Source organism: Podarcis bocagei (genome assembly GCF_964188305.1).
Source record: "Podarcis bocagei genome assembly, chromosome: 5".
Taxonomy (NCBI): domain Eukaryota; kingdom Metazoa; phylum Chordata; class Lepidosauria; order Squamata; family Lacertidae; genus Podarcis; species Podarcis bocagei.
This window is the reverse complement of record NC_138129.1, coordinates 5,294,418-5,365,431: the sequence shown is the minus strand read 5'-3', so window position 1 is coordinate 5,365,431 and position 71,014 is coordinate 5,294,418. Positions and strand designations below refer to the sequence as shown.

Sequence of the window (71,014 nt, the reverse complement as noted above, 5' to 3'; positions counted from 1 at the left end):
AGGACAATGCCCCCCCCCCCGCACACTTCGCACCCCCCACACGGGGACCTTTTATCCAGGAGGTGATCCTTAAGTGTAAGTAAATAAACAGGGAGCAGATGGGAGGGATGTGCTGAGAAGCTTTCCCCATCTCCCTGGGGTACCATTACCTCTCCCGGCAGCCGAGGCAAATGGATTCCAGACCTGGGCCGTGTTAAACGTCGGACACATGTGGCCACCAGGATGCTGCCAGCCTGACCTCCTCGAACCTTTGTTAAAGGGCCCTCTCCCTGCCCGGGAGCAAGCTCCCCTAGCACGGTGGCCTCCTTTACAAGGCTCCCTGTGCCCTTTGGGGTCTCCCTCCGCAAAGCCTTTGATGGCCGGTGTCAGATATTAACACCGCAGTGGGGGCAAGACCTCTTCCAGCAGGGCCCTACAACTCTTCATGCCGCGTTATGCTGGAGAGGGTTAGAGAGGGGCAGGTCATTTTCCAGGGTGTTGTTTGCAAAAGAAGGGAGCCTTCCCCGTCCCAGCTTAGGAAACACTTATCACCAGGTCTGCGTGTGTTCTGCACACACACGCACAATCCAACCGCTGTGCAATTTCAGCTTTTGTTTAGAAATATTATTCAAAGGAGGGACGCAGGTGGCGCTGTGGGTTAAACCACAGAGCCTAGGACTTGCCGATCAGAAGGTCGGTGGTTCGAATCCCCGCAACGGGTCCCCGCTCCTGCCAACCTAGCAGTTCGAAAGCACGTCAAAGTGCAAGTAGATAAATAGGTACCGCTCCGGCGGGAAGGTAAACGGCGTTTCCGTGCGCTGCTCTGGTTCGCCAGAAGCGGCTTAGTCCTGCTGGCCACAAGACCCGGAAGCTGTACGCCGGCTCCCTCGGCCAATAAAGCGAGATGAGCACCGCAACCCCAGAGTCGTCCGCGACTGGACCTAATGGTACCTTTATTATTCAAAGGAAATCAAGTTTCTAGTCCCTAGGAATGTGAAGACCCTCAAAGCAAAACTTCTGGCTGGAATTGTGCGTGGTCAACGAAAGAGGGGGACAAAACCATCTCCTTTATCTAGTAGCATCTATCATTGTTGGGAAAAGCAGCATAAATTACGTTGTTTGCGGTAAACGATGTTGGTTTATCTTAACATATAAAAGATCATGGAAGCCAGAATGCCACGATTCTTTTCAAGCATTTTTTATTTATTTTTACTTAGTTGTTATTGTACTTCACCGGATCTTAATCTGTTACAGTATTTGTAAAAATGGAGTCCAAATATCATTGAATTTTGGGGAAGTCCAGTTGACTACGAAAATAGATCTGGAAAAATGAATTTTCTTTTATAATTTCTTCTTTTTTCTGTAAAATCGCTTTTGTTATGTTGTTGACGATGCTCTTTGACCTTGGAAAAAAAGCAATAAAAAATTTATTAAAAAAACAAAAACAAATATCATTGAATTTGTCTGTGCCAAGCCTGCGTTTATATGCAGGTTGTTGATATGTTGCGGGTTTATATGAGTCTTCAATCCAATCATAGAAGGGAGCCACATTTTTATTTTTCTATTACATCAGAGTATCAGTCTTTTTGCTGTGATAAGGGCACAGATAGTCCACTCGTATTGTCCTTTTGTAAGGTTCCATGTGCTGGATATATAATTCAAGAGCGATATTTTGCTCTGTACATGTAAGGTTATTCCATGCAGTTCTGTTGACGGCTTCTGCCAAAAACTGTTCAACAGTTAGATATGATTCTTTTCAAGCCTATAGATAAGTCAGTCCAACTTATCTGTGGGACAATGATTTAGAAAAACAAGCTGGGATTCCTAACTGTTTAGCATCATTCCCCATACGTGAGAGAAATTCTGAATCCCAGGTGCCGGGAGAGAGTTATTGCACCCAGGTCCTGTATCACCACCATCATCAAACCTTTATTGGCACCACAAAGAAACATTCAGAATAAATAGGTCAGTGCGATCTCGTTGCCATTTCAACAGTACAGTCATTTGCCAAAGGGAAGAAGAGGCGAGCAATCTGTTTCATCTCTCTGGGTCTCCAGCAAGGGCAGGATCCTGTAGCGTACTTTGGCGACAAAAAATCAAATAGAGGAACTTAGCTACTGTCTTGGTGAGCCTCCTGGTCTCTCCCCTGTAATAAGAAGCGTATAACCTCCGTCTCTGGTTTCCATGTTGGAATACATCGATGGTCTAGAAATTGTTGGTGGAGATCATACATTTTACATTTAAGGGCCACGCGAGCTAGAGTTTCCACCAGGTGGGCATCGCATGGGCAGATCCTATCTCCTTCTGCCATATCTGCAAACCTACCGCAAAGGAGGCTAGAAGGATCAGAACTGAACCTAGCCAGCGAGAAAGCCCTTCTTTCTTGTGGGTTAAACAAAAAGGCTCCTGCAGCCATGCCCTTCATTTCCTCTTATGGAGAAGAGGATGGTGGCGGCAGAGGAGGTTTTCTAAGGTGTGATGGTTTAGGAAAGTGTCAGAAGTTATGCTCAGAAGTGGGAGGAAAGTTTAGTTCCAACAAAGGAGGAGCGGTAGACGAAACTGATGGACTGTGCTGAAATGGCTGAATTCACAAGCAGAATTCGAGACCAGGAGAAGGAAGTTTTTTTAAGAAAGAATGGGAGAAATTGGTGGAATATATGAAAAATCATTGTAAACGTTAGCAGGATTAATTGTAGCCGGCGGGGGGGGGGGAGGAATAAATAAAATATGAAAGCTAAAGAATGGAAAAGGAGAACTTGGAATATGCAGTAGAAAAGGGGAAATTATAACGGACCACGGAAGGAGGGAAAGTCAATATCGCTGGTGTGAATTAAATAACGTAATTTGTTTCATTGTTGTAAAATTGAAAACGATAAATATAATGTTTGTTTTTTAAAGGAAAGGGTTGGAACTTCAGATAATGTTTTGTTGTATTTTTAATATTTTGTTGGAAGCCGCCCAGAGTGGCCAGGGAAACCCAGAGTGGCGGGGTATAAATAATAAATTTATTATTATTATTATTAGACGAGCCACGCTGGGTAGATGGAACAATGGTGGCTCCTCTCTGTTCTCCTAGCAGTGAAAGGAAACCTGCTAGGGGAAACCTGCCTTAAGCCAAGCTGGTCGACCTGGCACAGCAATGAGCATAATAAGATCCTCCTTGATCAGGCCAATGACCCATCAAGGCCTGTATCCTGTTCTCACAGTGGCCCACCAGATGCCCCAATTGGAAACCAACAATCAGGACTTGAACCCAAGACCCCTCTCCCCTCCTGCTGTGGTCAGGGCTGTCTTAAGCATATAATAATAATAATAATACAGTGGTGCCTCGCAAGACGAAAAGAATCCGTTCTGTGATTCTCTTCGTCTAGCGGTTTTTTCGCCTTGCGAAGCAAGCCCATTGACGGATTAGCGGATTAGCGCTATTAGCGGCTTTTAGCAGTTTAGCGGCTTATCTGTTGATCGGATCAGCTGATAAGCAGCTTAGCGGCTTAGAAAAAGGGGGGGGAGGGAAAAAAACCAGCAGGAACTCGCAAGACATTGTCGTCTTGCGAAGCAAGCCCATAGGAAATTCGTTTTGCGAAGCACCTCCAAAACGGAAAACTCTTTCGTCTAGCAAGTTTTCCGTCTTGCGAGGCATTCGTCTTGCGGGGAACCACTGTAAATTTTATTTATACCCCGCCCTCCCTGGCCAGAGCTGGGCTCAGGGCGGCTAACACCAATAAAATCACAGTAAAAACATAATGGGGGGGGGGAGGACCAATTTAAAATACAGGTTAAAATGCAATTTAAAATGCAGCCTTATTTTAAAAGTAGCCAATAGATCAAGACCATAAGGGGAGGGAAACATAAGGGTCAGACTGAGTCCAAACCAAAGGCCAGGCGGAACAGCTCTGTCTTGCAGGCCCTGCGGAAAGATGTCAAGTCCCGCAGGGCCCTAGTCTCTTGTGACAGAGCGTTTCACCAAGTCGGGGCCAGTACTGAAAAGGCCCTGATCCTAGTTGAAACCATTCTAACCTCCTTGAGGCTCGGGACCTCCAAAGTGTTGTTATTTGTGGACCTTAAGGTCCTCCGCGGGGCATACCAGGAGAGGCGGTCCCGTATGTGGTGCCAGGGTGCAAAGATCCGCCCGGCGCCCCCCCAGGTTGCCCAGTCCCAGGTGCGCAGGAGGGGGGAACCAGCCAACTGCCTCAGCGCCTCGCTGGCTCGGTCGCCCCCCAAACTCGCAGCGCAGAACCGTCCACAGCAGAAGAGCCCGCCGCAGCACTCTGACCGATGGGCGGGCTCTTCCCCGGACTCTAATTCTCGGGCCTGGCGCCCCTGAGAGCCCGGCACCCGGGTTCCCGGCACCCCTGGCACCTATGGGTAAGACGGCCTTGGCTGTGGTTTCCAGCAACTGAGATTCAGAAGCACTGCTGCCTCCAACTGAGGAGGAAGAGCTAGGAGCCCCCGATAGCCCTCTCTGCCATTAATTTGTCCAATCCTTCTTCTAAAGCCACCCAAAGAAGCTTCTCTTTTCACAAACTTTGGCCCACCAAGCATGAAGAGAATTAGGAACGCTGGAAGTTGGCTCATACCGAGTCCATCACTGGTCCATTGGACTCAGTACTGTCTACACTGGCTGACAGCAATGGCTTTCCAGGGTCTGAGACCACGACTCCTTCCCCGGGCCTTTTCGGAGGTGCCATGGACCATACCTGAGATATTCTGTGTGCTTCTTCAACCTCAACTTCGTTGGATGGGTCATGCTGTTCGGATGCCTGATTATCGCCTTCCAAAGCAACTACAGTCATACCTCATGTTACATTTGCTTCATGTTACGTTTTTTCAGGCTGCGTCCCGCAGCGACCCAGAAGTACCGGAAAGGGTTACTTCCAGGTTTCGCCACTCACACATGCGCAGAAATGCTAAATCGCGCTTCGCGCATGCGCACAAGCACCAAATCGCGCCTGCACAGATACGGCGCGTCAGGTTGTGGGCTTTTCATGTTGCGAATGGGCCTCCGGAACAGATCCCGTTCGCAACCGGAGGAACCATTGTACTCTATTCTGAACTTAAAAATGGAAAGCGTAATGCTGGTGGTCAACAAAAGAGGTTTAAAGACTCACTCAAGGCAAATCTTTAAAAATGCAGTATAAACACTGACAACTGGGAAACACTGGCCTGTGAGCGCTCCAGTTGGAGAACAGCCTTTACCAAAGGTGTCATGGGCTTTGAAGACACTCGAACTCAGGGCGCAAGAGAGAAACGTGCTAAGAGGAAGGCACGCTTGGCAAAACCTCACTGTGATCAACTCCCGCCCGGAAACCAATGTCCCCACTGTGGAAGGACGTGTGGGTCCAGAATTGGCCTCCACAGTCACTTACGGACTCAGTGTTAAAACCGTGTCTTTAGAAGACAATCTTACTCGGCCACGAGGGATCGCCAAAGAAGGAGGAAGACAATACTCCCCCCGATGTGCGAAATAACCCGAAATATTTGCTTGTTGAGAACGGGGATTGGGGAGATGAAACTGGAGAGTATGAGGCTTAACCCTTTGGTCTTGGTCTGTGGGGCCCCCAGGGGATGGCGGTGTCTGCGCACATGTTTGCGGTGATTAACATGTCTCATTCGCAGCCCACGCAGATGAGTTGCCGTCTTGGTGCAAGGGAAATACCGGGTGCCGGGGGGGGCTCTGCTGCCGCTCTTTTCCCCCTCCGGGAACGCCTGCGGTTCCTGGCCATTCTTACTCAGACTATTGATGTTGCTGCGAAACACACACCTGTGACATATAAAACGTAACCCAGCTCTGCGCCTGCTTTTTCACCATTTTCGTTCCTCAAGTGGAAACTGGATCTCAGCTGAGAAACTCTGAAAGGAGAATCAGATTCGCTCTCAAATTGGATTGCTCTGCGGGAGGGCAGAGACTTTCATCTCTGAACATCTCTTTGAACATCCGACATCTGCGGGCACCTGTTTGCAACAATATCCCCTTTTTATATCCGTATTAAAAGTTGCTGTTTGTTTGTCACTTAATTTCAGAGCCATTTGCAGCCAAATGAATATCGAAAGCCCGTAAGACAGCATCTGCTGGAACAGCCTCTCCCAGCCAAGCGTGGTCAGAGCATGTGATGACCTTTAAAGCCGTAAACGGCCTCAGCCCAGTATACCTGAAGGAGCGTCTCCAACCCCATCGTTCAGCCCCGGACACTGAGGTCCAGCTCCAAGGGCCTTCTGGCGGTTCCCTCATTGCAGGAAGCAAAGCTACAGGGAACCAGGCAGAGGGCCTTCTCGGTAGTGGCGCCCGCCCTGTGGAAGGCCCTCCCGCCAGATGTCAAAGAGATAAACAACTACTTGACATTTAGAAGACATCTGAAGGCAGCCCTGTTCAGACTCATGACATGCAAAGCGAGATATTTCAAGCCTTGATTTGTTATAATTGTGATGATCATGGCGTATAGCTGATGAAAACTCCAAATTAACAATCTCAGAAAATTAGAATATTAAATGAAATCAGCAAAACAAGGATTGCAAATAGAGCAATATTGGACCTCTGAGAAGTAGAAGCCTATCTCACTTTGCATGTTGTGAGTCTATCTTATATATTAGTTTCACCTTTTAAGTTGAATTACTATAATAAATAGAGCACAAAATATGGTCTGAAGCTCAACATCAAAAAAGCTAAGATCATGGCCACTGGTCCCATCACCTCCTGGCAAATAGAAGGGGAAGAAATGGAGGCAGTGAGAGATTTTACTTTCTTGGGCTCCATGATCACTGCAGATGGTGACAGCAGCCACAAAATTAAAAGACGCCTGCTTCTTGGGAGAAAAGCAAAGACAAACCTAGACAGCATCTTAAAAAGCAGAGACATCACCTTGCCGACAAAGGTCCATATAATAATAATAATAAATAATAATAATTTATCATTTATACCCCGCCCATCTGGCTGGGCTTCCCCAGCCACTCTGGGCGGCTTCCAAAAGAATATTAAAATACTGTGATACATCAAACATTAAATGCTTCCCTAAACAGGGCTGCCTTCAGATGTCTTCTAAAAGTCTGGTAGTTGTTGTTCTCTTTGACATCTGGTGGGAGGGCGTTCCACAGGACGGGTGCCACCACCGAGAAGGCCCTCTGCCTGGTTCCCAGTAGTGATGTATGGAAGTGAGAACTGGACCACAAAGAAGGCTGATGCTTTTGAATTATGGTGCTGGAGGAGACTCTTGAGAGTCCCATGGACTGCAAAAAGATCAAACCTCTCCATTCTGAAGGAAATCAGCCCTGAGTGCTCACTGCAAGGACAGATCCTGAAGCTGAGGCTCCAATACTTTGGCCACCTCATGAGAAGAGAAGACTCCCTGGAAAAGACCCTGATGTTGGGAAAGATGGAGGGCACAAGGAGAAGGGGACGACAGAGGACGAGATGGTTGGACAGTGTTGTCGAAGCTACCAGCATGAGTTTGACCAAACTGCGGGAGGCAGTGGAAGACAGGAGTCTCTGGTGTGCTCTGGTCCATGGGGTCACAAAGAGTTGGACATGACTAAACGACTAAACAACAACAACTGAAATAAATGGACTTTTTCATGATATTCTAATTTATCGAGTTTCACCTGTATATAATTTTGCAGACTTTGATCATGGTGCCTCTTACTCAGCTTTCTCTAAAATAAAAAACTCCCCAACATGGCAACCTTTCTTCAAAGGGAAATCAAAGCAAATTCTCAAGCTAGTGTGAATGCCAGGGTTGTGGAACATGCCCCTAGCCTCTGCTGCCTGGGCAAGGAAGGGGCGCGGAAAGGTTGTGTCTTCTGTACTCCTGACATTCCTGTTGGAGAGAGAGAGAGAGAGAGACCAGTTCACCTTCATTTTCCCACACCTGCCAGAGCTCTCCCCTCTGCTTGGCTAAGGGCTGAATCACAGATCGTTGGTCCAGCCCATCTGAGGACTCAGCGGAGGAAACCTGGGAGGCATTACACGGCTGTCTTTGGAGGAAGTCTCTCCGAGTTCCGGACCCAGGGATGCCGGTGAGCCACGCAAGATTAAGAAAAGAGAGCGGATCCCACAAAGCGCCTTTGTTCCTCTCCTGGAACAAATGGATTGGAGGCAGCTGAGGCCGTTTGTCAGCCTGGCTTGCGAGAGGAGTCCAGTTGCAGGTCAGGCAGGCAAGCGAGACAGGTGGGCAGAGGCAACATCAACAGAGCAAACAGAGATAAATAATGCCGTCCCTTCGCTCCCTGTGGACACCCAGAGCTGCTTGCCGGACTGCAATGCCATGCCATATGACTCAGGGAAAGAAAGGGCTCTGGGTACATTTCACACCATAGATTCAAAGCCCTATTACGGCCGCCTCTCCTGGTATGCCCCACGGAGGACCTTAAGGTCCACAAATGACAACATTCTGGAGGTCCCAGGTCGCAAGGTGGTTAGATTGGTCTCAACTAGGGCCAGGGCCTTTTCAGCACTGGTCCCGACTTGGCAGAACGCTCTGTCCAAAGAGACTAGGCCCCTGCGGGACTTGACATCTTTCCGCAGGGCCTGCAAGACAGAGCTGTTCCGCCTGGTCTTTGGTTCGGACTCTGTCTGACCCTTATGTCTTCCCGCCCCTTACGGTTTTTATCCATGGGCTACTTTTAAAATGAGGTTGCATTTTAAATTGCATTTTAAGCTGTATTTTAAATTGTTTCCCCCTATTATGTTTTTATTGTAATTTTACTGGTGTTAGCCACCCTGAGCCCAGCTCTGGCCGGGGAGAGTAGGGTATTATTATGATGATTATTATTATTAGTAGTAATAATACCAATTTGCAGAGTCGTGGCTTCCCCCAAAGGATTATGGGAGCTGTAGTTTGTTATGGGTGCTCAGAGCTCTTAGGGGACCCCCTTTCCCCCTCCCAGAGTTCCCTGGGAAGAGGGATTGAATGTTAAACCACTGTGAGGCTGAAGGTAAAGATAAAGGGACCCCTGACCGTTAGGTCCAGTCACGGACGACTCTGGGGTTGCGGCGCTTATCTTGCTTTATTGGCCGAGGGAGCCGGTGTTTGTCCGCAGACAGCTTCCAGGTCATGTGGCCAGGGGGACTAAGCTGCGTCTGGCGAACCAGAGCAGCACACGGAAACACCGTTTACCTTCCCGCCAGAGTGGTACCTATTTATCTACTTGCACTTTGACGTGCTTTCGAACTGCTAGGTTGGGAGGAGCAGGGGCTGAGCAACAGGAGCTCACCCTGTCACGGGGATTCGAACCGCCGACCTTCTGATCGGCAATCCCTAGGCTCTGTGGTTTAACCCACAGCGCCACCCGCGTCCCACTGTGAAGCTGAAGAGGCGCATAAATGCACTTTTTGACCTGGCACCAGCGCATGTCTGACCACAGGGAAACCTGTCTCCTCGTTGCCTTCCCCTGGGATTATTTCACTTACCAGATTGCGTTTGCTTTGCCCCTCTTCCTTCCCCAACCCTTTCCCCTTTCGTGTCGTAAAGCGTTGAGATTGCTTCATCAATGACACACTTTGGGAAGCTTTCCAGCCGAAGAGCGGAGGCAGAAACGCTCCGTCCGCACGCCCAAAAAGAATCCCCCAACATCCTCCTCCTATTTTGCTGGACAGATGCCCAAACCCCAGGCACTTCCAGATAATAAGAGCTCAAACGTTTGTCTCTAAGGCTCTGGAAGCTGCCGTTTCCCCCTTGCTGACGACAGTGTCCCCCTGTTTTCGCTGCAGGGGTGGGTGTGACCAGTAAGACAGCGACAGGGCTCTCTGTCGAGACAACTCCTTCACAAGTGGTTCCTTTCACAACCCCCCTTCCCCTCCGCACATCTTTGCAAGAGGAAACTTTTTGGCACGCCACAATTCTTCGGGCAAAATTTATAATCCTCCAGGGGAGCCGATGCCCAGGGTCTTTGCCTCCACGAGCCCTCGCAACGTTTCCTGCGGGCCGGAGGGATGCTTTGATGCTGCGCGGGGAAGCCAGCGGTCTCTCCTGCTCAAGGGAAGGAGTCATCTAGTCTCACCTCCTTCTCTTCCGCCCTGCAGTGACCTCCTGAGGAAATGGCTTTCTCTCCCGAAGCACGTGGCTCCTGCCTAGCAGGATCCTTCATCTCTTGCGTTGCATTCATTCATTGCAAAAGGATTCCTTCGCTTCCTCCAATGGTTCTATTTTGTATTTCATTCATTCATTCATTCATTCATTCATTCATTCATTCATAATAATGCAAGGAAAGGCCTGCTGCATCTAGGGCAGGGGTTGGCAAATAAGGGCCGCGGGCCAGATCAGGCCCAATTGCCTTCAGGATCCGGCCCGCGGACTGTCCATGGATCGGCGTGGGGATTCTGTTCGTTTGGGCTGTGCCATCCCCCCCAGTGCCATTCCATTCCCTCCCTCTCCCCCAAACACACCGCGGCGGCTCCTACTCCCTCCCCCTGGCTTCTCCCCGCCCTGCCTAGAGGAGGAAGGGGGCTGGGCTGAGCTGGCTGAGCACCATTGTACTATTCTATGATTGGGCTGGAAAAACAATCTCTCAGAGGTCCTGTTGATGGCATTTTACCACTGTACTGTGGAGAGTGTATTAACTTATGGTCTGAGTGTGTGGTTTGGGAGCTGCACGGTCAGGGGAAAACCAATGCTATCCAGGGTTGTAAAGACTGCGGAGAGAATAACTGGGTGCACTCGTCCTACCTTGGATCAAATCTACGCTTCCAGGTGCAGAGATAGTGCAGGATAGTGCGCACCCCGGAAATGATCTCTTTCAGCTTCTGCCTTCTGGAGGGAGGTACAGGGTTATAAAGACTAGGACCAGCCGCCTGAGAAACGCTTTCTATCCAAATGTGATTTTGGTTTCAAACGCAGTGTAAGGTAGTCTCTATGTGAGTGTATTGTATTCAATTATGGGGTATCAGAGTTTTTAGGGGCTAACCAGGCTGGGATAGTTGGGATAGCAGGCTTGTTGGTTTTTGAATGTCTAATGTAGATTTTTTTCAATTTCGTTGTTCTGTATGGGACAATGACAATAAATATTATCGTATCGTACCATTTGAAGCAGCCCCTCTCTGGAGCCAGCCCTTTCGCGTCGCTCATCTTCCCTCTGCCGCTGCTGCTCTGGTGCTCCTGCGGGCCAGAGAGCGGAGCAGACGACCTCACTCTGCGGCCCGCCACAAGGTCTGAGGGACAGTGGACTGTCCCGCGGCTAAATTTTTTTGCTGACCCCTGTTCTAGGGCTCTGGAAAGGCCTGTGTTTGGTTTCCTGCAATGGCAACCAGTGTTTCGGGCGAAAGCTCACTTCTTTCCAAGAGTTCTCCCCTGGCTCATAAAATATTGGTGCCTGCACACAGTGGCGTAGCGTGGGTTGCCAGCTCCTGGGGCTGCGTGGCAGGAGGGAAACAGATGACGTATGCATGAACATTCAACTGCCTAACAGTGCCCACATCACCCAGGAGATCGCAGCCAGAGGGATAAGGAAAAAAGAGTTGTTTTGTTGTCTGGGGAGGTCACTTCCTGGTTTCCATTAAGAAGCCGCTTTTAATGGAGCCCAGCGACGGAAGCAGCTGTATTGGGGCAGCACCAGGTGTTGAAATTTTAAGGTTCGAAACAAGGCAGTTTCGTACGGAGGACATTCCCTCCCTGGCTTCCTGTTGCATCAGAGCAGAGGCGATGATGTTTCCAATCTTAATGCCAGAGAGCAAGTTGATTTCCCCCTTTTCAATGCAAACTGTCCAAATGTGTTGCTGAGATCGAGAGCAATCCCATAATTTCAGGACAGTGGCGCCATCTGCTGGTGCTCTTGTTAAGGCAGGCACTTCTTCCACATCAAAGACTCTCATATACAGTGGTGCCCCGCAAGACGAAATTAATTCGTTCCGCAATTTTTGTCGTCTAGCGAATTTTTCGTCTTGCGAAGCACGAAATCCCATAGGAATGCATTGAAAATCAATTAATGCGTTCCTATGGTCAAAAAAAGTCGAAACAAAGCCAAATTTGGTACAACAACAGTTTATTAACTGCTCTTTAAAGTCACACATACTGTAAAGAGCAGTTCAAAAATTGAAGGGAAAATAAATTAACTTTATAAACAAAACATGTCTTTGTTTTTAGACAAAGGAAACAAAGCCGCGAGACGTTTTCGTCTTGCGAAGCAAGCCCATAGGGAAATTTCGTCTTGCGAGGCAAATCGAAAACGGAAAAACCTTTCGTCTAGCGAGTTTTTTGTCTTGCGAGGCATTCGTCTTGCGAGGTACCACTGTACAGCAAAGGCCATTCCATATGGACTGCTCATATTAATTCATACATTGATCAGGAAACAGGGAAACATTTTACCGCTGGAGATAAAAGCATGTACATAAACACCAAAAAGCAATGCAATTCCAAGAGTCAGGCTGTCCATGTGCATTTAAAGCACATTTCTCTCCCACCCAAAATAATGTGGGGAATTGTAGTTTAAGGGTGCTGGGCAGTGCAGGGTAAGCTACAATTCCCAGGATACTTTGGGGATGTGTACTTTAAATGTATTCTTTCAGAGAATTTATACACTGCTTGATTGTAAAAAAAAAGACCCTCAAAGAAGTTTGCAAAAAAGATGATAAAATTATCAATACCAAAAATTACGGTAGTAAGAATTTAAGGCTTTCAAATTGTTAAAATGAACAAAAGAGAGATGAAAACATACATCAGCTTTCTAAACATCTATGAGGCCTTGTCTAAAAAATCTTGTTTTTTGCAGGTGCCAAAAAGAGCACAGTGAAGGCAACTGCCTGATGTCAATAAACAGGGAGTTTCAAAGGATGGATGCTGCCACACGGTAATAATAATAATAATAATAATAATAATAATAATAATAATAATAATAATAATAATAATAATAATTTATTTAAACCCCGCCCATCTGGCTGGGTTTCCCCAGCTACTCTGGGCAGCTTCCAACGGAATATTACAATACAATAACCTATTAAACATTAAAAGCTTCCCTAAACAGGGCTGCCTTCAGATGTCTTCTAAAAGTCTGGTAGTTGTTGTTCTCTTTGACATCTGGTGGGAGGGTGTTCCACTGGGCGGGTGCCACCACCGAAAAGGCCCTCTACCTGGTTCCCTGTAACGTCACTTCTCGCAGCAAGGGAACTGCCAGAAGGCCCTCGGCGCTGGATCTCAGTGTCCGGGCAGAACAATGGGGATGGAGACGCTCCTTCAGGTATACTGGACTGAGGCCGTTTAGGGCTTTTAAGGTTAGCACCAACACTTTGAATTGTGCTCGGAAACGGTCGAATTCTCACAAATGCGGAACGCACAGCTTTGATTTGTGCAGGCATTATTTTGCTTCCTGCCATTTCTAAATCGGGGCTAGCAAGAGTGCAGAACAGGCCAATCCCGGGAGTAGGAATTGATTTAGGCAGTAAGCCAAGACAGGGCAGAGAAATGAAGCCAGCTGTGGAAGCAACACCTGGAAGTTGCCGGAAGTTGCCAGGGCCCAAACATTCTGGGAGGGTCCGCCGGTGCCTGAACTCTGCCCCTCTGCCTGCCTAGTCTGTGTGGTTTTCAGCAGGTTGCCAGCAGGTAAGCCTATAGCTAGGGAAGCAGTGTTGTGTAGTGGTTAGCGTGTCCTGGCAAACTAGGGTTCAAAGCTTGGGCCAGTCACTGCCTCTCAGCCTAACCTACCTCACAGGGTTGTTGTAAAGTAGGCACCCCCAAACTTGGCCCTCCAGATATTTTGGGACTACAACTCCCATCAACCCCAGCTAACAGGACCAGTAGTCAGGGATGATGGGAATTGTAGTCCCAAAACAGCTGGAGGGCCAAGACTGGGGATGCCTGTTGTAAAAGCACAAAATGGAGAGGGGTAGTGAAACCATGCGGGTAAGCTTTGGCTCCTCAGATGAAGGGTGAAATATAAATGTAATAAAAATAAATGATAAAAGCCTCCATGGTTATACCACCCCCTTCTTTCCCTGCTAAACTCCGAATGGGAGCAAAAGGCCTGACAGGATGGGCAAAATCTTTTCACATTAAATTACGCATCTCGATCCCATCTCTCAGTCAGGAGACCCTCAAGGCGGCAACTTTTTAAACAGAATTAAACAATTAAAAAAACCAACAACTTCTGATACATATTCCTTTATTCATTTATAGGCTTCTCTTCAATCTTTCCAAAGCCTATTGTGAAAAGTCCATAAAAAGTGTTTTACGATATAAAAAACGTTTTTTTAAAAAAATATATATACAAAAGCCAGATGACTAAAACCAGGAGGAGAAATTACCTGAGGTAAAAAACAGTCTCTGTTTCTGTTGCGATTCATCAGTCTCCTTATCGGAAGCCTGCCATCCTGAGAGCAAAGCTCATCTCCTTGAGGAACACAAGAAGAGAGTGGCAGGATGAGGCCAACGGCCCGTCTAGTCCAGCATCCTGTTCTCACAGGGGCCAACCCGAGGCCTGGGGGAAAGCCGCAAGCAGGATTTGAACAGAAGATCAACTCGCCCCTCCTGAGGACCTCTTGGTCCCCAGAGCATCCCTACCGCAAATCAGGCAGGGAAGAACCCAGGTAAGTGCGCAGGTCGCTGATGGTGGAGCGGATGATTTTAGCTGGGATGGTCTCTTTGCCCAGCCGCTTGTAGGCTGCGTAACGGTGGCACCCTCCAAAGGAGTAGAAGTAGTCGCCCCCTTCTCGGCCTTTGATCCAGAGGACATCTATCGGGGGCACGCGGTCAGCTTCTTCCTTGGAGGGTGAGAGATGGAGTAAAGGGTGATTCGTAAGGAAGGTAAATAATTTTAAAAAGGAAGCTGTCTTCAGGGGCGGAGCAAGGTGGGTGTTAACCTGAGGTATGATTTCTGGGTTAGCGGAGTCTGTCACCTGAAGCATCTGTAACCCGAGGTAAAAAGGTAAAGGGACCCCTGACCATGAGGTCCAGTCGTGGCCAACTCTGGGGTTGCGGCTCTCATATCGCTTTACTGGCCGAGGGAGCCGGCGTCCAGCTTCCGGGTCATGTGGCCAGCAGGACTAAGCCGCTTCTGGCGAACCAGAGCAGCGCACGGAAACGCCGTTTCCCTTCCTGCCGGAGCGGTACCTATTTATCCACTTGCACTTTGAGGTGCTTTCGAACTGCTAGGTTGGCAGGAGTAACCCGAGGTACCACTGTAGTAAATCAGGTTGACCCCTGAGTCTCTATAAAAAAAAAAATCCTTCCAGTAGCACCTTAAAGACCAACTAAGTTAGTTCTTGGTATGAGCTTTCGTGTGCATGCACACTTCTTCAGATACACTGAAACAGAAGTTGCCAGACCCTTCTATATAGTGAGAAGGTGGGGAGGGGTATTACTCAGAAGGGTGGTGGGAATGGGAGATTGGCAGATAGCTGAGATGAGCCTGTTGACGACTCTTAACGGCTGCAATAGGTCTTACAGGAAAAGGCAAGGGGTGAGAAGGTGAGAAATGGCTTAGTCATGTATAATGAGATAAGAATCCAATGTCTCTGTTCAGACCAGGTCTCTCCATTGTTTTAAGTTTGGTAATGAGTTGCAATTCAGCAGCTTCATTTTAGGTGCTACAGGAAGGATTTTTTTATTTTTATTTTTGACTATGGCAGACCAACACGGCTACCTATCTGTCCCTGAGTCTCTCTCTGTGTGCGTGCTTTTTGCCTGAAGCCATACCTGGATGGTCCTCATGAGGCTCTCCACCTTGCCTTCCTCCAAGACAGGAGGGATGGGTCTGATGATCACCTTCATGGGCACCTCGTGGACCGCGGCGATGTTGTCCGAATGGATGCTGCGCCCTGCGCCGCCTTCGCTTGCCATGTTGGCGACGTTTCCGGCCCCGATGCGCCTCCGCCTTCCCAGATCCAGCCCCAGCAGCTCCCTCCAAGCTCGCAATCTCACTCCCCACATCCTGGGGCTCATATAACGCCGTCCGGAGGGCTTGCACCGGATCGCACCACCGCTGGGCCGCGGGGGTGGACGAGAGAGAGAGGAAGGGAAAGAGGCAGGCGGAGGAGCCACAGACACCCCCACCCCCCACTTGCCTGGGCTGCGCGATGACTTGTGAACCCGATCCCCGATGCCGCGCTTGCAAGAGAGCAAGGGATCCCCGCAGGATCCCGACGCCCGTTCCCCCCTGCAGTCCCCAATGGAAGCGTCCCCTCCGAATGAATCACACGCGCACGTGGGCAAGCGCTATTCCTGGGCTGGGTCAGAAGTTTTTTGGCTGAGTCACGATGAGGCAGCAGAAAAGTCGACGGGGGAGGAAGCCGGGCGCTGCTGCAGCAGCCGCCGCTCGATCTGGACCGGGGATCAGACCCGGAACCGGTTTCCACTCGTCCTGAGGAACCTGGGGGGGAGGAAGGGCCGGGGGGAATTCCTTCGTATGGGGGGAAGCCCCAGCTTTCGGCTGCCGAAACTTTCAGCTGCTGATCTGTCGAGAACCTGCTCGTCATCAATAATCAGCCTCACGCCAAGTTGGATTCAAAAAGCCTAATAGCCAACATTTATTGTGCACAGCAAAAAATACATCCTCTCTGCCTCCAGCCCAACGTTTGTTCTGCCTCGTACCCAAAAGTAACAATCACAAGAATGTAACCTTGCCTCTGCCCGCAGACAAAGAAGTTGCTATATTTTGACATCAGGTCATCACACCAGACCCCGTTATGCTACGTGGGCCAATCATTAGTCTAACATGAGGTGTTCACGCGCTCATCATGCTCCAAGCAATGTCCTGTGCTACAAAATCACCCTGCAATAATAAAAGCTTTTGTTCATGCTTTTATGTACAAACAACCATTTTCCCACACTGATCCTTTTGGGAAGAAGGAGGAATTGTTAGAGACCAAGAAGAATCGTAGCTCCATGGCATCAGGGCTGGATTGCCCAATGGGCAGAGTAAACACGTAGTTAGTTTTCACAAAGCAGAGTCACCAAAAATAAATGCGGTAATCAGGGCCGGATTTAGACTGGATGAAGCCCTAAACCATGGGTAGGCAATAATAATAATAATAAAATAGTTTTATTTATATCCCGCCGTCCCCAGACAAAGCCGGGCTCAGAGCGGCTAACAACAGTAAAATGATACAACATTCTAAAATCATTTCATTATAAAATCAATTCAAATCAGATTAATGGCAACCATTGGGCTAGAGTTCTGAGGATTACCGAAGGAGGGGGTCAGGCTGTGCCTTGGCCAAAGGCCAGGAGGAACAGCTCTGTCTTGCAGGCCCTGCGGAAAGATGTCAAGTCCCGCAGGGCCCTGGTCTCTTGTGACAGAGCGTTCCACCAGGCCGGGGCCACAGCCCATGGATGGTCTGGGAATCAGCGTGTTTTTACATGAGTAGAATGTGTCCTTTTATTTAAAATGCATCTCTGGGTTATTTGTGGGGCATAGGAATTCATTCATCCCACCCCCCAAAATAATATAGTCCATCCCCCCACAAGGTCTGAGGGACAGTGGAGCGGCCCCCTGCTGAAAAAGTTTGCTGACCCCTGCCCTAAGCTACTGAAGGTAATGGGGCCCTTTATATATCCAGCTGTCCTTTGTCAACAACAAATTGTCACTGTTTTCTGTGTTGAATATATGCTGTATGGTAATTTATGGACCTAATGGGTATCTAAAGCCATTTGCACATAACAAATAGGAGCCTACACAACACAAAACACTGTTGCTGTGTGTTAAACACTGTTGCTGTGTGTGGGTTTTGTTTTATTTGTTTTTTATCTTATATTTTGGAAATGTACATCCAGTTTTTTTCCCCTTTAAATTTTTTGGGGGCCCCCAAGAGAGTGGGGCCCTAAGCTATAGCTTGTTTAGCTTATATGTAAATCTGGCACTGATGGTGAAGGAAGGTGAGGACAGATGACCCCACCTAGGCCCGAAGTCACCCCCCCCCCAGCAGGCTCAAAGCTTCTCAAAAGCTTTTCAAAATCATTTTCTCAGCAGCTAAGCATCAGAAACATTCCGCTTGCTGTAACTAAAAAGATTGCAACAAGGTAGAGAACGGAGCCCATTGTCTTCTCAGGCCTTTCTCAGAACCACATTGCAACTTGCTTTCTCTCCGGGAACCATGCCAAAGCACAGGAATGAAACAACGGGAACACTCTGAAAACCCCCTCACCCCCTTTCCTGCCAAGAGTCCACAATAGTTCCAAGACAGCTTTCTGTACATGCTCAGGAACCTCAACATGGGGCAGGACTCCTGAGGGAGGAGAAAGGAGGAGGGAACTGGAAAGGGGTATATATGTTTGTGCACATGATTGTGAACTTCGTGCATGCTTTTTGTGACTTATCACACTTGCTCCTTCTACCAGTTCATGGATGGTAGAAATAAAACTTTTTCTCTGAAACTATTCCTTGAGTGTCTGTTGACTCCCACTTCCCTTTCCCAGGCGCAATATTTTTCCCACCCGAGCCTCATAAGGCTACAATGGGGGGGGGGGGGTTGGGGGGAGAATTAAATATTTATACCAAATTAGCCATGGGCGTAACCATGATTTTTGTTAGGGCGGGGCAGGACTTTTGTTTGGGGGGGCAGAACCGACGTGATTGGTCAGTTAAGTATTTCTATTGATTTAGAGGGGCAACTGCCCCTCTGCCCCCCCCCCCCGCTACACCCATGCAATTAACCATCCTGGGAAAAATCAGGGGTTTGTTAGACTTCCTTACACGCCTCCTAATATTTTTCTTTTCTCTTTTTACTGCTTATCCCCACCCCTAAGCTTAAGGGGGGGGGCCACATCCTACTGACATAGATCGAAATAATGCGAGGAGGTCAGATCTGGTCCTGTGTTACAAAGCACATGTTTGCACATGCATTTCAGCATAGCTGTAAGCTTTGTGCCATTTTTAAAAAAAATTATTTTACAGTTTAGTATTTTTGAATTCGAATTACATGTGTGGCGTGGGCACCACAGTCTTTTCAGCCCTCTGAAGGTCTGGGTCTTGACCTGGAGCAGAGGGGAGGGGTTGGAGCAGAGTGTCTCAATTTTCCCTGCCCTGGTTCCTTGGTGCTTAAATTCTCTCCCCCCCCCCCCTTTTTTTTCCAAAGTGCACCTTGAGATATTTATTGTGTCTCCCCCTTTTGCCTGCGGCATAAATCTGCGCTGTTTGAAGTTTCTTAATCTTTCCCTTAGGCTTCAGTCTTTAGAGACGTCCTTAATTTTAAAAGCATTAGGTGGGTAAATGTCATGTTTTATGTACTGTACTTCCTGATTTCACAATGATGGTTGGCCCCTTTCATGACATCAGGCTGTTGCATTATGCTTCCTTCTTGTCACTAAGAACGAGGTCCAAAGACGTTGTTTGTTTGTTCATGTATTTCCCTTATTAGTCAAGAGGTCTAGTTCATGGGTAGGCAAACTAAGGCCTGGGGGCCGGATCCGGCCCAATCGCCTTCTCAATCCGGCCCGCGGACGGTCCGGGAATCGGCGTGTTTTTACATAAGTAGAATGTGTCCTTTTATTTAAAATGCATCTCTGGGTTATTTGTGGGGCATAGGAATTCATTCATTCCCCCCCCCCCCAAAAATAGAGTCCGCCCCCCCCCCCAAGGTGTGAGCATAGCTGTCAACTTTTCCCTTTTCTTGCAAGGAATCCTATTTGGAATAAGGGAATTTCTCTTTAAAAAAGGGAAACGTTGACAGCTATGGGTCTGAGGGACAGTGGACCGACCCCCTGCTGAAAAAGTTTGCTGACCCCTGGAAATGCTTAACCTTCAAAATACCTTTTTGCTGAACGATTGTTATGGAAGAACTATACAATTTTTTTGGGGGGTGAGATAGATCATGTTGAAAGAACCTCTGCCTATAGGTGTATCCGTTGCTAAAAGAACATCTTCATAAGAAAGTCTAGCTCACTGCAAGCTGGTTGCTGGGGACAAACTGTGTAGAAGCCTTTTGGGGGGATCCAAAATCTCCATAATGAGGACTTTGCAGCTGGGAAGGTGGATTTGCGGGAGTGGGGTGAAAGGGGAATTTGGATCTGCTTGGGAAGAAGTCAAGCTATCCTAGTATTCTTCCCGGTGATGTATGCTGCACCATCAGTTGGGCAATGTACTTTGCAGGGTTTTGTGAGCAAGTCCAGGACAATCCACATCTCTTGGTGGTGGGTGCAGTTTTTGTTCTCAAAGGGAACAAATGCCATTTGGGTTTTCTGAAGCATGCAACTACTCTGGCTTGAGAGCAGTACATGTGAAAAGGATCTAGGAGTCTTGGTTGACCACAAACTTGACATGAGCCAACAGTGTGACGCGGCAGCTAAAAAAGCCAATGCAATTCTGGGCTGCATCAATAGGAGTATAGCATCTAGATCAAGGGAAGTAATAGTGCCACTGTATTCTGCTCTGGTCAGACCTCACCTGGAGTACTGTGTCCAGTTCTGGGCACCACAGTTCAAGAAGGACACTGACAAACTGGAACGTGTCCAGAGGAGGGCAACCAAAATGGTCAAAGGCCTGGAAACGATGCCTTATGAGGAACGGCTAAGGGAGCTGGGCATGTTTAGCCTGGAGAAGAGGAGGTTAAGGGGTGATATGATAGCCATGTTCAAATATAGAAAAGGATGTCACATAGAGGAGGGAGAAAGGTTGTTTTCTGCTGCTCCAGAGAAGCGGACACGGAGCAATGGAGCCAAACTACAAGAAAGAAGATTCCACCTAAACATTAGGAAGAACTTCCTGACAGTAAGAGCTGTTTGACAGTGGAATTTGCTGCCAAGGAGTGTGGTGGAGTCTCCTACTTTGGAGGTCTTTAAGCAGAGGCTTGACAACCATATGTCAGGAGTGCTCTGATGGTGTTTCCTGCTTGGCAGGGGGCTGGACTCGATGGCCCTTGTGGCGCGTAGCAGAGCGGGGACCACCCTCCGTGATGCTGGCCAGCTCCCCATTGGCTGCGGAAAGCTCCTGCGGCCAATGGGAAACTACACACGCCTCCTCCGTGCTGGAAGGAGCACCGGAAATAGCGTTTGTGCATGTGCGCGCACACACACACACTGGCCTGCCGCAGCATCTGCGGGACCGTGAACCGGCCCAAGACACAACAATTTTGTTGACCCCAGGTCTATAGCTTTTGGTGATTGGTAAAGACCCACCTTTTCAACATCTGTTTGGAGGAGAGAGAGACCTGCTTAGACAAAGGGATTACCGTATTTTTCGCTCCATAAGACGCACCTTTTTCTTCCTAAAAAGTAAGGGGAAATGCCTGTGCGTCTTATGGAGCAAATGTGTGGTCCCTGGAGCCGAATTGTCCAGGGGTGAAAAGCAGATCATGCTCTCTTTTTTTTGAAAGAGGGAAGTGGGTGTTGAAACAAAGCCGCTGATCAGCAGGCAATCAGGGAGGGAGATAAGGGACGCTAGTAATAAAGGAGGCTGCCTGGGAGGGGGGAGGTAAAGACAGGGAAGACTAAAGCAATGAGGAGAGAAATTAGAAGAAAAGGAGGAGCAAAAAACTGCTCCAGCTAAGGAAAAGACACTAAGGCGGACACTAAGAGGGAAGGGAGTGTTGAAAGGAAGCAGCTGATCAGTAAGTGATTGGGAGGGAGATAAGGGATGCTAGAGATAAAGGAGGCTGCCTGGGAGGGGGGAGGTAAAAGCCCATGGATCCTCAGGATTTTTGCATTGGGTCACCCCAAATTCACCATCAGATCACAGCATGTCCATGGCTACAGCCTGCACCAAAAAAATCACGCATCCACTGTTTTGTGGTGCCGCAATCGCACAAAAACGTGGTTACAAAGCATGGATCCACATGGATTCTCAGGATTTTTGCATTGGGCTACCCCAAACTCACCGTCAAGTCCCATGTCTGTGGCCACAGCATGAACCACAAAAATCGTACATCCATTGTTTCGTTCAGAATATTTTTTTTCTTGCTTTCCTCCTCTAAAAACTAGGTGCGTCTTATGGTCAGGTGCGTCTTATGGAGCAAAAAATATGGTGGTTGCTGCAGCTATTAACAAACTGAATTATTTGAGTTGTTGTTTTGCTGCATTTTAAGGCCTGTGTTACTTCATGGATGCTTTTTATCTTCCTCGATTCAGTTTTAAACTGCCCTCTCGGTTGTGCAAACGGCGGGACAGCAATAATCGGAATAAATATGTACAGAGCTTTGTGCTTGACCCTGCTCTCCCCCCCCCTCACTCCATCAATTCAAACACAGACAACACAATTCTGTAGCAGAAGAAGGCCCTTTTTTATTATCCCTGAATTGCGTTTTACAATACTGCAGGTAGTTTCATCTGGGGGGGAGATTTATTTCTCTTCCCCTTGATCTGTCCAGTTCAAAATCTGGCAGGAAAAAACAAGACTCTATCATGCAGAGAAAATTATTGCTGTCTTATCTTATTTACAGTATAAACACTGACGAGGATCTGGGTTGACCTTGATCGTTCCCGGTGCAAAAAGCAACAGGCGAGAAACCAGGAACCTTCCTTTACAGAAAGAAGCTTTCTGCTGCTTGTCGCTCATGTCAGAGGGAGGTGGTTTTTATTTTTTTGTAACGAAATGATATCTATGACGAAATAATGTAACCATCACATGGATGCTGCTTTGAGTGCGCATGTGAAAGCACAGGAATATGGTGGTGCTGAAACCATGTGCAGAATTCCAAAAGTGTCGTCATGGCACCTAAGAAGACATTAGCAATACCTTGAGCCTCAGCATGTTTTTGAGTTGTGCTATTTGTGCCCCGTGGGGGAAATTGCAAATGATTATTGTATACAGCCGTTTCCCACTCCTTGGTGGGAACAGTTAAGACTTGCCCAAGCCCTAAGAGGAGGGAAAAGGTAGGATAATGCCTGTATCGAGGTCCCCGTAACCCATGCTGTAGGGACGCGGGTGGCACTGTGGGTTAAACCACAGAGCCTAGGGCTTGCCAATCAGAAGGTTGGTGGTTCGAATCCCCGTGACAGGGTGAGCTCCCGTTCTTCAGTCCCAGCTCCTGCCAACCTAGCAGTTTGAAAGTGCAAGTAGATAAATAGGTACAGCTCCGGCGGGAAGGTAAGCGGCGTTTCCATGCGCTGCTCTGGTTCGCCAGAAGCGGCTTAGTCATGCTGGCCACACGACCCGGAAGCTGTACGCCGGCTCCCTCAACCAATAAAGCGAGATGAGCGCCGCAACCCCAGAGTTGGTCACGACTGGACCTAATGGTCAGGGGTCCCTTTACCTTTACCTTTAACCCATACGGTATGGCCAGCCTGCACCAAAGATTCCCTCCCAGTGTGTGTGAGCTGCTGGGGTGGCGAAAACCTTGTGTGTTGCTGTTGTTGGAAGTGGGGAAAGAAACCCGGGGGTAAAGCGAGAACGATGGTGGGGCAGAGATGGGGAGAGGCAGCTCTGTAGGGCAGGGAGAGGAGAACAAACCGTGTTTCAAATGAGCACATCAAGTTGGAATTGTAGCAAAACTGCTTTTCCACCATTCACACATTCCTGCTCCTACGGAATGGTCATTTCCAAACTTTTGGTAGCCGAGGTACACTTTCCCCCTGAATTAAAATTGGAAGCACGTGTTATTTTTTTACATACACACACCCTCAAAAGGGTTTGCTTTTTCTGAGCATGTAACAAACAGGGTTCCTTTTCCCTCAGAGGGGCGATGCTCCCCTTCCCATATAAAGTCACAGGCATGAGAGCAGCTCCGGTGCTCTTGGGGCAGAGACTCATGCAGAGAAAAGGGGCAACCTGGATTCTTTGAGCTCAGAGGAGCCTTTGATTATTAGCTACCCACCCCGTTAACCCTCTTGTGATGCATTAATGTGTTTTGGCTCCCCAGCGGAAGTTACAACTCCAGGAAAATGTATGGGACTTGTGGCTTGTGGAAGAAGGGTGCGTTCCAAAGGTGGAGGGGGGATGTGTTGATGAGTTGTGGCATTTGGTGCACCTGTTCTAACAACAAACAGTTTTCTTGGACAACCGAGAAGACCGTTGCCGAGTTGTGTCCGTTGTCCTGCGAGATGGCTCATTGGGTCAGAGGTAGAAAATCGGAGGTGTCACAAAAAGTGGATGAGTCTCTTGTCACATTCATTGTTGGGGCCCTTTCCTGTCCCCAGAGGCTTATATGTCCACATCTGGAAGACACTGATGTTGTTTATGTACTGTTGTCCGCAGTGCCAAAAAGTTTTAAGCACATGCAAAATGGCAGAGGCTGGAGAGGTAACGTTCACCTGGAGAGTTTGCATAGAAGCGGCTGTTGCTTCCCATCACCTGGAATTGCAGCCCACGGAGGAGCCGACGTTTCTCATCAGTGAGGAAGACGTGACGGAACAGCTTTGCCTTCGAACAGGTCTTGCACAGCCCAAAACACAGTCTGTTCCGAAGTGGGCAATGACACTGAAAAATTATCTTCTGAAACATTCCACTTCCCGCATGGCTTTTACTCGTTCGGCTGAGTGTAGAGTTCTGTGCCCCCCTACCTTTTTTCAATTTAAAAAAATCCATCACTTTATCAGCAAAATATAAATGTCATTTAATGAGGAGTTGCCCCCTCCTGGTTCTTAACTCTTGTTTTAGGCTGGAAATGATGGCTAGGAAGAGAACGGATGGTTGTTTGAGAAAGACTTTGGTTCCCAGAGCACGCCCGCGTTTATTTTGTCCTGCTTTTTGTTCGAGAAAACTGGTGCCAGATATTGGCTACGAGGCAGAGCTGCCAATCAGGAAGTCTCCGTCTGAAATATTGCCTCTGTGGCGAGCTGCCTAGGTGAGTTTTGGCTGCCTCCAGACTGTCACTATTTTGCAGGAAGAGTTCGAGTGCATACCGGAAATTTCGGGTTTGCGCAGTTAAAGTGGATTAAAGCGCTCTTGCTACAAATGCGCTTTAAAAGCAAAGAGTTTGCACTTAGGGAAGTAATGGCAAAATGCTGTGAAAAGTATGGTATGAGCTAACACATGGAGATGTAAATATTCCCACAAGCAGATCAGGATGAATGCAGGATGAATGCTCATTGTCATATAGCCTCACTACAAACAATTCAGATTGCTCTGTAGAGACCGGGTACAATCTACCTTTCCCCGTAAGCTTTGTGCAAGCAATTCAGGACACATGTTCAATATACAGGTCATCTGAGGAATCCTGTATTCTCTCTCGGTCTCCCCCCATCCCATCCCAGGGGCAGCATCTGACTAACCTTAGGCAAAGACCCACAGCGCAACGAAATAGGGTATGTTTTGCATGTGAATATTCAAAGTCCAGTTCCCATCATTCAACAACCATCACTAACACAGGTCAAAGTAAATTGGTGATTCCTCCTTGCAAATGGATCCTAGCTCTTTGAAAACAGCCGCTGCCGCTACAGAGCTCTAATATGCCTCCAGCTTCTGTGACAATGGTGTACCTGCAAACAGCTTCTGCCATCGACGTCCTGCTTGCTAGGATTCATGCAAAGAAACCCCCAATGTTTCACCCACCCATTCTTCTTAAACAATAAATAGTATAAATAGGATAAATTAGAACTTTAAAATAGAGAGCTCCTAAATTTATGGCAGCAGCTTCCATTCTTGCTAACTCACACGTTTGAAAGGACAAACTCCTCAATCAAAGGGAAATGGATGCACTATATTTCTGCTACGAGACTGGCATAAAGCTGCCCTCCTCCCTGTTACATCCCATACCTCTGATGGGCTTGCAAAGGCAAGAAGGTGGGAGCTGAGCAGAGAGGCCTCCTGATTGGCTGAAAGGCAAATGGTTCCGCCACAATCCATTGACACTTCTCAAAGGAAGACTATGGGCATCAAATACGGGCGCCTGCGTAGCAGCAAGAGATTCCACACCCATCATTAACAAATGTGGAATGACAACAGAAACAGGGCTTCTTGGCTACAGTGGTGTAGCTAGCTGCTCTGGTGCCCGGGGTGGTGTGCGCACCCTGCAGCCAGGGGCGGAGCAAGCCGCCCATGGGGACGGGGCGAGCCAAGGCAGGGCACACTGCGTGGATCCTCTCTGCAGCCTCCCCCTGCTCAAAAAAGCAGCACGGAGCTTGCAGGCAGTCCGCCTGCCACCTCCCCCCCCAGGAGTGACACGTGGCTCAGGTACGCTGCAGGCCCCGCGGTGTGGCGCCCAGTGCTCCTCGCCTCACCTAGCTACGCCTCTGAATTAGGCAGGTTCATGGAGGAGAGGGCTGTTGAAGGCTACTAGCCATAAAGGCTGTGCTCTGCCTGCAAAGTTGGAGACAGCAATGCTTCTGGTTTCTGGAAATCACTCAAGGGGAGAGTGTTTCTGCAGTGGCATAGCAAGGGGCGTGCGGGAGTTATTTTTTTCCAAAACACATATTTTTGCCGTTTTGTCATCCCCCTCAGTGATGACACCCAGGGCGGCCCGTACCCTCCGCACCACCTTCCTACGCCACTGCCTGGCTATGCCTGGAAACGATGTTTGGATTTAGCTATGCAGTCAATCTGTTTCTTGCCCTTGTCCCTTCCAGCCTTCAAGGAAGAATGCTTCTCTTGCGATGACAGGAGGATGGAGAGGTTATGGTTGGGGTTTTTGCGTTGGGTTCTTCTCGGGAACATGGTGTGGTTCCTCAGAAGCTCTTGAGGGCATCCCACAATGTGGAGATGGGTGAATGAGGGCCATCTTTGGTGAAGTTCCCTCTCAAAGGCATCACTGTTAGCAAACACTAGGTGGAGATGTCAAGTAACCGGGAATGAGAAGACCTATAACCTCTGTGCAAACAAATTGGGATGGGTGCTCAACAAACAGGCTGTCTGGCGGAGATCCTAATTCTGACAACCATATGGAAAGAAAGAAATGACTGGTTCTCTCCCCCCACCCACACATTGTGCCTTCCTGGGTCCTTCAAACATAAAAAAAGTTCCTGTTTCCTATGCCAAACACAACAAATCAATCTCTTCCTCGCTTCCAAAGCTTGATTTGAGAAGTCACTCTGTCTAAGCGTCCCACACCCAGCCTTGTCAGCGTCGTGGGTACCCTTCTTCACAATGCCCCCCTGAGTCGGGTTTCACAGCTTCTGCACTCGTTCTGTCCCCAAAAGATCTCAAAGGGCAACACTGATAGCTTTTCTTCCTCCCCATCAAGGGGAGAAGAAGGAGCAGCACACTAAATAAATAACGTAATAAATAATATAAATACACCCGGCATTTCCCAAGTTATCTGAAAGAGAGAGAGAGAGAGAGAAATGGAAAGAGAGACAGTTGTCTCTTTCTTTCCCTCTCTCCATCCCGGTAATCCTGAAGAAAAGTCAAAAGCTTGTCTCGCTCGTGCGAGACCAAGCAAGGAGTCTCCCAGAAGACGGCCTTCTGCTGGCATTGACTGGAGTTATTGCTTCGGTTGACGATTTGGAGAAGGAAGGAGAAAAAGGCAGGTCAGGAGGACCAGGGGTGGAGAACGTTCTGCGGACCACAGCTCCCACCGCTGCTGAACATGTGGTTGATGGGAGCGGTGGTCCAACAATATCTGGAGAACATCTCATGGACCACCCCTGGCTTTGAAGGTTGCTGGGCCTCGGGACCAATGCTTGCCATCTTCCCAAAGTCTACATCACCTTCTGAGAAGGACAGGTTGCAATTGCCAGGTTCTTAAGTGCTTCCTCCCAGTAACAGAACGACTTGCAATTTGTTGCGGCGGTCCCTTTCGCCTCCCAGGGCGACGCTTGTCCTTTCTTGTCCAAACCCCAGATCCCTGAAGACGGTTGCCGTGGTCCTGCCCTGGACCTTCTCTCCTTCCCCTGTCCGGCTCAGTTCTCCTCCTCGCAGGCGTGCTCAGCCCCCTTGAAGCAGGCCGACTCGTAGTGCTTGTTGAGGTACGACTTGAGGGCGAAGGTCTTCTCACATTGCTTGCACTTGTAGTGCTTGAAGGCCGAGTGCGTCTGCATGTGAGCCCGCAGGTTGGAGCGGTCAGCGAAGGCCTTTCCGCAGTGGGAGCAGCCGAAGGGCTTCTCGCCCGTGTGGGAACGCATGTGTCCCTGCAGGAGCCACGGCCGGCTGAAAGCCTTGCCGCACACGTCGCACTTGTGTTTGAGGTTGTGCGTCAGGATGTGCATGGCCAGGGCGGGCATGGAGACGTAGGCCTTGGAACAGGTGGGGCACTTCCTCGCCATCTTGCTGTCCAGGCTGCGGTGCGTCTGTTTGTGCCGGCTGAGGTTGGAAGACGTGGCGTAGGTCTTGCCGCACTCGCTGCACGAGTGGCGGTGCGCCCCCCGACGCTGGCCCTCTCCCCGGCGCCGCGACCGCCCGTCGGTGATGAAGAAGGCGTCCATCGAGTAGCTCTCGGTGACGGCGGCTTCGCCGTTGAAGTAGTGCGCCGACAAACTGGATTGCGGGCTCTCGGGGTCGCTGTAGTCTTCGTGGGACGGCGTGTAGATTGGGTCTGAGGACGCCAAGTGGAGCTTCTTCTTTTCATTCTTGTAGCCGGACGACGCGAGGCAGGTCTGGAGATAGCCTAGGGAGGACAGAAAGGGTTCAGTTAATCAGGGAATCCTAGAGTTCAAAGGGACCCCCAAATGCTATCTAGGCCAACCCCCTGCAGTGCAGGAATCTCAACTAAATCATCCATGACAGAGGGCCATCCAATTTATTTGTACCCTGCCCATCTGGCTGGGTTTCCCCAGCCCCACTGGGCGGCTTCCAACAAAGATTAAAAATACATTAAAATGTCACACATTAAAATCTTCCCTGAACAGGGCTCCCTTCAGGTGTCTTCTAAATTCGTGCCAGAGGTCCGTTCTTAACCTGAAACTGTTCTTAACCTGAAGCACCACTTTAGCTAATGGGGCCTCCTGCTGCTGCCGTGCCGCTGGATGATGATTTCTGTTCTCATCCTGAAGCAAAGTTCTTAACCTGAAGCACTATTTCTGGTTTAGTGGAGTCTGTAACCTGAAGTGTATGTAACCTGAAGCGTATGTAACCCGAGGTACCACTGTAAAGGGACCCCTGACTGTTAGGTCCAGTCCTGACCAACTCTGGGGTTGCGGCACTCATCTTGCTTTATTGGCCGAGGGAGCCGGCATACAGCTTCTGGGTCATGTGGCTAGCATGACTAAGCCGCTTCTGGCAAACCAGAGCAGCGCACGGAAATGCCATTTACCTTCCCGCCGGAGCAGTACCTATTTATCTACTTGCACTTTGACGTGCTTTCGAACTGCTAGGTTGGCAGGAGCAGGGACCAAACAACGGGAGCTCTCCCCGTCACGGGGATTCGAACCGCCGACCTTCTGATCGGCAAGTCCTTGGCTCTGTGGTTTAACCCACAGCGCCACCCGCGTCCCGGATTCTGAGGTGCTGCACCCCAAATATGCACACAACTAAAATCTGATAGCTATACAGTAAGAAAACAAATAATTGCAAAGGAATAAAGGAACAAAATCTGAGAAATGTGGTCTCACTGAACAAAGTGCCACATAATTCATTCATGAATCTTTTGATGTCTGCACAGAGCTCCATCTATTTTGATCAGGGCTAATAATAATAATAATAATAATAATAATAATAATAATAATAATATATGTTGCCCATCTGTCTGCGTCAGAGAGTCCTATCGCTTTCCATCTGACGATCCTTATTAACCTAGATTTTCTCAGCACTGAACCTGAGAATCCTTTGCACGCAAAACATGTGTTTTTGCCACTAAGTTATGCTTTGGTGTTGCAACTAGGAAACAGAGCATAGGAGAGAGGGCAGACATTTGCATAGCCGTGTTTGCAGAATGTCAACTCCTCGAGAAAGAGAGGCCGGTGTGTTCCCTTCCCACACTGGATGAAGGGAAAACCAAGTCTTCCTCTTGACTCCCATTTCCAGGGAAGCCTTTGATGGCTGCCAGTGCTGTCAGCGAACAGGGAGTGCAACTCAGAAGGAGCTCAGCAAACAAAGGAGCTTCGGGCGCACGGTTCCACAGCGAGAGGCTACTACGAACACGCTTGTGTTTCCCCCCTTCCCTGGGGAAATAAAAGGAGCTGAAGTGGAAAGGAGTCGACCTCTTTCTCAGGCCGTTCCTTCTGTCTTGTCCAATTTCCTCTTGATTGACGGAGGGAAAGGCAGAGGCGAGCCGGGTCATCTCATTACCTCCCCTCATCTGCCTCACACGAAAATAAAAAAAGGAATTAAATTTTGTCAGCTGCCAAATAGCCTAGAAGTTAGTTAAACGGGAAATGGGTCACAGTCACGCTGAGCGGAAAGGCGCTTTGTGCATTTTGTTCATGGGGTGCAATCCTATCCCCAGGATCAAACTCTAGGGAAACTGGGTGCGTGCACAGCACTAATTGGCGTTGGCCTGTGACGTCACCAACCCACCTTCCCAAGGTCTTTTTTTTCCAACTGAAAAAGAGTGAAAATTTAAAAGGCTAATACCTTGCCAGAAGCTTTGGTGGAGGTGGAAGCTGGGTGTCTCTCTAAGCGTTCGGTTTGCTAATACTGTAAGTCTGTCACTGAGGAGGCTGACTCAAGACGGACAAAAGAGTTTATTCACATAGTGTATAGCCAAAAAATAAAATTAACTCCCACAACATGCAGTGATGGCCAACAAGGTGGAGGGCTTGACAAAAGGATTAGACAAATTCATGGACAATAAAGTTAGTAAGGGCTGTTAGCCACAATGGCTAAGTTGTACCTCCACTGCTTGAACATATACGCCTCTGGCTACCAGTTCCTGAAAACCACAGAAGGGGAGAGGGCTGCGCTTGTGAATCCTACTTGTGAATTTCCCATTTGGGGTATCTGGTTGGCTATTGTGAGAACAGGATTCTGGATTAGATGAGCCCTTGACGTGATACCTGAAGGAGCATCTCCACCCCCATCGTTCTGCCTGGACACTGAGGCCTTCTGGCTGTTTCCTCACTGCGAGAAGTGAGGTTACAGGGAACCAGGCAGAGGGCCTTCTTGGTGGTGGTGCCCTCCCTGTGGAACACCCTCCCATCAGATGTCAAAGTCACATGTACTGGCTTGAGAGCAGTACATGTGAAAAGGATCTAGGAGTCTTGGTTGACCACAAACTTGACATGAGCCAACAGTGTGACGCGGCAGCTAAAAAAGCCAATGCAATTCTGGGCTGCATCAATAGGAGTATAGCATCTAGATCAAGGGAACTAATAGTGCCACTGTATTCTGCTCTGGTCAGACCTCACCTGGAGTACTGTGTCCAGTTCTGGGCACCACAATTCAAGAAGGACACTGACAAACTGGAACGTGTCCAGAGGAGGGCAACCAAAATGGTCAAAGGCCTGGAAACGATGCCTTATGAGGAACGGCTAAGGGAGCTGGGCATGTTTAGCCTGGAGAAGAGGAGGTTAAGGGGTGATATGATAGCCATGTTCAAATATATAAAAGGATGTCACATAGAGGAGGGAGATAGGTTGTTTTCTGCTGCTCCAGAGAAGCGAACACGGAGCAATGGATCCAAACTACAAGAAAGAAGATTCCACCTAAACATTAGGAAGAACTTCCTGACAGTAAGAGCTGTTCGACAGTGGAATTTGCTGCCAAGGAGTGTGGTGGAGTCTCCTACTTTGGAGGTCTTTAAGCAGAGGCTTGACAACCATATGTCAGGAGTGCTCTGATGGTGTTTCCTGCTTGGCAGGGGGTTGGACTCGATGGCCCTTGTGGTCTCTTCCAACTCTATGATTCTATGATTCTATGATTCTAAAGAGATATACAAGTATCTGATTTTTAGAAGACATCTGAAGGCAGCCCTGTTTAGGGAAGCTTTTAATATCTGTTGTTTTATCGCTTTATTATCATAATCACCAATTGCGTTGAGAGCAGTCTAGCATGGCTGGGGAAACCCAGCCAGATGGGTGGGGTATAAATAATAAATTATGAATATGATTATGATTTAGCAACCAGGCACTTCTTATGAGACAGGGAAAACCCAATGGATTTGCTCCAAAGGTGGTCAGTGGATACACAACCAATTCATTTTGGAAAGGAAAGACACCCCTGTGCTCCCTGAAATACTGATTGTGACTGTTTCCCTCAACTCACTGCAGTCGCTTGCAATTTAAACTGGAAGCCCAGAAATATATGAACAGTTTACTACCACTTCTCCTGAAATATGTAAAAATAAAATCAAATGATGCCTAAATTCCCCCACTCCTCCATTTCTAACTGCTGCCTGTTCTGACCTATATGGTGGCGCTGTGGTCTAAACCACAGCCTCTTGGGCTTGCCGATTGGAAGGTCAGTGGTTCGAATCTGCACAATGGAGTGAGCTCCTGTTCCTCTGTCCCAGCTTCTGCCAACTTAGCAGTTTGAAAGCACACCAGTGCAAGTAGATAAATAGGTGCCACTGTGGCGGGAAGGTAAACGGCATTCCCGTGCGCTCTGGTTTCCGTCACAGTCCTCCGTGTGCCAGTAGCGGTTTAGTCATGCTGGCCACCTGACCCGGAAAGCTGTCTGTGGACAAACGCCAGCTCCCTCGGCCTGAAAGCGAGATGAGCGCTGCAACCTGATAGTCGCCTTTGATTGGACTTAATCGTCCTGGGTCCTTTACCTTTTTACCTTAATATGGGTTGTCAAAAGTGAAAGAATAAAACCTAAAACTTCCGACAAAGTTGTGGGCCACACCCAGTGGGCCACTTTGACAGGTGGATGGGGCTGGACACCTGTCAGTCACCTGGCATTCCCCACGACACCAGGTGATGCAGCTTCAAAAAAAAGTAATGGGATTAAGTACCATCTATACATCATTTTCATAATATTTTCTTTTAATACAGTACATGCAGTAAATTTAACCCCTTTCTTCCACAGCCTTTCCCAATCTTCCCACATTATATTGTGTCCAACATCTCTTGCCCAATCAATCATCACAGATTTAACTTGTTCGTCCTTTGTATGCCAATCTAACAACAAATTACACATTTTGGAGAGATTTTTAACATTAGTGTCTAACAATTCCGTTTCCAATTTTGATTTTTCTGTTGCAAAACCATTTTTCTTATCAAGTTTATACAATTCGTTAATCTGATAATACTGTAACCATCCATCCAATTTATCTGATTCCTTCCTGAGCTCTGATTCCTTCCTCCCTTCCTTTGGAAGGGCCTCCCCCCTTGAATTCAAGTCGGGGATGCAAAGGAGGAGTCAAGTGAATGTTCTGAGTACTCTCCTAATTGTTCGTCCTTTTAACTATGGCTTGAAGTTCCAAGCTTCACCTTGAATATTCCCATATATGACACCAGGGCCAGGAGAAGAGGAAGTAAGTTTATCCTGCAAGGCTAAGGGGGTCCCCACACCCGTTGTAAATGATAAGAGGGTAGTTATCCCTGAAGTGTGGATGGCAGCGACCCACAGGGAAGCCCTGTGACTTTGTTTCCAAAAGAAAAAGCGATTAGGGAGAAACGCTCTGGAATTCCAGGCTTGTGCAAACAGAAAGAAGCTTGATATTTTAGGAAACCACAACCCTGGAGTAACAGCTTTGGCTGGAGTAACAACTATCTGTGTTCACAATCTGAGAGACGGTATGTATGCATGTGTGTGCATGTGGGGGTCCTCATAGTCTGTTCTTCACTGAACTTCCGCACCAGTAGGTGGCCCCCTCGGGCAGGAGAAAGCTGCCAAGAGGAGGGCATGCTTGCAGAAAGAAGGTTGTGTCATTTCTCTGAGATGGGCTAAGTGCATCTCGTTTCTAATGCCCATGCATATAAATGCACACATGCACAAATATTTCTGCACCGTGAAGTGCTCAGATTCCTTCTGATCCTGGAAATAGCACATAGCCATTGTTACTAGTAGCCACTGGTAGCCTTGTCCTTATGAGTTTGCTTAATCACCTTTCAGTCACCTAACTTGGCCACCATCACTACATCTCAGTGGTCTAAACCACTGAGCCTCTTGGGCTTGCCAATCAGAAGGTCGGCGGTTTGAATCCCCATGACGGAGTGAGCTCCCATTGCTCTGTCCCAGATCCCATCCCAGCTCTTAGCAGGCAACACAAATATTTAATGCAGGGATGGAGGGAGGGTGATCTGCAAGAGACAGCAATTGATCTGGATTGGAACTGGACCCAGAGTCATAACTATCAGCTGTTACAGAAGCTTTTTTTGGAGAACAGGCTCCCACCAGTTAACTTAGAATCAGAAAGGGAAAGGGAAAGGGACCCCTGACCATTAGGTTCGGTTGTGGCTGACTCTGGGGTTGTGGCGCTCATCTCGCTTTACTGGCTGAAGGAGCCGGCATACAGCTTCCGGGTCATGTGGCCTGCATGACTAAGCCGCTTCTGGCGAACCAGAGCAGCGCAAGGAAACGCCGTTTACCTTCCCGCCGGAGCGGTGCCTATTTATCAACTTGCACTGATGTGCTTTCGAACTGCTAGGTTGGCAGGAGCAGGGGCCGAGCAACAGGAGCTCACCCCGTCACGGGGATTCGAACCGCCAACCTTCTGATTGGCGAGCCCTAGGCTCTGTGGTTTAACCCACAGCGCCACCTGCGTCCCAACATAGAATCGTAAAATTTGAAGGGACCATCTAGTCCAGAACTTTTCAAAGTTTTCATGTTGGTGACACACCTTTTAGATACGGTTCATTTCGTGACACAGTTATTCAGTTTTACTAGCAAACCAGAAGTTAAACTAACCAATTTCCAGCGCCAGGAGGAGTGCTGGGAGTGTTTGTGTGACACACCTACACACGGCAGCTGACACACGAACGTGTCGCGACACACAGTTTGGAAAGCTCTGATCTAGTCCAGCCCTCTGCAATGCAGGAATCTTTTGCCCAAGTAGGACTCGAATCCACAACCCTGAGATTAAGAGCCTCATGCTGCACCAACGAAACTATCTCAACACTATAGGACTTATTTCCATAATGTGCTAAAGCACACCCAGTGTGCTCCGTGGCTAAGTGGGGATTTGAACCCTGGTTTACCAGGTCCTAGCTCAACCCTCTTATCCCCCCCCCCCCCGCATTCATCAAAATTTTTGTGCTGCTTAATAGTCAATGGGGACATGGGTGGAGCTGTGGGTTAAACCACAGAGCCTAGGATTTGCCGATCAGAAGGTCAGTGGTTTGAATCCCCGCGATGGGGTGAGCTCCCGTTGCTCAGTCCCTGCTGCCAACCTAGCAGTTTGAAAGCACATCAAAGTGCAAGTAGATAAATAGGTACCGCTCTGGCGGGAAGGTAAATGGCGTTTCCGTGCGCTGCTCTGGTTCGCCAGAAGCGGCTTAGTCATGCTGGCCACATGACCCGGAAGCTGTACGCCGGCTCCCTCGGCCAATAAAGCAAGATGAGCGCCGCAAGCCCAGAGTTGGTCATGACTGGACCTCACGGTCAGGGGTCCCTTTACCTTTACTAATAGTCAATGAAACCTCTTAAGCAGTTTACAAAGGAAAGTTAGTTTAGTATAACCACATGAAGATATCATTTCTTTCTTCTAGTGTAAACCTGCTGTGATCAATTCGACCGGACCATCCAAAGTTCTGGCGCTTGGGCTGACCGTGGTTAAAACGATGGTTCAGAGAAACACAGCAATGACAATTCCCTGCTAGCTAATTGAATTCTTCCTGTGCAGAGTGGAACTCACACCACAGAAAAGCAACAGGCTCCTTTTATGTATTCAGCTCTAAATGATGTTAGGAAATCAAATTACGCCTTCTTGGGAGTCGGTTCCAGAAGCGACCATTTGTTCCAACATCTGTGCCTTATGGAAAAGAACCAGGAGAGATTCACCCATTTGGTATATTCCAGCTACAGATGGCGTTCATGTGGCAAGTGGGAGAGTCGAAATCCCTCCCCCACAAATAAAAGTAAATAAATTTAGGTTTTTTAAAAAAGAAATAAATGGTTTCTGTTCTGATCTTCTTGAGATCTAGGGCAGAAAACAAGAGAACAATTTCTTGCTTACGCCCAAGAAGAACTCCCTAACTGGAAAGCTCTCTCCAAATGGATTTGAGGTCATCCGCCAAGATGGCTCCAGACGGGCCCCTCGACATATCAGCAGGCAGCTTCCGTGATGCCTCCACAAACACTGTTCTCCAAGATGGTCCAGGACAGAGAAAAGGAAGTCCTTCTTCATGCAGCTAATTGTTAACCTGTGGAACTCCCTCCCACAGGAGCCAGTGATGGCCGCCAAGCTAGATGGCTTTAAAGGACGATTTGACAAATTCATGAAAGAGAGAGGGCTTTTGACGGATACTAGCCAGGGTGGCTATATTCTGCATTCACAGTCAGAGTCAGTTAGTTGTTGCTGGCACCCGTCTGTCTTGAGGGACAATGCGCCTTCAGGGGTGAAGTCAAACCTATGTGTTAGCTGCCCCAAAGTGACCTCTATGGGGTGTAAGCCTCGGCTGTGTGCATGGAGGTCCTGGGCCACCCAGACGACAAGACCCCCCCCCCCCCCAAGGAGGAGGTGGAGCAGCATAGGCTACAGTATGAAAATAGTGAAATTTCTCACTTCCCACCCCAACTGACACTCCTCGACCCCCCATTTTTTTGGTGGGATGTAATCCACTGGGAGCAGTCAAGTACAGCATTCCTCGTTTTCCTAGAGTGGACATGCAAGGGGATGTTTGGTCCAGTCAGTCGAAAACTTCCTGTTTCCTCCTGGCTGGAGCATCCTTCGTTTTGCATGTGACTAGTAGGTGGGCGTGACCTTACCTGTCCAGGTAACAAAAGGACAAGGCACACAGCACACTCTCTCTTTTTCACTTCCTCCGTTGTTTGACCAGCTTCTTAGCTAGGAACGGTCCTGCTACCTTCTCAGCTAGCAGAAGAACTGGGATTATTCCCCCATATGGGGTAGAGCCACATGTACATATTTGTAACTAAGTCTGCCTTCAGGGATCCAACCGTGAACTGATGTGAGTAAACTTCTTTTATTGACTTTGAGTAAGATTGTCATGTCTTTATTCTTTTAAGAGGGATTCAAGGGAACTTACCAGGAACGTACAATTCAATCCGAGACAGACTAAATTGTATAATAGTCAGAGGCTCACACGAGCCTGCAACCAGCTATCTGCTGTGCGTTTAAATGGGAATGTAAACTTTGCTCAGTAAAGGAACTTGCTAACACAAGTTAAAGGTAAAGGTAAAAGGACCCCTGACCATTATGTCCAGTCGTGGCCGACTCTGGGGTTGCGGCGCTCATCTCGCTTTATTGGCCGAGGGAGCCGGCGTACAGCTTCCGGGTCATGTGGCCAGCATGACTGAGCTGCTTCTGCCATTTACTTTCCCGCCGGAGCGGTACCTATTTATCTACTTGCACTTTGACGTGCTTTCAAACTGCTAGGCTGGCAGGAGCAGGGACCAACCAATGGGAGCTCACCCCGTCGCGGGGATTCGAACCGCCAACCTTCTGATCGGCAAGCCCTAGGCTCTGTGGTCTAACCCACAGTGCCACCCGCGTCCCCAACACAAGTTAGGAAGGATATAAATAAACAATATATCCTCTCCTGCCACCCAGAACATTCTCACCATTTTTTGTCCCCCTCTTTGCAGACCATCTCCACCACCATTATGCCAACAGGACGTGCCACACATGCCCTCTAGCGTCCTAAGAAAACGCCTTAATCCTGATTTGATTGGATTTGATTGTTTGGTGGATTTACAGAAAGAAAAAAAACACACAGACCCCAATAAATAAATTTTAGAAAGGGGCAAGATTACCAACGGATACACAAAGCATAACAAAACGCCAAGACTCCTTGCACTCCTCTCTGCTCCCTTTTTCTTCCCGCCCAGGGTGGTCCTGCCCCCTGCCTGGCCCTCAGAGCTGGCACGTCCCATGGGGCTGGGTCTTGGTGCCAGCAGTCTCCTCCTTGCCTGTTTTCCAGCTGTGAGCTCCCCAAGGGAGGAGGCCAGCAGTGGTGGCCATGGAGAGGCTATGGAAAAGCAATGAGATTATTATCCCTTGCAGCTGCGGCAAGCTTGGCAGTGGTGCTGGTGAAGGAAATAGGAACACTCCGGGATCAAATTGGAAGATGGGACAGCTTTCGTGATTCTGGGACTGTCCCTGGGAAATCAGGAGATTGGGAGGGGATGGAGCAGGACCGCTGGGGGGGGGGGTGTCTGCCGAGAAGGTGTGGCTTGGGGAGAACCTGGTTGGGGGCAGACGGAGAAAACCAGAGGGCTGAGTTTGGCCCCTGGGTTCTGAGGTTCTCCAGATGGATAGGAGGGCAAGGGAGGAGTTGGGTTCAAAACACCCCACAAACATTTTTAGTACAGTGGTACCTCAGGTTAAGTACTTAATTCGTTCCGGAGGTCTGTTCTTAACCTGAAACTGTTCTTAACCTGAAGCACAACTTTAGCTAATGGGGCCTCCTGCTGCTGCCGTGCCGCCGGAGCACAATTTCTCTTCTCATCCTGAAGCAAAGTTCTTAACCTGAAGCACTATTTTTGGGTTAGCAGAGTCTGTAACCTGAAGCGTATGTAATATGAAGTACCATTGTACATGCTGAGCAGGAAAGGGTTGTTAACTGTTTTGGTGCTGGCCATTTGTCACTCAAACACTCTCTCTCTCTCTCTCTCTCTCTCTCTCTCTCTCTCTCTCTCTCTCTCTCTTACACACACACACACACACACACACACACACACACACACACACAGCTTTTTCTCCTCCACAGGGAAAAGGATACAGATCTGCTTAGCTCAGGGGTCAGCAGACTTTTTCAGCAGGGGGCCAGTCCACTGTCTCTCAGACCTTGTGGGGTGCCGGACTATATTTTGAAGAAAAAAATGAACGAATTCCTATGCCCCACAAATAACCCAGAGATGCATCTTAAATGAAAGGACACATTCTACTCATGTAAAAACATGCTGATTCCCAAACTGTCCACAGGCCGGCTTTAGAAGGCGATTGGGCCGGATCCGGCCCCCGGGCCTTAGTTTGCCTACCCATGCCTTAGCTTTTCTTCTGCAGGGAGCCAAGCAGTTGGAGCTGGAAGGTGGGCAATTCTGGAAGGGAAAGTGGCAGTCTCATCTGCCCGCCTTTTTCATTCCAAAATGAAGCTTTTTAAAAACTGTCCAAAAACTTGGACGTTGGGGGGGGGGGCACTCCACAGAACTCTACATAAGGAGTAATTTCGCCCTCTGTTATCCTTCCAAAATCTCTTAACTGTCGGTGATGAATATTATTGTCCCATATTTGCAAATTTCTTTTAGGGGAGGGGTAGCTGAAGGTTGAAATGCGCCTTCATGAAGGCAATACAGGAGTGAAATTTCCACCAGGCAGAATGCAGGTGGATGCTGTCAACATCAGGGTGTGTGGGTGTGTATCTGTAAATTGGGGCTTTGCCACTCTCAACCGCTTTTGAATTTTTAAATTTATTGTTATTCACGTTTTATACTGTATTTTATAATGTTTTTTTGTTGCATCAATTAACGATTGTGGAACGGCTAAGGGAGCTGGGCATGTTTAGCCTGGACAAGGGGAGGTTAAGGGGTGATATGATAGCCATGTTCAAATATAGAAAAGGATGTCACATAGAGGAGGGAGAAAGGTTGTTTTCTGCTGCTCCAGAGAAGCGGACACGGAGCAATGGATCCAAACTACAAGAAAGAAGATTCCACCTAAACATTAGGAAGAACTTCCTGACAGTAAGAGCTGTTCGACAGTGGAATTTGCTGCCAAGGAGTGTGGTGGAGTCTCCTACTTTGGAGGTCTTTAAGCAGAGGCTTGACAACCATATGTCAGGAGTGCTCTGATGGTGTTTCCTGCTTGGCAGGGGGTTGGACTCGATGGCCCTTGTGGTCTCTTCCAACTCTATGAGTCTATGATTCTATCCTATGATTCTAAGTGTTTTAAATTTGTTGTTAGCCACCCTGAGCCTGCTTTTCTGAACCGGGAAGGGTGTGGTATAAATAAAAAATTATTATTATTACAGTATTATTATTATTATTATTATTATTATTATTATTATTATTATCCCATCACTCATTCCTTTGCAGAGGAAGGAGGGCACTAGCCACCTCCCTAACAGATGGTGAGTTTTCTAAGGGTAGGAAAACACATTCCCTCAGCGCTGCATTTTGAACACTCAGCACCAGAGATCACTGCAGGATGACAGACGCCTCTCTTGCCTCCCCCAGTCTCTGTTCTTGGATACAGATTTTTATATAGAAATGGAAAGAGAAATCCCTGAACGCGTAGAGCTATCCTTGCTTTCTCTCGCTGTTGAAGATCACTGGGAGATGCTTCCCTCTGCCTGAGATGGGTCTTTAAAAATAGAACCCACCTTTGATTTTTATTATTTTGGCAGATGTGCAATTCAGAAGGTTTAAGAGACGTCCCCTCCAACCCTGGCAATCTCTACGATCCCCCCCCCTCCTGGTTCGCCTTCTCCCCCTCCTCCTCCTCCTTGTTTACCAAGTGCAGTCACACACTCTTGGCGGAAAAATGCACTCCTCAGCAATTTTTCACACTTTCGCTGGAACGCACAGCAAGGTTATTGCCAAGAGGAGCAAACTATTTCAGGCAAGGAGCTGCTTCCAGCAACAGCGATGGAAGGGAAACAATGTCTGTGTCGGGAATCTTTTAGGATGCGTCCCGTGTTCCTTCCTGACGAACCTTCTCTCCTCAAATTGTCAAGCAGCGGGTTCCATTTATCATCTCCAGCATATCAAAATTATGATTTTGGGGGTTTTTTTGACAGGGGAGGGGGAGACTCTTCCAACCCCCTCAGAGCAGGAGCAACCATCCTTTTTCAGAGTAATTGACAGGCTCCACTTTGCTCCATATGAGGTGATAACGAGTCTTTCAAGTCTCCCTGTTCTTTGTGACACTTCAGCACAGAGTAGTCTTTGCCAGCTTGGTGGCCCAGCCAGCATGGTTGCTTGTATTTCAAAAACATATGGAGAGCACTAAGAGGGAGTCAGAGAATAATAATTTTTTGGGGGGGGATTGGAACAGGAGTGCACTCATTGGATATGATCCCCATTAGTGAAAAACGCACCCTGTGCGAATTCAGCTCTATTCATATAGGTCCAACGTGGGACTTGAACACACAAACATTGGATGAAGAGTCCTGTGTCCTCACACATTTACTGTTTCCTTGGGGTTCCCCCCTCCACACTCTTTATGTGATCTCAGCCAATCAGGGATCACATAGTGAATATGACGATATTGTGGCACCCTTTGACAGACAAATGAGGGTGTGTTGCCTTGTTTGTATGTTTTTATAAGGATTTATCTTCTGCATTATGATTATTTCTAATTAACACTTTTAAAAATTATATTTATTATTGCCTGTGTGGTATCTTGTGAGCCGCTTTGAGCACAACTGTGGAAAAGTGGCATATAAGTAAACTGATGATGATGATGATAAATGAGGAGGGGTGGGGAAGAGGAGGCATGTGTTTTTGGAGGATGGCACTTCTGATTTTAATGAGGGTGAAAGAGGAGAGCACAAAATATGGTCTGAAGATCGATATCAAAAAAACTAAGATCATGGTCACTGGTCCCATCACCTCCTGGCAAACAGAAGGGGAAGAAATGGAGGCAGTGGGAGATTTTACTTTCTTGGGCTCCATGATCACTGCAGATGGTGACAGCAGTCATGAAATTAAAAGACGCCTGCTTCTTGGGAGAAAAGCAATGACAAACCTAGACAGCATCTTAAAAAGCAGAGACATCACCTTGCCAACAAAGGTCCGTATAGTTAAAGCTATGGTTTTCCCAGTAGTGATAATAATAATAATAATAATAATAATAATAATAATAATAATAATAATAATTATTATTATTATTATTATTATTATTATTATTATTATTATTATTATTATTATTTATTTGTACCCCGCCCATCTGGCTGGGTTTCCCCAGCCACTCTGGGCAGCTTCCAACAAAGATGAAAAATACACTAAAATGTCACATATTAAAAACTTCCCTGAACAGGGCTGCCTTCAGATGTCTTCTGAATGTCAGGTAGTTGTTTATCGCTTTGACATCTGATGGGAGGGTGTTCCACAGGGCGGACGCCACTACCGAGAAGGTCCTCTGCCTGGTTCCCTGTAACTTGGCCTCTCGCAGTGAGGGAACCGCCAGAAGGCCCTCGGAGCTGGACCTCAGTGTCCGGGCAGAACGATGGGGGTGGAGACGTATGGAAGTGTATGGAAGTGAGAACTGGACCACAAAGAAGGCTGATGCTTTTGAATTCTGGTGCTGGAGGAGACTCTTGTGAGTCCCATGGACTGCAAGAGGATCAAACTTATTCTTAAGGAAATCAGCCCTGTGTGCTCATTGGAAGGACAGATCATGAAGCTGAGGCTCCAAGACTTTGGCCACCTCATGAGAAGAGAAGACACCCTGGAAAAGACCCTGATGTTGGGAAAGATGGAGGGCACAAGGAGAAGGGGACGACAGAGGACGAGATGGTTGGACAGTGTTCTCGAAGCTACCAGCATGAGTTTGACCAAACTGCGGGAGGCAGTGGAAGACAAGAGTGCCTGGCGTGCTCTGGTCCAGGGGGTCACAAAGAGTAGGACATGACTAAACGACTAAACAACAGCAACTTCTGGTTTTGCCAGGTTGCCCGATGGCAGCATCATTGCACGAGGACACAAAACTGTAGGGAGTGCCAGGACTTGTACCCTCCACCCGCACCACAGGCAAACATTATTTATTTTTCTGCACCCTCTTCAACCCCTCTCAACATTGCAGAAAGTGGGTGGGGCTTTTGGAGTGGGTGGCTCGGTCACGATTTATGGAAATCCGTCCCCTATCTCGGCTCAGATCTCAGCTGCCCCTCTGCCCTTGTTCCTGGCATGCAGAATCCAACCATATCCACCTTGCCTCCCTCTGCACCACCGGAGTGCTACAAACTTCCCTTTATTGGTGTCCTCGCAGAAACATCAGCTTCTCAAGGGCACCTGTTCCCTTCAACAAAGAACATGCCAAGCACCAGGTTTTTCTGCCTCGCTCAGCTTTTCTGATTATGGAAAGGGGGATGGGGAGGGAAACAGGCCTCAAAGCCCCAGGCAGGTATTTGTGAATTAAGGAGGAGAGGGGGAGGGAGATCTATAGCAGCAGCCCATTCACTCTCTTGCCTCTCCTGCTATTCCCAGAGTCCCTGCTCAAGAACACTTGACACTGATTGCTCCTTAATGCACTAAAAGCACCTTCTCTCTCTTTCAGATTCCTGGATTCTCTCCCTCTCCCCTCCCACCTTTTCAGCGCATGCTTATGCACTGAGAAGAGAGAAACAAAAAAAAAAACGAGATCTTCTTCATCTGGGCTGGCATCCTGTTTCAAAGAGTGGCTATTAATCTGCTGATCAATTAGCGAACTGTTAGTTGCCCTATATCCAAAGTTCTCTGGGTAATGAACGGTTGAGCAATTTAAAAACGGTTGCAAATCGCAAACCACAACCCAGAGGCTACAATGACACTCAGGAAATGGAAATAGGTAAAGGTGGAAATGGAAATAGGTAAATGGACCCCTGACCATTAGGTCCAGTCATGGCCCACTCTGGGGTTGCGGCGCTCACCTCGCTTTACTGGCCGAGGGAGCCGGCGTACAGCTTCTGGGTCATGTGGCCAGCATGACTAAGCCGCTTCTGGTGAACCAGAGCAGCGCACGGAAACCCCGTTTAGCTTCCTGCCGGAGAGGTACTGTCAGGGAACTGCCATCGGAGCCAGAGGGAGAGGGAGGAGTCCAGAGGGATTCCAGAGAGCGTCCCGGGAGGGAGAGAAGCAGCCCATCTTATGGGGAAGGAAATCAGCGTAGCACCAGTGGAGAAGGGGGGCAGATGGGGGAATCGGCGAGGTGGCTCCATGACTCTTCGCCGGAGACCAGCGGGGAGAGCACTGGCCCTCCGCTGCCCACACCCTCCTTGCGCAGAAGGCTTCCGCGCAGGGAGAGTAGGTGGCGACTAGGCGTCAAAGAACTTTTATGCTGGAAGAAGTTCAAGAAACGCCCACTGACGGATTCTGCCAGCGATTGAGACAGCCACGGGTGAATGGCTGTCCGGACAGTGAGAGTTCACCCAGGTAACCCAGCCAGTGGTGGTGCCGATTTATGCACAAGCAACCCCTAGAACCATTACAGGTACCTATTTATCTACTTGCACTTTGATGTGCTTTTGAACTGCTAGGTTGGCAGGAGCAGGGACTGAGCAATGGGAGCTCACCCCGGTGCGGGGATTCAAACCGCTGACCTTCTGATCGGCAAGCCCTAGGCTCTGTGGTTTAACCCACAGCACCACCCGCGTCCCCAGGAAAATGGAGAAGCCATCACCAAAACAGAGACCCACCGTATTGCCAGCTGGCGTTAAATAATTTAATCATAAAAGCCGTGCAGCTTGGTTAGGGTTGAATCACATTCCAACTGTTCAATATATAGTGAGTTTAAGAAAAGATCAAGATCATAAGCAATCAGGGAACCTGTGTTTATTTTACTGCACATATCCTGCCCTGTTCCTTGTCCATAGCACCTGACATTCAAAAGCACACTTTCTGAAGGAGGTTCTATGGAACTCAGTGGCGTAGCAGGGGAGGCAGGGGGCTGTGCCCTGGGCACAAAATTCTGAGGGGGCACAACCAGTTGCTCCCATGCAGGATCCTGCACTATCCTGTCCCGGTGAAGGCAGCAAAGCACCCCAGGCCTGGCACTCCTCTCCACAGGCATTGGGCGGGGGGAGATTTGCCCGCCAAGGGCTGTATTGGCTGGCCAGGATCCCCACCCCTATGTGGGCAGGCAGGTTGCGCAGCAGAGCCCCACTTGGCTCCAGTGGGGAGGGAGGCACCCTGATAGTGACAGCTTGTGCAACCCGGACTCAGGCAACCCATGGTACGCCACTGATTGAACTGTTATGTATAATCATCCAATGCCATGAATTAGAATTCTCCTTTTAAGAACCGCCCCAAACTCCTCACCCCAAGTTGCTATTTGCCTGAGTAGAAAAGCAGCCACTGTCCTAAAAGTCCAGCAGGATCAGACCAAAGGCCCCTCTAGTTCAGTGCAGAGGCCAACCAGATGTCTATGGGAAAGCCGAAAGTCTGAGGCCTAACTCAGATTTCTTTTCTCTACAAAGGTAACTGTAACCACAAGATGAAGCCTGGCTTCAGAATACTAGTAGTAGATAGGTAGCCGTGTTGGTCTGCCATAGTCAAAATAAAAAAATTCCTTCCAGTAGCACCTTAAAGACCAACTAAGTTAGTTCTTGGTATGAGCATACCAAGAACTCATACCAAGAACTAACTTAGTTGGTCTTTAAGGTGCTACTGGAAGGAATTTTTTTATTCAGAATACTACTTTGGACTGAATGTACAGTCATACCTCGGGTTACAGATGCTTCAGGTTGCATTTTTTGGGGTTATGGACCTGCCGAAACCCGGAAGTACCAATTAATTTTGGGTTTTGGCAGCCGTGCATGCGCAGAAGCGCTAAATCTCGCTTTGCGCATGCACAGAAGTGCCAAAATGCAACCCGCGCGTGCGCAGACGTGGCACTGTCAGTTGTGAACGCTGCGGGTTGCGAACGTGCCTCCCACATGGATCACATTTGTAACCCGAGCGTCCACTGTAAGTAAACTTTACTCTTACTTTTAATCAAGACTGTTGTGTTATTATTAAAATTTTAAGAGGGAAATAAAAGGGGAAACTTACCAGGAACAATCCAGACTGGACAAGCCAGACTGGATTGCTTAACTTAAAGGATTCTAATGAATCATCAACTTGCTTCCAGAAATCTGCAAGGAAATGTGCTCTGCTGCTTGCTCACTAGAGTGAGTGAGGAGGGATAATATTTAATCAATATATCCTCTCCTACTTTCCTCAACATTCCCATGCAGAATTGTAGTGCTGGCAGGGACCCAAAGGGTCATCCATTCCAACCCTTGCAATGCAGGATATGTAGCTAAAACGGTGTGGTCACCCTTTTCTGGGCAAGATCCCCAGTATCTGATGATGTGTCCACCACGATTAGGGACAGTATATATGAAGGAGCGTCTCCACCCCCATCGTTCTGCCCGGACACTGAGGTCCAGCGCTGAGGGCCTTCTGGTGGTTCCCTCGCTGTGAGAAGCCAGGTTACAGGGAACCAGGCAGAGGGCCTTCTCGGTAGTAGCGCCTGCCCTGTGGAACTCCCTCCCACCAGATGTCAAAGAGAACAACAACTACCAGACTTTTAGAAGACATCTGAAGGCAGCCCTGTTTAGGGAAGCTTTTAATGTTTGATGCATTACTGCGTTTTAATATTTTGTTGGAAGCCGCCCAGAGTGGCTGGGGAAGTCCAGCCAGATGGGTGGGGTATTAATAATAATAATAATAATAATAATAATAATAATAATAATAATAATAATAATAATTCCCCTCCTGGGCCAAATGCTGCATTTGTGAGGGTTGGCACTTTTCTAGCTGAGGTTGGGCCAAGCTAGCCACCTCTACCACTTCTGCAGTGCATTTTAACTCCTAAAGAAGGAGTTGAAGGATCTCAGGGGAACTGGTAGGAAAAGACTTTGCACCCGCCCTCCTTTCAAGTTCCCAGGTTTCTGCAGCCTCCCTGGGCAGAAGAGGCCTGCCAAGACTTTGAAGCATAAAGCTTTTGACAGCTCATCTTCTCACTCAGCCCAGGACAGCTTAATCCTTCCCCTGATTCTTGCTTTCCTTCCTGAAATGTCTGGTTTTCTTTACAGGGAGGGAGGGAGGGAAGGAAGGAAGGGAGACCTTCTCAGAAGCAGCTCTGACTTGTGATCAAAGATGTTGCATTTTCTCCAAATGTGCTGAGCTGTACGGAGCAGGCAGCCCACAATTCAGGAAAGGGGTGGGCTATCTGCGTCCCTCTGTTCCTCCTCAGCCTACTTTCAAAGGGTCTCTCCAAGCAGCCAGTTGAGACCTCTGGCACAAGCGTTCAGAGCCTGCTGGGGCGGGGAGGGGAGGAAGAAAGAGACAGTGTAGACTAGTGGTTAGAGTTGGGCTAAGGCCCGAGTTCAAATCCTCATTCAGCCAAGGGTGACCTTGGGATGGTCATCTTCTCTTTCTCAGCCTAACCTACCTCACAGGGTTGTTGTGTAGGTACAAAAGGGAGGAGGAGAGCTCCGTGAGGGAAAGGTGGGGCTATGTATGCAATTTAATACATGAAATAAAAATAAATAGGGGGGAGGGAGACACTGCAATATGGACTCTGACTGGCAGCAGCTGTCAAGAGTTTCTGGCAGGAGATAGTCCTAGCCATACCTGGAAATGCCGGGGATTCTTCTGGGAAATGATATATAATGAGATTAAAAAGATGCTGAAATATACATTTATTAAGAAACCAGAAGCATTTTTACTTGGCATTGTAGGAAATGATATTAACAGACAGGATTGTAAGTTGTTTTTATATGCAATGATGGCAGCAAGAATATTATTGGCACAAAAATGGAAGGAAGAAGAATTACCGACGGAAGAAGAATGGCGGATGAAATTGATGGACTACGCAGAATTGGGTAAATTAACTGGAAGGATTCGAAACCTGCAGGACCAGAGATTCCTAGAAGACTGGAGTAAATATATGAACTATTTGAAAAGTAACTGTAATGAACAGATTACGCTAGTAGGATTGCAAGTAGTTTTGTAAGGAGGACTATTGCAAGAAAGACTATGAGGAGAATTATTAGTTAATGATAATTAAGAGTAATAGAGAAATTAAGAAATGCAGAATAAGTGATAAAGAACGAAAAATCATCAGAGGTGTTGACGGAAGTCCAAAATATTGTATAAGATAAGAATTTATGTTATATGATTGTTGGAAATGATATGTTAAAAAAACAACAACTAAAAATGTGTGTGTGTGTGTGTGTGTGTGTGTATATATATATATATGAATGAAATGCTGGGGATTGAACCGGTGACCTTCTCCGTGCAGAGCAGAAGTTCTACCACTGAGCTATGGCCCTTTGCTCCACAGCAGTGCAGAGAGGATGGACCTGCTCATGGAGGGCATCTTGCCTCAGCCTTCACAACCCTGTGTCAGGGACTGGGCAGGGGAGGAACGGTGGAGACCACCTCTCCAGCTTGACCCTTCCAGAGAAGAAAAGACAGTTCAGAATTATAGTGGGGGTTTGAGGGGCTCACCCCGTTGTGGGGATTTGAACCACTGACCTAGACCACAGCTGGCCACATGACCTGGAAGCTGTATGCCGGCTCCCTTGGCCAATAAAGAGAGATGAGCGCCGCAACCCCAGAGTCGGCCACGACTGGACCTAATGGTCAGGGGTCCCCTTTACCTTTACCTAATAATGGACCATCCCCGATAAATTGATCAATAGAAACTTTTAGTTGATTAATCTACTGTTGAATGGATTGAGACGCATCCTGTTCCATTGAAGGGAATGGGGAGGCGCCTGCATACAGGACAGCTCTCTCTCTTTCTGTGTGCACATGGAAGTCCTCATACCCTCAAGGGACAACTGTAGGTGGGGGCAGGGAGGCTAAAGTGCAGATCTAACACAATGCAGCTACATGCATGGATGCTTGTAGCTGACAGCCTGGTAGGCCAATGGCAACACGCTCTGCTGCTTTCTTCCTCTCCCTCTCCCCCCCCTCTCTCTTTGCAGGATTGTTCATGCTCTCCCCCCACACTCCGGAATCTTCCCCCCTGGGGAAAAGCAATCCATATGGTCTTGCTGCTTTCCTCTTGCCATTGATCTGCCAGCCCCCGCTGCCTGAGACAAGAGAGAGAGCTCTTGCCAGTCAATTTGCCTTTGTTTTGCCTCGGTTCCACCAGGGGAGAATTGACTCTCCAGTTCCTTGCGATGGTTAACAACCCCCCTCAGATGTCGTCCTGCAGGGTCCCCTGTGGAAAGGAAGGGGAAACGATGGAGCCTGCGCAAGACAGAGTCTCAGTGGAACACAGAAAGCTGTCTTAGCAGTGAATCAGATGCTTGGTCCACCTGTCTCCATATTGCCAGCACAAACTGGCAGTAGCTTTCTAGGACATGGGTAGGCAAACTAAGGCCTGGGGGCCAGATGCGGCCCAATTGCCTTCTAAATACGGCCTGCGGATGATCCGGGAATCTGCGTGTTTTTACATGAGTAGAATGTGTGCTTTTATTTAAAATGCATCTCTGGGTTATTTGTGGGGCATAGGAATTTGTTCATTATTTTCCCCCAAAAAAATATAATCCGGCCCCCCACAAGGTCTGAGGGACAGTGGACCAGCTCCCTGCTTAAAAAGTTTGCTGACGCCTCCCCTAATGTGCCCATCAAGAATCATGCCCTGTTTAGGGAAGTTTTTAATGTTTGATGTCGTATTGTGTTTTAATTTGTTGGAAGCTGCCCAGAGTGGCTGGAGTAACCCAGTCGGATGGGCGGCATGAAAACAACATTATTATTATTATTATTATTATTATTATTATTATTATTATTATTATTATTATTATGCCACTGCAAAGATAGATGACTCTTGCTGCAAAACCTTGGAAAACATTTCACACAAGCCATGCAGCGCCACAACAAAATGTTGTAGCACAACAGTGAGAAATAATTTCAGATGCCCCCCGCTTGCATGTAAGCAGCATTTTGGTGCATTCAGCACACCTGTGGGACTGTGGACATGACAGCAGATCAGAGCTGCCTATCCACAGGGTCACATCAGGGAAGTTGCCAAGGCTAAAAGGGAACATGGGGGAATGTGTGCATTGGCTGTATCCCAGGTCAAGATCAGCTGCAGGTTTGTGGAGGGCCTGGGCAAACCCCCTCCTCTCTGGCTGGGCCCCAGTGAGCTTACCAGCCAGCAGCACTGGGGGCTAGTGAGCCAACATTTACATTTCCCACAATGCCCCAGAACTGCGCTCCGTTGGGGAATCAAAATGGCACCTAGACTCTACCAGATGCTCAGAGCTCTTGGCTGGATAAAAGGGATCTGCCAGGGTTTCTGGGACCCAGGCAGAAAGAGGCCTTTCTCAAGCAGGTACACAAGAGCCTTAAAAAACAAAACAAACCAACAACACCTGGAGATGTTGGGGCTTGACTGCGGGATGCAAAGTCAGCACTCTGCTAATGAGCTACATCAGCTGCCTTCTCCAGGGTGCTTTGGACCACAGCTTCCATCTGCCTGCATTGTAGCTAAAGGACCCAGATTACAACTTGATGGTGTGCATTCAGATTAGAATATCCAGCCCACAGCCAATGGTCAAAAGATTAGGGGAGTTGTCATCCCATGTTGGCTATTCCTGATGCCGGTTAGGGATCGCTGAGCTCCATCTCCTCTCGCAGAGGAGGTCTCAGGAGGCAGGACGAAGGAAGGCGTCAGTGATAGACTACAACTCCCATCATCTTTGACCGTTGGCCATGCTGAGTGAGGATGTTGAGAGTTGTAGTCTACACCATCTGGAGAGGGTTAGGGACCACTGAGCTCCATCCCCTCTCATCGAGGGGGTCTTAGGAGGCAGGACGAAGGAAGGCATCAGAGGCAGCCAACATGGGATGACAACTCCATCATCCTTGATCATGGACTGAATATTTTCATGCACGCCATCATCAATGTATGACCTGGGTGGTAAACTTAGAGGGCCAAGAAATAGGAGAGGCTCTGTTCTTGAGGAGGATGGATAAGGAGAACAGCAACACAGTCCTTTAGTTGCAATGGAGGCAGCTGGAATCATAGAATTGTAGTTGGAAGGGACCCTGAGGGTCATCTAGTCCAACCTCCTGCAGTGCAGGAATCTTTTTGCCCAGTGTGGGCTCAAACCCATGGCCCTGAGAGTCTCATGCTCTACCAACTGAGCTATCTGAGTGTAAAGTGAATCTGATTTCCCCATTTTAGCTTTGGCACAAGTAGGGTAGCAAAGAAATGGAAAAGTTCTCCTCCACTTTGAAACCCACAAGGACCCTGTGAGGCAGGTTAGAGAGAGGTTGGCTCAAGGTCATCTAGAGAACCTCATGTCTTGAGTGGGGATTTGACTTTTCCCAGCAGTGATGTATGGAAGTGAGAGGTGGACCATAAAGAAGGCTGATCGCCAAAGAATGGATGCTTTTGAATTCTGGTGCTGGAGGAGACTCTTGAGAGTCCCATGGACTGCAAGAAGATCAAACCTCTCCATTCTGAAGGAAATCAGCCCTGAGTGCTAACTGGAAGGACAGATCCTGAAGCTGAGGCTCCAAGACTTTGGCCACCTCATGAGAAGAGAAGACTCCCTGGAAAAGACCCTGATGTTGGGAAAGATGGAGGGCACAAGGAGAAGGGGACAACAGAGGACGAGATGGTTGGACAGTGTTCTTGAAGCTACCAGCATGAGTTTGACCAAACTGCAAGAGGCAGTGGAAGACAGGAGTGCCTGGCGTGCTCTGGTCCATGGAGTCACAAGGAGTCGGACATGACTAAATGACTAAACAACAACACCCCAGGAATCTCATAGCTTTTCTGGGTCTCCCTGGTACTAGTCCAGCACTCCAGACACTACCTCTCACATGCTTGCAAAAATCATTTGGACACAGGAATGTTCTCTTCCCACCTCCTCCAAATTCCTTGTTCTTAAACAAGGAGGTCCGCTGCCCAAGAGTCACAAAAAATTGGATTACAATCTCCCTTTCTCTCTCCTTTTCTTCCATGACTGCATAGTATATCCTTGTAAATGGGAGGGCAGGTGTGAAATCTCATATGTCAGAGGGTGATTGAGCAGGATTCCCACTAACTGGGGGTGGGGTGGGGGTGAAGGCTTGAATCCAACGTGCCCCGCCCCCGCCATGTGGTTCTCCTCCTCCTATCTCCTAGCTCCCGTCCCTAAATCCCACATCCTCAAATCTTCAAATCATTTTGCTTCCCATTCCCAACGCTTGCAAAAAAAAGTTTCAAATCCTCTCAGAAGCCTACATCGCGTGCAAGATGCAGCCTTCTCAAAATAACGCAATAGAGGGTTGTTCCGCAGATTACCCTGATCACAGGAGTCAGATTTCCTTAGTAATTTGATTTAAACAACAACAACAACCCATCAACCACAGAATATATAGCCTCATCAATCCCGTGTAGGTCTACTTGGAAGTAAGACCCATTGATCTCAATGGGACTGACCTGCTCCCTGGTATCATTGTTCACAGAGGAAAGATGGGGATCCCACTTTTGAATGAATGAATGAATGATATGTATCCATCAGAATTTAATTAAAATTTATGGAAGATCAGACTACCACCAGCTCTTAGTCATGGTGGTTTAATCAAGCCTCCTTCTACAGGGACAGTATATCTCTTCATCCCAAATACTGGGGTGAAACAACAGGAGCGTTCCATTGTTTTCTTGCTACAAGCGTTTTAAGGGACTGACCGCTGTTAACAGAGTGTGTGACCTTTTGATCTGGGCCAGGAACACATCTCTTAAATCCTTAGAAACACATCCACACCCTTGACCCATTGAAGCTTCGCACAGCAGTCCTGTCGGGGCGAACGGACTGGAGCGACGCCACTCACAGAACCAAAACTCCTTGCAAAGGCCACCGCATCCACTCAGGAAGGAATGTCATATTTCTGCAGACGCAGCAGTTTTACGCAGGGTGCACCTATGGGAATTCATCTGCAATAAACTAGCACGACAACACACACACACAAACAAAAACACGGAGCCGCTCTTTGCAAACGCGTCCTTCGCTTTCACATGCATTGGGCCAATGCCTGAGGTTCGAGAAATACGCGCAGAATGCCCTTTCCAACACACACACACATAGCTAGCCACGCACAAAACGCGAGAAAGATCAAACTTTTCCATGCCCCATTTTTTTTTTTTTGCAACGGCTCCGCTAAAGTCGTCCACCTGAGCTGTCCAACATGGGTTCTGGTTGGCGGGGGAGAGAATGGGTGGTACTTCTGCTGCTGCTTTGGGTCATAAACTTGGGAGATGGAAGAAGGCAGCCGAGGATGAAAGCGGCTGGGAGGAGAAAGGGGGAGGGGAGACATCCTCCCTCTTTGTAGGACGAAATGGATGAAAGAAAGCAAGGAAGAATCCTGAGTCCGGGCCGCGAGCAAAGGCTTTGCCTATCCTACCTTGAGCTCAAAACCTCCTTTTGCGGCCTTGGGGCGAGCAAACCCTATCCATCTCTCTCTCTGCCCCTGCGCCCCGTTTAAAAATGTATTTATACAAATCTCTTGGACTCAGAACATTTCTCCCCTTACAGAAAACTCTAAGATCTCACATTGCGTAACGGGGGAAAAAGCATCCCAATTTAAGTACAGTATCATCTCTGCCCTCCCCCGTTTTGTGTACCCTTTCAGTTGTAAGGGGGGGGGGGGGTGAGTGAGCACCACTGCCTGGTCCAAACTTTGCCCAGCCAGACCTTGGGTGCCGATGTGTCATAACGCATCTAACGCTCTCTCACAAAGGTTATTTCTCCCTGCTCACTGGCGATGTACCCCCCCCGGGGGGGGGGCAATCACACACACACACACAATCCTGTTCTAACGTTCAGGACTATCCCTCTGGTACAATAATGTTGTGGGAGGATGGGTGGGAGCAGTAGAGGAGACCCCCCTCCGCGATCACCCTGCAGGCAGTTTTGTGTTTTGTTTTTTTTTAAAAATATTGACACCACTTTTTGGTGCCTGTTTCCGTTCCCTAGAGGAGCAATGGAGGGGAGTGTCGCTGTGTCCGGGGAACAGAGAGACCGAGGAAGGGGGAAGGAGAACTCCATTAACACCCACCGTGGTTATAATCGAGGTCCCTCTATGCAAAACGACCCAGACCTTGCCAAATAGGTTGCGCCCGCTCTTGGCTCACCCCGCACGCGCATAACCAAGTGTTCCCCCTTTACACGCTCCTCCTGTCCCCTTCTAAGTCTCCTCTCCCTCATCCCCACACTTTCGCTCTCACGCGCACGGCGCCCCCTTCCTAGCATCGCACGCGCCCCCCGCCCGCCCAACCCGCCCTCCGACCCTTCTCAGAACGCCTCTCGCCTCCTTACCATCCTCCACCCCAGGGTCGCCGGCTCCCAGGGGTCCCGCCAACTCATTGTAGGAAGTTTCCAAGGGGTGGTAAGTGGGGGTCGCCGGGCTGGGCTGGAAAGCGTCCGCCTTGATCTTCTTGACCAGGAAAGAGCGAGGCATCGTGCAAAGGACCCGAGACGCCGCCGCCTCCGCCGCCTCTGGCTGCTGCTACTGCTGCTGCCGCCTCCTGAGCCGCGATCAGCACTTTGGACAGCGCCCGCTCTCCGCTTGGGAGCGAGAGGAGGGAGGGGCGGAGATGGGAAGCGGGGGGGGGGGAGGAAAGTGGAGGAGGAGACAAGGTTGGGGAGGGAGGCGGGAACTGGCGAGGAATAGCTGAGGTCAGCAGCACGCTCCAGCCTCGCCCCCCTTCCTCCTGTCTTTATATGGGACGCAGGCTGCGGGGAGTGGGGTTGGGGGGGGCGATCAGGTGGATTAATCCATCAACGGTCCCCCAGGACCGTCAGCACGTGAGCAAAGAACAGGCCGGGCTAAAGGATGGGGGCGTTGTGTGTTGGGGGGGGGGAGTTGGGGGGATATTGCGAGAGGCAAGGCAAGGGTGGGAGGAGGGGAGGGGGGCAGGGGAGGGAGAAAGTGAGAGGAGGGTGAAGCAGACAAGGGGACCGGGTTGGCAGTGCGGTGAGGGGGGGGGGAGGAAGAGAGAGAGAGAGAGAGAGAGAGAGAGAGAGAGAGAGAGAGAGAGAGAGAGAGAGAAGAGGAGGGAGGGAACACAGTATTCCATTGCCCATCTGGTTAACACTGCGACACACACACACACGTCTAGAGTCCAAGGTTTGAGCCTATAAACACCTTTTCCATATTATTCGACTCTCCCACCCCCGCGCCAGCATTGTATAACCCGCGCGGCGACGGCCAATTTCAGCTCCGGGAGAAATTCTCAGGCAAAGTCTGTACCCAAGATGAGGAGAGAGGCCGGCGCTCTGAAATCTGTTCTAAAATCAGTGCAAGATAACTTTTTTCCTCCCCCTTCTGCACCCCAGAAAATAAAATGGAATGCTGGTTGCCAGAGGGATGGAGGCAAAAATAGGTACCTATCGATCCCTATCGCTCCCTCCACTGCATCCGTCCCTTTCTCTCCCCGCTGAGCAAAGCTCCAGAACAGGCCGGCATTTTCTGCCCCTTTTGGAAACACTCTTCCTCTCCCCCCCCCCCGCAACGTTTCCTAACACAGCTACCCAAATTCCTCGCCATGCAGGGAATTCCTCCGCCCCCCTCGTCGTTTCCCCTCCCCTTCCTCCTCCAAATCGACCCCCTCCCCTCGAGCAAAACTGCTCCTTCGACAGTCGTTTCTCTCCACCCGGAGGGTTGATTAACTCTTGCCTCCCCTCCCCTTCCTCGTGTCCAGCCAAAGGCAGAACAATAGGGACACGTGTCTGAGGAAGAAGAGGAGGGGAGAGGGGGTGGGGAGGGGGGGAAGATTCTCTCTCTCTCTCTCTCTCGCCCCCCGCCCCCACAACCCCCTCTTCACCACCATCCACGGTTTCTTTGTCTTGGCACAAACCCAGGGTGGTTTAAGACCCAGCAAATTATGATTGTTATTGAGCCTGGATTCAAGGGCGGGGAGAGACCCTGATTTCCCAGTTCAACAAAAGGTGGAGTACTTTGACCTTTGGAAAAGCGAGAATGGACAAGGAGAAGAGTCAGTTTATTCCTTTTATCTAGAGCCAGCTGAAGTTATTTCGCTGCTTGAGACGAGAAGGAGAAAACAAAACCCTCAATGGTTCCACCACCACCACCCTCCGAAATAATACGAGGCACACAACCCACGGAGGTAATTCTCCCCCACAAGCCCCAGTGCACAGCTCCTGGTTACTTTTCAACAGGAGACGTTTGCAGCGGATTGCACCCCAGACAGAGCCGGATTCAGGGCAGTGCGACTGGTTCGGTCGCATGGCAAGCAGGGTGTGTGTAGGCCGAATTCTGGCATCGCACAGAGCGCCGCTGAAATCTGAGACCCCTGAGGGTCCAGACCTCGAACTTGCTCTCCTGTTCCATAGCCCTTGATCACAGCCCTAATCATCCAGCGGCCCCTTGCCTAGTCGTGAAGCTGCCTGTGTCTTCATTTGACCCCAGAAAAGGGCAGTTGTAATGGGAGGACAGAACAGACCCCAGCTTGTTCAAGGTGCATTGCAAAGCTGTGTGTGTGTGTGTTCTGCACAGACTCTTTTTGACTTTGACCATTTCCAGTTCCTTCGGGGTATAAATCAGGGCCTGTTCCTTACGCTGTGCCATCAGGCCAGGACAGCCACTAAAAAGTCCACCAGGCATTTGACGGATGGTGTTTCTTTGCCTGTTGCCAATGCCTGTCAGCTTGGGCCAAGCAGCCTGTTGAAATGGCTCCCTCTCAAATCCACAAAGCGTTGCCAGCTTGGGGATGAAATGAATCCTGTCCTCCGTGTCCTTGGATAATTCATTTTATCGCAACCATTGTTTGTTTAGCCTGTGGCCTAACTACTGCACCAGGAAGGCTACAGATTGCAAAGTTTCCCTGCAGCTTTGAGAGCAGAAACTAATGCACCGTCCTTAATCTAGGAAGCAGCTGTGGCGGACCTGTGACATTACAGATGTTGCCATATCCCAGATGTTCACATTGTCCCAGACTATTGCCCATTCTGACTGGGGCTCAGGGGTGGACAAATCTTTCCAGTTTGGTTTCTTAAAGTTTCTCATTTTGGAAATAGTTCAGTTCTCCACATTTATGTAACTGCAAAGAGTCCCTATGAAAATCTGTCAGCAGTTTTGTGCAAATTTCTCGTAATATTTGCATATTTACCCACTATACACATTTTGCAATCTAATAATAGTAGTAGTACGCTATTACTTTTATTTGAATTATAATGCTCGCTTTTTTGCGGCATATGCATTCTTCTACACATTATTTGGTTGGAAAGCTTTGCTGCAAAATTTGGAGAAGTGTGACTTTTGGACACCTGTGTTTTATTTCATGCATTGTTCAGAGTCATAGCTATTGGGGTGGGGGGTGGGGGCGAGCCACATTTTTTTTTGCTCTGGGTGAAGCCTTCAGAGGGGCACCATTGAGACTCCCAGCCTGTGATTGTACACAGCAACGTTTCTTTGACCCAGATGAAAATGAGCCTTGTTTCATTTTGCATTGTTTCAGGAACTGTGAATCGTGTAAGGTAAAGGTAAAGGGACCCCTGATCATTAGGTCCAGTCGTGGCCGACTCTGGGGTTGCAGCGCTCATCTCACTTTATTGGCCGAGGGAGCCGGCGTACAGCTTCCGGGTCATGTGGCCAGCATGACTAAGCCACTTCTGGTGAACCAGAGCAGCGCACGGAAACGCCGTTTACCTTCCCGCCGGAGTGGTACCTATTTATCCACTTGCACTTGGACGTGCTTTCGAATTGCTAGGTTGGCAGGAGCAGGGACTGAGCAACGGGAGCTCACTCAGTCGCAGGGATTCGAACCACCAACCTTCTGATCAGCAAGTCCTAGGCTCTGTGGTTTTAACTCACAGCGCTACCCACATCCCGCGTGAATCATGTAGGCCTGCATTAAAATGTGAACTGTGCCAAATTTCTCCCCTCATCCCTACTGGGGGTTGATGGGATTTGGAGTCCCCACAACCTGCCCTGTGGAGTTTTTCTATTAAAATGAATTTTTTTTAAAAAAAATTTGAAATAATTTTTATTTTGAAATTGGTATTTCAATTATATACATATTGTATATAAACACAGAATGGAAATTAAATTTAACAATAAATAAAAAGTAAACAATAGCCTGCACCCCTCCACCCTGGGCCACAAGCCAGGTAAGTGATCGTATCCCTGCTGCCTGTTTGAATAATTTTGTGTCTTGCTCCTGCAGGGATGATTCTTCAACATCAACTTTGTTGGACTGGTCATGTTGCTCAGATTATCATCTTCCAAAGCAACTACTCTATTCTGAAAGTAAAAATGGAAAGCGTACGGTGGTCAACAAAAGAGATTCAAAGACTCTCTCAAGGCAAATCTTAACAAATTCATATCCCCCCTTCTCCCTACCCAGGAGCTCAAGGAGGGCTATGTGGTTCTCCCTGCTTCCTATTTAATCCCCACAACAACCCTGTGAGGTAGGTTAGACTGAGAGGCAGTGACCTGCACAAGGTCAGCCAGAGAGCTTCATGGCCAAGGGAGGATTCGAACCCTGCCCTTGTCTGCCCAAGTCCGCCACTCTAACCATTGCATCCCACTGGCTTTCTGTATCTGTTCCCCCTTCCTCAATACAGCCCCGTACTCTTAACTCCTTCACCACCCCCACTTTTTTTTAAACCCTCACCAACCTCACATTGGGGGCTATCACATTCAGCTGAGGAAAATTATTTCCATACAGCTGCCCAGAAAGCCACGAATTTTAAGATCATTGTGGGTTGCTGGAGGCTGGGGGGGGGGTCCTTTCTTCCTAGCGTGGAAGAAAAGGTTTGCATTCTTCCTTGTGTGTCTCTCCCCTCTGTCCTTTTTTGTGCACGGAGAAGGGGGTTCTTTGTGTGCATTTGGGGAGGGGGGCTACACACAGAGGCTTATTGCAGTCAGCAGTATTAATGCCACTCGGCAGCTCTGATTGCCGGTTATTAGCATATATTATCTCAGTCCCCTGCTCCTGAAAAGAGGGGGGGGGGCTATTCTCTTTCTCCCCTCCCCAGCCGTCCCTCTCGCTCCCCCCTCCCCAATCCGCACCCCTACCTTGTCTTTTACACTTAATTACCTCGCTTATTGCACTACATCGGGGTGGGGAGGGGTGCAGAAATATCGCAGGGCAGCGGGCAAGTGTGCTTGGCACAAATAGGGCATGAGTAATCGCCAATTCGCTTGCTGTGCCTCCGAGGAAGGAAAGGGAAACAGGATTCCATATTGACAGATAAGGTACAGGGAAAACTGGACTCTTCTATCTCCCCACCACCGCCCAAGGCCTTGCGAAAGGGAATCTCCGAAGCATGCAATAAAGGAGCAACAAGAAGAGGGGTTCAGGGAGAAAGGGGGGGGGATTGCTAAGCAGCGGCATTTAAATAAGAGCTGCCCTTTGCGGACCTAAAAGGCAAGTTGTCTGGAGAGGTGGCTTCTGTTTGCTCCAGTGGGACCACTAACCTTGAACTTGCAAGGCATGTGATGTCACGGCTCCTTGCCGGGAGGACAGATGGGCTATGATGTCATAAAGAGCCCCAGATTGTTCTCATGGGCCATGTGTCGTTTCAGGAGGGTGTTATGTGCGTGTGGTGATTTGGAGGTGGAAAGCATGAATGCAGACCTTCCAACTGTCCCGATTTTCCAGGGACAATCCCAGATTTACAGCAGCCATCCCATCTTTCTTTTTTATTTGATCCTGGAATGTCCCGCTTTTCCCTATTTTTATCAGAGAAATGTTGGAGGCAATGAGAGCAAATATGAGATGTGGTTTGAGCAAACAAGTTGGAGGAGAGAAGACTGGGCGTTGATTTGAGAGCCACCTTCAATCATCATCATCATCTTCATTCTTTTATTTGTAGCTGCCTTTCCATAGTTGAAACTATGCTCAAGGCGGCTTACAACACGACAAGATTTACACAATTAAAAACATAGCAGAAGTCATAAACGATAAATAAAACACATCAAAAAGTACACGGCCAAATGGAAACAATTTTCACGTAAATCATAAGATCTAAAACTAAACAACAATAATATCTATAACAGCGGCAGCTCTCTCAATCCTCCGTAAACAATACAGTGGTACCTCGGGTTAAGAACTTAATTCGTTCTGGAGGTCCGTTCTTAACCTGAAACTGTTCTTAACCTGAAGCACCACTTTAGCTAATAGCGCCTCCTGCTGCTGCTGCACCGCAGCTGTGCAATTTCTGTTCCCATCCTGAAGCAAAGTTCTTAACCCGAGGCACTATTTCTGGGTTAGCAGAGTCTGTAACCTGAAGCGTCTGTAACCTGAGGTACCACTGTACTCCAACCCAAGAATCTGTTCAACAGCCTCAGCTTTTATAGCTGGAGTCAGTCCGCACTCCACTCTCCCAGGCCAGATGGGAAAGGGCCAGCAAGGCAGGGTGCGGGTCTTCCAGGGCTCACAGCCAAGAAGATGGTCTCATTTAAAACAATGCAGATAAAAATTAAAAACAATTTTGAAAGAGGAGCCCTCTCTGCTGAGCAGCAGCCGCGGTCCTTGTGAAGCCTGTCAGGCCCCGCCCCAAGCCAGGTGGAGAGAAGAAGAGGAAGAAGAGTTTGGATTTGATACCCCACTTTATCACTGCCCAAAGGAGTCTCAAAGCGGCTCACATTCTCCTTTCCCTTCCTCCCCCACAACAAACACTCTGTGAGGTGAGTGGGGCTGAGAGACTTCAGAGAAGTGTGACTAGCCCAAGGTCACCCAGCAGCTGCATGTGGAGGAACGGAGACGCGAACCTGGTTCACCAGATTACGAGTCCACTGCTCTTAACCACTGCGCCACACTGGCGTGAGAGAGGAAAGGACAGGGCCCTTCAGGGCCTCAACAGGCAGTCCTCCTGAAGGGCTGAGGAGCTGCCACATGGAAGATGGAACAAGCTTGTTTTCCGCTGCTCCAGGGGCCAGGACCCGAACCAATGGATTCAAATGGCAAGAAGGGAGATTCCGACTAAAAGTCAGGAAGAACTTTCTGATGGTAGAATAGCAGAGCAGACTACTCTAGGAGGTGGTGGTCTCTCCTTAAACAGAGGTTGAACGGCCACCTGTCAGGGATTTTCTAGCTGTGATGCCAGCATTGGACTAGATGACTCTTAGGGTCTCCCAAGAGCCAGTGTGGTGTAGTGGTTAATCTGGGGAACCGGGTTCGCGTCTCCGCTCCTCCACATACAGCTGCTGGGTTACCTTGGGCCAGTCACACTTCTCTGAAGTCTCTCAGCCCCACTCACCTCACAGAGTGTTTGTTGTGGGGGAGGAAGGGAAAGGAGAATGTTAGCCGCTTTGAGACTCCTTCGGGTAGTGATAAAGCGGGATATCAAATCCAAACTCTTCTTCTTCTTCCCTTACAACTCTACGATTCTAAGTGTAAATAGGGGTGTGTGTTTTTTGAATGTAGGATCAGAGGCATAGGAAGGTCAGGTGGTACTCAGCGCGGAAAATTGCTTGTCACTCCCCCCCCCCACAGACACATTGACTTTTTCTTTTTTTTGTCTGCAAAAATGGTTTTACATTATTTCATATTTTCTTACAAAGGAATTATTATTATTATTATTATTATTATTATTATTATTATTAATAATAATAATAAACAACTTTTATTTATATCCCGCCCTCCCCAGCTAAAGTCGGGCTCAGGGCGGCTAACATCAGAAACATAACATTGGTATAAAATCAAACAATAATTAAATTACCTCCTAAAAACATGTCAAAATCAAATTAAAGTCTAATTAGATGGCTTTCCGCAGGGTTAGGGTTGGGAACATTAAGTTTTCCACTGAATTGAAATTTCAGCCTTCACGACATAGGAAAATGTCCAAGTAAACAGCTATTTTGGTGAAGGAGGGTCAAGATATTAACTGATGTGCATGAAATTTCATATATAGCTATATAATCCCTAGTGTAGTAAGATAAGAACCTTTGGAACAGGCATTTTTTTAAAAAAAGTTTTTTATGAACCGCCCTAGTAGGGCAGTTATTGTTCCTTGATAATTTGTCACCCCCCCTCCATGATGGTACTTGGGGCTGCCCGCCCCCCCCCTTTCCTACGCCCCTGTGTAGGATTAAGCGTTGGTTCTGGGAATCATAATCTGAATGCTTCTGTGTTAAACCTAAGAGTTGGAATTGGGGGTGGCTGGGCTCTGTTCCCTGACACCACCTGCCTGACATACTCTGGCCCGCTCACTCATGAATCACGAAACTGGCCCCCTCCTTGGTAGCCTGGGGGGCTGGGGGGGCAGGCAGTAGGGGGGGGAGGGCAGAGAGCTCACAGGTGGCACATTCACAACCTCAGACCTCCATCTTTTCTGCTGGGCACACCTGGCTCCTTGTGGCATCTTTCATCCTGCCTGCCCTGCTGCCTTGATTTAAGACAGGTTAGCATCGCAGCCGTCCCATAAAACCCCCAGCTGGAGTCAAGGGGCACAGAGAGAAAGGGAAGCATCCCAAATAAAAGAAGGGGGGGGTGGAGAAAAGGAAAGGGCATCTTGGACCCTTTTAAGGGGGAAGGAGGAAACAGGTGTTTCGGCTGTTTTTCCTTGCTGGCATGAGGAGGGCAGCTGAGGATGGTGGCCTGGGAATTGTGCCCCAGTTTCAGAAGGGAATTGTTGAGTGTTTTCAGAGTGGGGTCAGGAGCCGCCCTGCTTTGCATGCTGACAGTGCCAGCTGCTCAAATGGATGGCACAGCCTCACTTCTGAAGGAGTTTTGCATTTCCTTAAGGCTGCATAACTTGTGGTGGCTGGAGAGTTTTGATCACACCTCCTGAGTTTCTGGCTCCCTTTTGTCTATTCAGCGCTGAGCCTGTATCTCAGTATTTTCCTCTCCTGGGTCTTTACTCTTCTTCTTCTTCTTAATTTTTTAAAAAACCTTAGGTGACTTCCCCTCTGTTTGTTTTTCAAATGCTTTTTATTGAATTTTCTTTAGCACAAACAAAACTGAAAGCTAGTTGCACTTTATACCTGTACACATAAGGTAAAGGTAAAGGGACCCCTGACCATTAGGTCCAGTCGTGGCTGACTCTGGGGTTGCAGCGCTCATCTCGCTTTACTGGCCGAGGGAGCCGGCCTACAGCTTCCAGGTCATAACTAAGCTGCTTCTGGTGAACCAGAGCAGCGCATGGAAACGCCATTTACCTTCCCGCCGGAGCGGTGCCTATTTATCTGCTTGCACTTTGACGTGCTTTTGAACTGCTAGGTTGGCAGGAGCAGGGACAGAGCAATGGGAGCTCACCCCATCGCAGGGATTCGAACTGCCGACCCTCTGATCGGCAAGTCCTAGACTCTGTGGTTGGTCTCTTCTGCCTTGGTCAGACCACACTTGGAATACTGTGTCCAGTTCAGGGCACCAGAGTTTAAGAAGGATGTTGCCAAGATGGAATGTGTGCAGAGGAGGGCGACCAAGATGATCAAAGGTCTGGAATCCAAGTCTTACGAGGAGTCCTTGGAGGAGCTGTGTATCTTTAGCCTGGAAGAGAGGAGACTGAGAGGAGATACGAGAGCCATCTTCCAATATCTAAAGGGCTGTCACATGGAAGAGGTAGCAAATTTGTTTTCTCCTGCTCTGTAGGACTCAAACCCATGGCTTCAAGCTACAAGAAAGAAGATTCCAACTGAACAAGGGAGATTCCAGCTAAACATCAGGAATAATTTTCTGGCAGTAAGAGCTGTTCGTCATTGGAACGGTCTTCCTTGGGAGGTTGTGGACTCTTCTGCCTTGGAGGTTTTTAAGCAGAAGTTGGATGGCCGTCTGTCCTGGATCTTTGTGTTGAATTTCCTGCATTGCAGGGGGTTGGAATAGATGACCCTTGGCATCCCTTTCCAACTAGACAGTTCTATGGTACAGTGGTACCTCAGGTTAAGAACGTAATTCGTTCCAGAGATACGTTCTTAACCTGAAACTGTTCTTAACCTGAAGCACCACTTTAGCTAATGGGGCCTCCTGCTGCTGCTGTGCCATCATCGTGCAATTTCTGTTCTCATCCTGAAGCAAAGTTCTTAACCCGAGGTACTATTTCTGGGTTAGCGGAGTCTGTAACCTGAAGCGTCTGTAACCTGAAGCATCTGTAACACGAGGTACCACTGTACTAAGTTTGGTGAGTGAAGGCAAGTAAGTGAAGTATGGGCACAAGCATATCAACAGAACTTTCCATTCTAAAGATTCAGAATTTGACCGTCTAAATCAGATACAATAACCAGGCATGGCTGCTTCCAAATCTTTTCCATACTATGTAAATACATATTTATTTGAACAACCTCAAGCTTCGAAAGAGCAGTTGATTTGCCGCAGGGCTTCTCATCGCTTGGCAGGACGACTTACACGGCGGCCAACAATGAGGAGGGTTTTTTCTGGTCTCTTTCTCTCGTAAACCTTTAATCCTCTGGCTGCCCACGGCTTGGGGAAAGAGCCCTGTGGCTTTCGCTTTTGCAACTTGCTCCACTCAGGCCCTCTCAACCACGTATCAATTAGACCCACCACCGCTCGGCGATCTCTGTTCTTCACCACAGGGTGGGCAAATGGAGCCCACCCAGCTTGGCCCTCCGTGCCGAAAGGTCGCAGGAGAAGGTCTCCGGCAGCGGCCAATCAAACGGATCGATCTGCGTATCAATTAAGCAGCTGGAGCACCAGAGGTCCGAGCCGTTTCCAAGCTGCTTCAAACATGATATGTGTGCAGCGCCTCTCCGTAGGGGAGAGTGCACAGTGTTTGCGCATGGAATTGCAGAACCACAGAACGGTAGATTTGGAAGGGACCCACAAGGGTCATCAATAATAATAATAATAATAATAATAATAATAATAATAATAATAATAATAATAATAATATATTTGTACCCCGCCCATTGTACCACTCTCGGCAGCTTCCAACAAAGATTTAAAATACATTAAAATGTCACACATTAAAAATTTCCCTGAACAGGGCTGCCTTCAGATGTCTTCTAAATGTCAGGTAGTTATTCATCGCTTTGACATCTGGTGGGAGGGCGTTCCACAGGGCGGGCGCCACTACCGAGAAGGCCCTCTGCCTGGTTCCCTGTAGCTTTGCTCCTCACAATGAGGGAACCGCCAGAAGGCCCTCGGTGCTGGACCTCAGTGTCCGGGCAGAACGATGGGGGTGGAGACACTCCTTCAGGTATACTGGACTGAGGCTGTTTAGGGCTTTAAAGGTCACTTTGAATTGTGCTTGGAAATGTACTGGGAGCCAGTGTAGGTCTTTCAAGACCAGTGTTATGTGGTCTCGGCGGCTGCTCCCAGTCACCAGTCTAGCTGCCGCATTCTGGATTAGTTGTAGTTTCCGGGTCACCTTCAAAGGTAGCCCCACATAGAGCGCATTGCAGTAGTCCAAATGGGAGATAACCAGAGCACGCACCACTCTGGCGAGACAGTCCGCGGGCAGGTAGGGTCTCAGCCTGCGTACCAGATGGAGCTGGTAGACAGCTGCCCTGGACACAGAACTGACCTGCGCCTCCATGGACAGCTGTGAGTCCAAAATGACTCCCAGGCTGCACACCTGGTCTTTCAGGGGCACAGTTACCCCATTCAGGACCAGGGAGTCCTCCACACCTGCCCGCCTCCTGTACCCCCAAAACAGTACTTCTGTCTTGTCAGGATTCAACCTCAATCCATTAGCCACCATCCACCCTGCCCCCAGCAGTAGCCTGAGTCATTTTGCAATTTGCACAAGTTCACCCTTGGCTCTGTCATGGGTTCAGGCAAAATTGAATTTCTGCATTGTGAGGGTTGGACTAGATAACCCTTGGGGATCCCTTCCAACTCTACAATTCTTTGATTCTAACATAGCAAGGGGAAATTGAACCAGGAGTGGCGTGGACACCAGAGAGGCCCAAGTGCCAACGTTTGCAGTCCAAAAAAACCCGAGCTTATAACAGAATGTATCGAAGCCTTCCCCAGAGCCTTGGAGGATGCCTCCTTCCCAGATTCCAATTTTAATTAACTGGATTATTATTGTGATCAATCAAGTTCTTGGCTGTGGCTTCCCCCTACTCGGGCTTGCTCTCCTCAGAGCATTTTGCATGGAAGCAAACCAGCAAACAAATGCTGTTTTTTTGTGTGGGGTGGTGGTGCTGGGAAACCTGCCTGCCTGCTACCACCAACCCATTTGTTAGATTGTTCTTACCTATTTTCATGTGTGACAGGACCCAGCAGCAAGAGGCCCATGCAGACAAAGTTGTGTCTCCTTGTATGCCAATAGAAAGTGGAAACATAATGAGGCCCCCAGGCAGCCCAAATTCTGTTCCGAGAAAAAATAGAATCCTTTGTCCTGCATAAACTGAATGCCGTTGCTGAATTTATATTATTGCCTGCATTTGCCCCAAAATGGGAAGGAGCAAGGATTCCGACATCGTGTTGCAGAGCTCCCGGTTTTTTTTAGTGGTTTTTTTTTTTTTTTTGGATGGAGTATAATTTATTATACGGTTAAAAATGAGCATACTCTGTTTAATACAACCAATACTAATGTGGATAAAATAGAGAGAAATAAAATGGTAGGTAAACAAAACTAAAGATTTAATAACTTGAAAAAGAGATAGAAAGTCTATGTAGACCCAGTAGGCAAGAATGACTGATGTATTTCGTACGTTGTCGTGTAAAATTTTGCAACTCATGCTGTAATCTTTGGTTTTCCATCTTCTAGAAGTAAACTGGACAGCTCCCGTTTATTTGAACTGGGGCAGGAGATGACTTAGCTGAAGGTGGTCTTTTTTCTCTTTGACATTCCCACTTGGATTCAAACTTCCTGATCTCCATCGCTGAGAGAGGATGGGGAGGAAATCATGGGCCTCTTTCTGATGGCCCCTGGTGACTTCATGATCGGGATGCCAAGTTCAGCTCCAGAACAATTATTTTGCAACCTCCCACCCCCACCCCATTCCTTCCCCAAATAATTATACTTTCATGCAGTAACGAGGACACACAAAAGCCATAGATCAGCTCTCTCTCTCTCTCTCTCTCTCTCTCTCTCTCTCTGTTTCCCCCCTTCCCAGCACCCTGGGGGAATAGTCCTGTGCAAACAGATGGATGGAAGGCAAAAGGGGAAGGAGGAGGGGAGCGAGACAGCCAAGGAGGAGTGTGCCTGTGTGTGTGTGTGTGGGGGGGGGTTATCCATTTCACCCTGAGCCCCTCACAAAGGGGGAAGCAGCCTTGGCAGTGTGTCTCTTCCTTATCACCATGAACAGGCCCTGAGCCCCATAGCTCCTGCCTGCACCCCCATCCCATTCATGGCCGCACAATAGCCAGTTGGCTGGTTGAGGTGCGAAGATTAATTGCCCAAAGGACTGGAGTGTGAGATCTGGCTGCCTTGTGTGTGTGTGTGTGTGTGTGTGTGTGTGTGTGTGTGTCTCATTGTGAGGGTAGGAGAGGAGAAGGAGGCATAATTAAGTGTGCAAAAGTTAATTTGATCTTGGACGTGCCGGTCGTCAAAAGGGCCAGCGATAAAAAAGGGTCTCCTTTGGGGGGCAAGTGGGCTTCTGCTTGGGGGATGAAGGGATAGCAGGACAAGGAGGAACCTGGTCTCTCCAGGAGGGAAAAGGGAGCCAGGACTTTGCAGCGTAGCCACGGAAAACAACCCCTCTCAACGCCTCTCATTGAGGTTTTCCTTACCATCTGCAACACTTGCATTGGCGGTTTTTTTGGAAACATGTAGAAAGCGCAGTGCTTAATTTTCACATTGAATAATACGTCCATTTTGGATGACACCCATGTCATGTAGTCCAACCCCCTGCCATGCACGTCGCTCCACTTTTGAAAGAAAAAGGCTTTATGCTGAGTCGCTTCATCTAGCTCTTGTCTACATGGACTGGCAGTAGCTGTCCAGAGATTCAGCTCCGGGTTTCTGCAAACCCAATCTGAAGATGCAAGGGATTGTATCAAGGAGCCATTGTGTGCAGGTAAAGGTAAAGGTAAAGGTAAAAAGGTAAAGGACCCCCGGACGGTTAAGTCCAGTCCAAGGCGACTATGGGGCTGCGGCGCTCGTCTCGCTTTCAGGCAGAGGGAGCCGGCGTTTGTCCACAGACAGCTTTCTGGGTCGTGTGGCCAGAGGACTAAACCGCTTCTGGCACAACGGGACACTGTGACGAGTGCCAGAGCGCATGGAAACACTGTTTACCTTCCTGCCACAACAGTATCTATTTATCTACTTGCACTGGCATGCTTTCGAGCTAGGTTGGCAGGAGCTGGGATAGAGCAACAGGAACAAAGCTAGTTGGACCAGTGGTATCTGACTCGATATAAGGCAGCTCAGTTTTTACAAAAGGGAAACTCTCACAACGTACAGTCTGGGCCTGACCTGAGGACTCATATGGCAGCCACCTTGCTGAAGCTAAGCAGGTCTCGGGGTGGTCAGTGCCTGGATGGGAGACCACCTGGGGCCCACACAGAATCATAGAATTGGAATCCCCTGGTCCAAACCCTTTCAATGCAGGAATCACAGGTGTGCCCCGTTGGGTTTCCTGATGGAAGAAAGATGGGGTTAGATTATTGTAAGATGTGCAGAATTCAGTGGCCTGGTTGCTCACTGGGGCAAGAAAGTTTGAGCATATTGCACTGATCCTGGCCTGACTGCACTGGCTACCAATTAGTTTCTGGGCTCAATTCAAAGTGCTGGTTTTGACCTATAAAGCTTTAAACTGCTCAGGATAGCAATACCTCAAGGACTGCTTCTCTTCATATGAACCAACCCAGACCCTGAGATCACCATCTGAGGCCCTTTGTCATGTGCCTCCTCCATGTGAAATCCAGAGGGCGGCAACATGAGAACGGGGCCTTACCTGCAGTGGCTCCCCATTGGTGGAATGCTCTCCCCAGGGAGGCTCGCCTGGTGCCTTCACTGTGCATCTTTAGGTGCCAGGTGAAAATGGTCCTACTCAACCAGGCCTTGGGCTGAGTGACACCCGATGCCCCTTTTAAATGTGTTTGTGGGAGGGGGTGGGGCAAGGAGGTTATTGGTCTGTGTGCATGTTTGTATTTTGTGTTTTCATCTTGTATTTTTCATGTTGTAAACTACCCTGAGATCTGAGGGGACGCGAGTGGCGCTGTGGGTTATACCACAGAGCCTAGGGCTTGCCAATCAGAAGGTCGGCGGTTCGAATCCCCGCTACAGGGTGAGCTCCCATTGCTCGGTCCCTGCTTCTGCCAACCTAGCAGTTCAAAAGCACGTCAAAGTGCAAGTAGATAAATAGGTACCACTCTGGCGGGAAGGTAAACGGCGTTTCCGTGCGCTGCTCTGGTTCGCCAGAAGCGGCTTAGTCATGCTGGCCACATGACCCAGAAGCTGTATGCTGGCTCCCTCGGCCAATAAAGCGAGATGAGCGCCGCAACCCCAGAGTTGGTCATGACTGGACCTCACGGTCAGGGGTCCCTTTACCTTTACCTTACCCTGAGATTTACAGATGAAGGGTGGTATACAAATTTAATTAATCATAATAAAACATGAGTAAATAAAAATACAGGCAACAAGGATTCCTTTGTTGTTTGCATTCGCTGAGAGGAGGCAAGTTATGCCGCCTCTCAGCTTGGTGCCACCATTTTAGGCAATCATACCTAATAGTTGTGGATGGAGCTGTCCGCCATAAGGCTTTCTCTGAAATCCATTTTGCCTCTCTCTCTCTCTCTGCATAGTCCCCCAGCCCATCTCTCAGTGGGGTCTCGGATCAATAGTTCAGCATCCTAAGCTGAGGATGCAGGTGGAATGCAATTATCAGACTCCTTGCAGAAACCTTCCTCTCTCGCTCTCTCTCTCAGCAGAAATTGATAGCTGTGCTCCACACACTGGAGGGTCTTCGCTTAGCACCTTGATTGGATCGAGCTGTTTGTGACACCCCATGCTGCTTGCTCCATTTATTGGGGAACCCAAGACAGCTAACAAATTGGAGGATCTGCATTTCTGACTCTTGGAAAGGAAGGGAAGCTCAATTATCCCCTGTTCTCTTGCACTGAATTGCTGTTGTTGTTGTTGTTGTGTGTGTGTGTGGGGGGGGGGGTTGACAGCTCCAGATCTGCCCTCAGGACATGGGTGTGGGGTGAGTGGAGGGGACAGCTGCCCCCTTACTGCTCATGGGTTTGCGTGTGTACTCTATGCCACACCAGAAAACTACCGAACTGGCAATGCTGTAAGGGCCAAGTAATATTAATTCTGCACTTGCAAGAAATTGATCTTATAGGGTGGCCAGATCTGTACAGCGGTACCTCGGGTTACAGACGCTTCAGGTTACAGACTCCACTAACCCAGAAATAGAACCTCGGGTTAAGAACTTTGCTTCAGGATGAGAACAGAAATTGCACGACGATGGCACGCCGGCAGCAGGAGGCCACATTAGCTAAAGTGGTGCTTCAGGTTAAGAACAGTTTCAGGTTAAGAACGGACCTCCAGAACGAATTAAGTTCTTAACCCAAGGTATCACTGTACTTTGGAATGCACTCCTCCTTGAGGCAGTGATGGCCCCCGACTGTCGGGCTTTGAAAGAGGATGAGACCAATTCATGGAGGAGAGGGCTATTGATAACTCCTACCCATGATCTGTATGCTTTCGAAACATGGACCACTTATCAACGCCATCTCCAACTCCTCAAAAGATTCCATCAATGGTGTCTCTGAAATTTTTTACGCATCACTTGGGAAGGCAGGTGAACTAATGCCAGTGTACTGAAAGAAGCAAAGATCGCCAGTGTTGAAGTAACGATTCTTCAGCATCAGCTTCGTTGGACTGGTCATGTTGTGCGGATGCCTGATTCTCAGTGTGGTGTAGTGGTTAAGAGCGATAGACTCGTAATCTGGTGAACCGGGTTCGCGTCTCCGCTCCTCCACATGCAGCTGCTGGGTGACCTTGGGCTAGTCACACTTCTTTGAAGTCTCTCAGCCCCCTCACCTCACAGAGTGTTTGTTGTGGGGGAGGAAGGGAAAGGAGATTGTTAGCCGCTTTGAGACTCCTTCGGGTAGTGATAAAGCGGGATATCAAATCCAAACTCCTCCTCCTTCTTCTTCTTATTGTCTTCCAAAACAACTACTCTATTCCGAACTTAAAAATGGAAAGCGTAATGCTGGTGGTCAACAAAAGAGGTTTAAGGACTCGCTGAAGGCAAATCTAAAAAAAATAAATGTATTATTAAACATCGACAACTGGGAAACACTGGCCTGCAAGTGCTGCAATTGGAGAACAGCCTTTACTAAAGGTGTCATGGGCTTTGAAGATGCTCGAACTCAGGACAAAAGGGAGAAACGTGCTAAGAGGAAGGCACGCTTGGCAAATCCACACCCTGATCAACTCCTGCCTGGAAACCTATGTCCCCACTGTGAAAGGATGTGTGGCCTCCACAGAATTGGCCTCCACCGTCACTTACGGACTCATTGTTAAAGCTGTGTTTATGGAAGACAATCTTACTCGGCTACAAGTGATCGGCAAAGGAGAAGAAAGAAGCTCTGCCTGCACTGTTGCTTCCGAAAACAGTTGGGTGAGCTTCCTTGTGCTCCTCTTTCGGCTTGAATGCTTCTCACGGTCATCTGCTTGGCCAAGATGCTGGATTAGATGGGCCATTGGCCTGATGCCTTCTTATGTTCTCATGACCATTGTCCATGCTTCCTGGGGCTCCTGGGAGTCCAACCACCTATGGACGGCCATAGATTTCCCCACTCCTGCTTTACCACCTGGGGAAGGAAAGAGTGCCTGGGTGATATTTGACGGGC

At 48.6% G+C, this 71,014-nt stretch overlaps 2 protein-coding genes across 2 annotated transcripts; both read right to left on the bottom strand.

Moving 5' to 3' along the window:
* Window positions 1-14,152: 14,152 nt before the first annotated feature.
* Window positions 14,153-16,163, bottom strand: SRXN1 (sulfiredoxin 1). Its single transcript, XM_081195287.1, has 2 exons — window positions 15,591-16,163; window positions 14,153-14,656 (listed from the first exon to the last, which is right to left on the bottom strand). The coding sequence occupies exons 1-2, from the start codon at window positions 15,834-15,836 to the stop codon at window positions 14,453-14,455; spliced, it is 450 nt and encodes a 149-aa protein (XP_081051413.1). The 5' UTR covers window positions 15,837-16,163; the 3' UTR covers window positions 14,153-14,452.
* A 9,791-nt stretch (window positions 16,164-25,954) lies between these two features.
* Window positions 25,955-53,856, bottom strand: SCRT2 (scratch family transcriptional repressor 2). The gene is made up of 2 exons (XM_081196679.1): window positions 53,649-53,856; window positions 25,955-28,303 (listed from the first exon to the last, which is right to left on the bottom strand). The coding sequence occupies exons 1-2, from the start codon at window positions 53,788-53,790 to the stop codon at window positions 27,600-27,602; spliced, it is 846 nt and encodes a 281-aa protein (XP_081052805.1). The 5' UTR covers window positions 53,791-53,856; the 3' UTR covers window positions 25,955-27,599.
* Between the last annotated feature and the right edge of the window lie 17,158 nt (window positions 53,857-71,014).

What these genes read in the sequence shown, in the direction of transcription:
- SCRT2 (XM_081196679.1), bottom strand. Translation starts at nt 53,790, where the DNA reads ATGCCTCGCTCTTTCCTGGTCAAGAAGATCAAGGCGGACGCTTTCCAG. An exon ending in CGACCCTGGGGTGGAGGATG is followed by an intron (nt 28,304 to 53,648) that starts GTAAGGAGGCGA and finishes TGTCCTCCCTAG; the next exon opens with GCTATCTCCAGACCTGCCTC.
- SRXN1 (XM_081195287.1), bottom strand. Translation starts at nt 15,836, where the DNA reads ATGAGCCCCAGGATGTGGGGAGTGAGATTGCGAGCTTGGAGGGAGCTG. An exon ending in GCCTCATGAGGACCATCCAG is followed by an intron (nt 14,657 to 15,590) that starts GTATGGCTTCAG and finishes TCACCCTCCAAG; the next exon opens with GAAGAAGCTGACCGCGTGCC.